The sequence below is a fragment of the Hemiscyllium ocellatum genome, chromosome 5 (assembly GCF_020745735.1).
Source record: "Hemiscyllium ocellatum isolate sHemOce1 chromosome 5, sHemOce1.pat.X.cur, whole genome shotgun sequence".
NCBI classification, from domain to species: Eukaryota; Metazoa; Chordata; class Chondrichthyes; order Orectolobiformes; family Hemiscylliidae; genus Hemiscyllium; species Hemiscyllium ocellatum.
In genome coordinates this window covers 40,184,617-40,256,705 of record NC_083405.1, presented here as the reverse complement: position 1 = coordinate 40,256,705, position 72,089 = coordinate 40,184,617, and the positions used below count along the sequence as shown (strand labels likewise).

Here is a 72,089-nt window from a genome sequence, read left to right as displayed (position 1 = left end):
TTCTTGCTTTTCCTGATATATTTAAATGATTTAGATCTTGATGTGTATGGGGCAATTGCAAAGTTTGTGGATGATAGTCATGAACGACAAAGGGACATTGATAATTTGATGGAGTGGGTGAACAGATGACAAATGAAGTTAAATGTAAAGAAGTGTGAGGCAATGCAGTTTGCTTCACAGAATATGCAGAGAAAGCATAAAATAGAGTAGCAATCATAAGGGTGTAGAAGGGCGGAGAGATCTGAGAGCAGTGTTAATAGAAACATAGGCCATTGACTGTGATGCCTGGAGGTGCTGCATTGGGAGTCTGAGAGACAACTTTTAGGCTGAGTAAAGAGCCAGTATGGAAGAGAGAAGAAAGCAAAGGATTATCCTCAACAGTAATTACACCTCCTCCTACATTTACTGTGCGAGAATCTGCTGATCACCACCAGGTTTGCGACTTATGAATAAAACCTTCTTAAACTCTTTGTCCATGAAGAAATATCAAGAAAAGAAAAAAAATCTGCTTAGATAAATGGAATGATTTGTGCAACTGAAGATGCCTGCTAAAGAATACCTGCAATTTAAGATGACTTTGAACTTACTGCTTGAGTAACATTCCCAGGACACCACTATTGCAATTTGACAGGAGTATAAATAGAGCAAACTGCTACTGATCACAATAAAACAGCACATCTATCTTTTAAATATCAGAGATTTTTGTCAGTAGTCCAATTGCATTACAAATATACACATCATTTCAAGTCTTCACTTCAAGGGAAAGTAAGTGTATCAAAGACTATGAAAAGCTTAAATGCCTGCTATTTTCATAGTCATAGTGTTTTCTTAATTTTTAAAATACTTTTATGGGTTTGGGCATCACTGGTAAGGTCAGCATTTGTTGTCTATCCCTAATTTTCCCAGCAATTAATAGCTTGCTAGGCTCAGTAGAAGCTGCCCACACTGTGGGTATGGCGTGGCAGGTAGCTCAAACCAAGTAGGGACAGGTGATATTCTTTTACAACAATCGATGACAACCATTAATAGACCAACTGTTGATTCCAGATTTATTTCCATTAGCTACTAAATGGCCTTTAAACTCATCTGCCCAAAGCATTAGCCTCTGGGTTACTAGCCAAGTGATATTATCCATATGCTAATCTGGCATTGTGAAATGGGCTTTTGCTTTGAGAGGACATTTGGACCTGTTGAGATAATAATGGTAGCTCCCATTACATAAGAATTAGATGCAGTTAATATAGTACTAAAAGATTCAATATCTATTTATTGAAGTCACAGTCACTTCAGTCTGGTCTAATGTAAAGCAATTTGATTACAAACTACAGCATGATTTCATTAGCACGTCATGCTTTAGGTAGCCCCAGAGATCGAAAGCTTTATACACACTGGTCACATGTGATGACATGCAGTTATAATAGTTCGCTATCTGCTCACTGTTCATGTAGCTCTTTCATTTTCCTCTAAAATTGAAGAATGTCCTGTATTTTGGAATGGTTAGACAATTGTTTGCAGGGCAAGAGCATTTACACTTGCCTTCCAAGCATAGGTTGATCTGGGGATGGTAGCCCTTTCTCCATTGATGCTGCATGTACATTCAGCAATACAATCCAATGATCTTGCTTTGTTGCTGAACACGCAATGGTCATTCTTTTGATAGTACGCTCCAACTGTTCAGACAGACTGTCTTAGCGAAGGTAGTGGCTATCATGTGATATGGGCTACTCCCCACTTAACATGTGTCTTTTGAAATGTTTTGCCAGTGAGCTGTAGTCAATTGTCGGACACCACCCATTCAGTAATGCTGAATAAACTGAAAATTATGGTCATCATGTCAGAAATTGTTGCACTTGTTGTGTTGCTAATGCATGAAACAAAAGGAAATCTGGAGAAATAATTTGTCACACGGATCTAATTTTCTATATGCAGGGTGAATAAAGCTGTTGCTAGTTTGATTCGAACAATCAATGAACATCATGTGGATATAGACTCTCTCCACTGCTGGGTTGATACGTTTGTCATGCCTCACTTGTATCCCCAAGGCATTGAATAACCTGATTCATTCCTGGTCAATACATAGATTCACGGGGGGATCAAAGATGGCGGCGATCTGAGAAGATCACACTGCAGAGCTTCGCATCGCAGCAGGAGCAGGACAGTCCTTTAACCCAACCAACCCAGGTCATCAGGATTTCTTGGGGTGTTGGAAAGATTGTGGAGCCCCAAGAAACATTTAAAAATTGACTTACCTGTATTTTCAGCTGTCCAGAAATGCCTAAAAAGGGAGGAGGAGCATCTGAGTCCGGGTCTGCAGCTCAGCCTGCAGCAGCCTCAGAGCAGATTACTCTCCAGGATCTGGTGAACCTGCTCTCAAAATCTCGCGAGATGTTGGGGAAACAGATTGAAGAGAAGCTGGCTCCAGTCTCTCTCATGCTGCAGAAACATGAGCAGCAGCTGGGAGACCTGGAGAAGAAGACGGATGAGGTGGAGCACAGGGTCACAGTGGTGGAAGCTGATGCCGGTTCATTCAAGGAAGAGATCCAAGCCCTGAAGACGTAGATTCATAATTTGCGTGATCAAGTGGATGATCTTGAAAACAGGGGCAGGAGAAAAAACATTTGGATCATTGGTCTTCCTGAGGGTAAGGAGAGTGAGCTGCCTGCGGAATTTGTTGAAGATTGGCTTCCGAAATTCCTTGACTTGGAGACTGGCATGAGGGGATTGAAGATAGAGAGGGCTCACCGGGTCACAGCACGGAGGTCAGGTCTGGGTCAACGCCCTCGTCCTTTCCTGGTACGGTTCCATCTTTACCAGGATAAGGAGAGAGTCATGGAGGCTTCCAGACTCCAGAGGAAGGATCCAAAGGCCCTAATTTACGAGGGGTCTAAGATCATGTTTTTCAGGACTTTTCAGCGGCGGTGATCCAGAAACGAAAATCATATGATGGTGTCAAGATTGACGGAGCTTAGGATTCAGTATTCCCTGAGATATCCGGCAGTGCTTCGGATCGCCTTAGGTGGATCCATGCATCTCTTTGACACATCAGAGAAGGCAAGAGACTTTGTGGACAAACTAACCTAAGTTGAACAATTGTAGTATGTATAAATATTGTTGCTTGGGTATGCGTTTATCATTCTATAAAAGAAATGGAGGAAATCCGGTTGGAGCTTTGTTTTCCCCCTTTTATTTCCCTCTATTGATAATAATTTGGTTCAAACTATGTCTGGCAGTGGTTAAGATGTACATTTTTAAGTTCTAAGTTAGGACATACCAAAGGATGGGTGGGGTATTTATTCCCCTTTTTTTTATAAAAGAATATTTTTTTTATTCATATTGATATTCTGTGGGGTGTTTATTCTTTTTAGCTTGTGCTTGCGATGTGGCTCTAGCTGGGAGAAGTGAAGGTGGTTGAGATGGCTAGATGCCTACTTATGGGCAGTTTGGGATGGGTAGTTGCCCCCTCTAGGCAGGGGGTGAGTTCCCCTACTCAGCGCTATTGGCGCTTTATATGTTGGTTTATTTTCTGGTTTTTGTTGTTTTTTATTTTTAATAATTTTGTATGTTTGTTAAATGTAGTGGTTTTAGTTTATGTAGTTTTTATATTTGGTGGATCATGCGACACTAAGGCTCAGCAATTTGTGGTTCGGGTTCCTCCTCTCTGGAATTTAAATGTAGTTGTAGAAGATTATGGCTAATGATTTGATTAAATGGTGTGCCTGGAATATCAAGGGAAGTCACTCACCAATTAAGAGAAAGAAGGTACTCTTGAGTCTTAGAAAGGAGAAGGTGAATATTGCTTTGTTACAGGAGACACATTTGGATGACAAGGAGCATCTGAAATTACAGCAGAATGGTTTTGACCGAGTTTATTTTTCATCATTTAATACCAGAAGTAGGGGAGTGGCTATATTGGTTAGGAAAAATCTCTCATTCAAATTGTTGGAATGTATTAAAGACACATACGGGAGCTTTATAATTCTTAAAGCCTTGATAAATGGGGAAGAATATGGCATTTTAAATGTTTATTGTCCCCCAGCTCACTCTCTTAAATTCTCGGTAGATGCTTTTTCTAAATTGATAAGTCTCACGTCTCGGCACATTATTATAGGGGGAGATTTTAACTGCCTCATAAATCCCACAGTAGACAGGTTGCCTAAAGGTCCCTCGATACCCTCTGCACAAACTAAACAGTTATTGGGTTTGTGTGGGGAATTAGGATTGGTGGACGTCTGGAGGTGTCTCCACCCTACAGGCAGAGATTTCATGTTTTTCTCCAATCCGCACAGATGTCTCACGAGGATTGATTTTTTTCTGACCCCTGCGGTAACCCTGGATCAGGTGGCATCCTGTACGATTGGTAATGCTGCCATCTCTGATCATGCTCCAGTGTACCTCTTGGTTAAGATTAAGGATGTTACAGTGGATTCAAGGTACTGGCGAATGGACCCCTTTATTCTCATGGACAGCAAGTTTGTGGAGTATTTCTCTAGGGAATTTCGGGCATTTGTAGACATCAACATAGGCTCGGTTGATAGCTCATCTGTCCTCTGGGAAACTGCCAAAGCTTATGCCAGGGGGTTAGTTATTCCATATTCCACAAGCAGGAAGCGGCAGAAGGGTGAGCAGCAACATCTCCTTGAAGCACGGTTGAAGGCAGCCGGTTGAAGGCCTATTTTGACAGACCCTCGTTGGTCAAACTACAGAGGATTACGGCACTGCTGTCTGCACTAAATTCCGTGCTCACGCAGATGGCAAAGGAGCTGGCTTTTGCAAAGCAAAGGTTATACGAGCATGGTGACAAGCCAGGCAAATACTTAGAGTAAAAAGTGAGGTCTGCAGATGCTGGAGATCAGAGCTGAAAATGTGTTGCTGGTTAAAGCACAGCAGGTCAGGCAGCATCCAAGGAACAGGAAATTTGACGTTTCGGGCCAGAGCCTGATTCCTGATGAAGGGCTCTGGCCCGAAACGTCTAATTTCCTGTTCCTTGGATGCTGCCTGACCTGCTGTGCTTTAACCAGCAACACATTTTCAGGCAAATACTTAGCATACCTTGCCAGAAAGAGAAGTGCCCCACAAACCATTACAGCAATTAGGGAAGGGTCTGGGAACCTAACATGTGATTCTAAAAAGACTAATGTGGCATTCCAGAGATTCTACTCTAAATTATATCAGTCTGAGAATTGTGAGGAGAGGCAGGCCAAAATGGAATCCATTTTTAGACATCTGAAGCTCCAGGGTGTGACTCCCGAACAACAGTCATTTCTCAATGCCCCATTATCAGAGTAAGAAGTGCAGGAAGCTGTGAGGCAGCTTCAGAGTGGAAAGGCGCCCAGTCCTGATGGACTTCCCAGTGAATTCTATAAGGAATTTATAAGTATACTGTCAGGCCTGATACTGAATATGTTTAATGATTCATACAGTCATGTTTGTCTCCCACCATCTCTGAGAGAGGCCAATATTTCACTTAACCTTAAAAAAAGGAAGGATCTGGAAGACTGTGCTTCATACAGGCCCATCTCGCTCTTAAATGTGGACTTTAAGATCCTTTCTAAAGCTCTTGCATTAAGGCTGGAGACTGTGTTACCTTCTATTATTAAGGAGGATCAGATGCTTCATAAAGGGTCGCAGATCCTCCAATAACGTTAGGAGGCTGCTTAACGTAATTCAAGCATGCCAACAGCAGTCAGTACAGGGATTGGTGATTTCTTTAGATGCAGAGAAGGCATTTGACTGAGTTGAGTGGCCGTACCTTTTCTATACTCTAGATCGGTTTGGTCTGGGTGAAGTTTTCATAACATGGGTAAAGGTTCTCTACAGTGTACCTCTCGCAGCGGTCATTACCAACAGGGTACGATCAAGCAATTTTAATATTTCTAGGGGCAGCCGGCAGGGCTGTCCCCTTTCACCATTACTTTTTATTTGGTGATTGAACCATTGGCAGAAGCCATTCGTGGGGATCTCAATATATCAGCTCCAGAAGTGGGGTCAAAATTACATAAGATCTCGCTGTATGCAGATGATGTTCTAATTTTCTTGACAAATCCAGCAGTTTCAGTGCCTTGCCTGATACAATGCATTCATGCGTTTGACGCATTTTCAGGGTATAGGATTAATTTTGCTAAATCAGAGGCTATGCCTATGGGTGGTCTTACAAAAGAGTTGGCTCTTGTGAGTGACTGTAGATTCCCATTTAGATGGTCACAGGGGGCTTTTGTGTATTTGGGCATATTCATTACTCCAGTTCCGGATTGGCTGTTCAAAGTCAATTTTACTCAATTATTTGAAAAAATTAAACAAGATCTCCAAAGATGGGATGCACTTCCAGTCTCATGGTTGGGTCGGTGAGCGCTTATTAAGATGAATATTCTCCCTCGTTTGCTACACCCTATACGGATGCTCGCCCTGATTTTCAATAAACAAACACTCAGGAGACTGAACAGTTGGTTCAAATCCTTTATCTGGCACCATAAACAGCCCCTCATTAAATTAGCCAAACTGCAGTTGCCTCAAAAATCGGGGTGGGGGGGGGGGAGTAGATCTTCCAGACATTAAAAATTACCAATTAAGCTCACTTTTGACATATGTAAGTGATTGGGTTTATGGGGACCCTCTTTCAATATGTCTAGATATCGAAGTCTCCCAGGCAAGGTGCCCCCTTATCAGTTTGCTGTTTTTGAACAAGGTGAGGACAGTTAGGGAATATTGCCATAGCCCAATAGTCAACAATGCTGTTCAAGCATGGAGGGCAATTCGGCAGAGGGAAGGTAATAGTGACAAAACATCTTTGTTTATACCTTTAGTGGATATGCCAAGTTTTCAACCAGGTACGATAGATTCTGGATTTAAACATTGGGCAGCTAGGGGTATATCTTGCATGGGTGATTTATTTGAGGGAGATGTAATGATGTCCTCCGATCAGTTAGTACGGAAATATAAGTTACCTAATAGAGACCTCTTTCGTTTTTTTCAAGTTAGGGATTTTATTCAAAAAAAGGACCACACTTTTGACTGATCCCAACAAATCTGACATAGAAAGAGGGGTACTAAGGGCTAAAAATACATTCTCTGTTAGTACTCTGTATCACCAATTGGGGGGGGGGTGCCACATCAGATGAGTCTGATCGACTCTGCAAGATGTGGGAAAGAGAGCTGGATGTTGAAATTTCTTCAGAGGCATGGGAGGATATTTGGGAGAATGCAAGGAAGATATCAATTTGCAATAGGACCCATGCTTTACAATTGAAGATTCTCCACAGGGTCCACTTAGCCCCAGACCGTTTGTCAAAATTTAAACCAGGGGTATCTTCAGCATGTCCCAAGTGCAAGGTCTGTACGGGTACTCTTACCCATTGTCTTTGGTCTTGTTACAGGCTTCAAACATATTGGAGCACTGTGGTGGGTGCAATGGAGAGGATTTTAGGTGTAGGGGTGGAGAAGGACCCTATTTCTCTCCTTTTGAGCCTACCCATTGTATTTCCTGCAGACTCGCATAAGGCAAAACTTTTCAATATTCTTACATTCTGTGCAAGGAAGAATATCTTGCTAGGTTGGATATCAGAAAACCCCCCAGGCCTGTTGGGTTGCTCCATTGTTATGGAGCATATTCCCCTGGATTTTCTCACAAATATGGTACACCACAAAACTGAGAATTTTTACAAGACATGGCAACCCTTTTTGAAATACCTGGACACAGATTTATCTGCCACACTAACAAGGGCTTTTATATAGCCGTAACAATTGTGTTTCATAAGTCCAATATCCAGGGAGGAGGAACTGTGAATGTATGAGTGTTTTGTTTGGCTGGGCTGAGTTATTACTATTTATTTGTTTGTTGTAAGGTATTTATTTAGTTAGTTAAATAGCTAGTTTAGTTTTTTAAAATTTTATACTTCTCTATATACGTTTATACATTCGTATAGGAAGGTGGGGAATTTTGTTTTATTATTTGGTTTAGTTTTGTACTATTTTTGTACTGTTTTGAATTGCATTGTTTTGTATTTGTTGTAATATTTAAAAATCTTTTTTTAATAAAAATGTATTAAAAAATGGAAAAAAATACATAGATTCACATGCTAGCTGTCTTCTATGTTCAATTTCCATATATCACTGCTGTAACTTGTCATGATATATTGGCATGTTGCTTGCACTGTTAGATCTTACTTGACTGAGAAAATGATTTGCCTCATACACCAACTCCATTCACATGGCCAAAATGAATTAACCTTCTCAGATATTCTCTTAGTACTGTTAGACCATCCCATCTTTTACAACTCTTGTAGTTTCTCATCTTCAGCAGTTGTCAATTGCAATTATTCACATTGGCTCTGTGGAACAGATTTACTTTGAGAACATCTTCAAGTTCATAGTCAAGAGCATCAACATGCAAACGAAGAGGAATATCTTGGTCTTTGTATTAGTTGGGTGATCTGCTGAGTGTGTTAGACATAATTATCCTGGTGCCTGGCAGCTATCTGACTTCGAAGACATATCCTTGCACTTTGGCAAGTAAATGTTGCAAATTTGGATGTACACTCATTAGCATTTCTGACAGATAATTTATTAGTGGCTAATGAGCTGTTTCAATTGTAAAATTCTTGCCAAATAATTAGATATGATACCCAATGGTGCCACACATTAGGACTAATGTTTCATCCTAATATTGGAGCACTTTTCTTGCACAGATGACTAGCTCAAAAACCAAAAGGAATAGGTTTCTCATCTTGCTAAAGACATGCACATAGGCCATCCTGAAGTTAATTTCTACCTCAAGCTGGTTTTCAAGTAATTTACTGGTATTTTCTGGATCTTTCTGGTCATCTATAGAAAAACTCAGATGTATTATTTCTGCATGGCCTGTCCTTTTTGAATTCAAGTAAGATTTATTGAGATCACTTCTTAGGATCTTTTGTCACTTGAGCTGCAAAACAAAATTGCATATGTAGCTGTAATTCAGTGAAGAAACAATTCCCTACCGAATCCAGAAATTAAATGTTTGCTTTCCATTTTTCCCCAAAAGTACTTTGGTTTCTTTTTTGTAGCGTGCAGGATTTGTCTATTTTAATTCTTTTACTTGTTTTGCTGTATTTTTAAAAAATTTTGCTTCCATTTCACTTTAATTTCATTGTTACTGTGCCTTTAATTATTTTTAATGTTGGAACTACACCTCTAAGAAATACAGGACTGTAGTAACAGTTTCAGCTACGAATGAATTATGACATCATAGCACTTATTCTACTTTCACCCTGAATTCCAAAATAGCAGAAGCAACCAACCAACCTCTACACACAGGCAAGCTTACTTAGTCCTGAAAGCTTTTATTTAATATTTTTAAAGTTTTACATTTAATCAAGAATGTATCATTTTTGAGCTGGAAGCTCTTTTAATGGAGAACAGGCAGATATTTCTTTTTGGATTAGAGTGGTGCTGGAAAAGCACTGCAGTTCAGATAGCATCCAAGGAGCATGAAAATTGACATTGGCAAAAGCCCTTCATTAGGAATACAGGCAGAGTGCCTGAAGGATGGAGAGATAAATGAGAGGAGGGTGGGGGGGGGGGGTAGGGAGAAAGTAGCATAGAGTACAATAGGTGAGTGGGGGTTGGGATGAAGGTGATAGGTCAGAGAGGAGGGTGGAGTGGATAGGTGGAAAGGAAGATATGCAGGTAGGACAAGTCATGGGGACAGTGCTGAGCTGGAAGGTTGGAACTGGGGTAAGGTGGGGGAAGGGGAAATGAGGAAACTGGTGAAGTCCACATTGATGCCCTGGGGTTGAAGTGTTCCGAGGTGGAAGATGAAGCGTTCTTCCTCCAGGCGTCTAGTGGTGAGGGAGCGGAGGTAAAGGAGGCCCAGGACCTCCATGTCCTCGGCTGAGTAGGAGGGGGAGTTAAAATGTTGGGCCACAGGGTGGTGTGGTTGATTGGTGTGGATGTCCCAGAGATGTTCCCTAAAGCGCTCTGCTATGAAGTGTCCAGTCTCCCCAATGTAGAGGAGACCGCATCGGGAGCAACGGATACAATAAATGATATTGGTGGATGTGCAGGTAAAACTTTGATGAACATGGAAGGCTCTTTTAGGGACTTGGATGGAGGTGAGGGAGGAGGTGTGGGCACAGGTTTTGCAATTCCTGTGGTGGCAGGGGAAGGTGCCAGGAAGAGAGGGTGGGCTGTAGGGGGGCGTGGATCTGACCCGGTAGTCAAGGAGGGAATGGTCTTTGCGGAAGGCGGAAAGGGGAGGGGAGGGAAATATATCCCTGGTGGTGGGGTCCATTTGGAGGTGGCAGAAATGTCGGCGGATGATTTGGTTTATGCGAAGGTTTGTAGGGTGGAAGGTGAGCTCCAGGGGAGTTCTGTCCTTGCTTTTCCTGCTCCTTAGATGCTGTCTGAACTGCTGTGCTTTTCCAGCACCACTCTAATCTAGAATCTGGTTTCCAGCATCTGCAGTCATTTCTTTAACCTAGATATTTCTTTTTATAAAGCAACAGAGTTTCTAGCTTGACAAAAGCTATATTTTAGAAGAAAGAGGTTTCATTTGCCTCCTGAAGGGTTATTCTATAGCTCTTTACTCATGGAAATTGGTTCTGTTACATTTCTGTGCATTGAAGTTCAGTGAGGTTTCCAAATGTAGACCACCAAGAACTTAAATTCTCAAATAAGAAGCAATACCTTATGATGGCTCCTAAAGCATAAGAACTGGACATGAGTGAAGTAGTACTGAAAGATTTGGTAGACATTTATAATGGCTTCTGGTATATAAAATATCTTACTGCTACAAGCTTTCTGTCCCTTGGTTATTCCTCAGCAATTCAGTTACAAATAGTAGCACACTTAAATCAGCAAGTCATGTTTTAAACCCCAAATAAAATGGAGACTTAGATCTTTTTACCCTCAACTCACATACCTTGACAAAGTGATAACATTGTGAGCTGTGTTTTAAAGGTACACTGTATTTTAACTGTGTTACATAATACAACATACACCACCATCTCTTAAAAATACCTGTGAATGTGTGAGCAGAGATATAGTGGGTATATCTGGATGTTGAACAGTTTACTTTTAAAAATTATTTTTAAATGTCACTTGCCTGTTTTTGATTATTAAAACGTGCAAGAATTAATCTTCGGTCAGTGAGAAAAGGATTGAGAATGCTTCATATCTTTTCCAACTTGTCCATAATAAAAGAAAAATATGAAAGCAGTTTATTGGTATGCTAGTCATTGAATCCCATTTGAACAGGCTATAATCACTTCCTCAGCAGTCATAGCTTCACTGTGTATAATTGATTGGCAGCTTGATTCAAGAAAATCATGAAGAGACTACTATACATTGTAGAAGCAACTACTCTACTATAACAATACTGTATTGCACCTGAGGAATTGTTGTTCTGCACACTGTTTATGAATACTTGAGGATTTGAGCTATAGGGTTGAATAGGTTGAGGCTATTTTCCCTGGAGCATCGGAGGCTGAAGAGTGATCTTATAAAGGTTTTCAAATCATGAGGGGCATGGATAGGATAAATGGACAACGTCTTTTCCCTGGGGTGGGGGAGTGCAGAACTAGACGGCATAGGTTTAGGGTGAGAGGGGAAAGACATAAAAGAGATCTAAGGGGCAACTTTTTCATGCACAGAGTGGTATGTGCATGGTATAAGCTACCAGAGGATGTGCTGAAGCCTGGTACAATTGAACATTTAAAAGGCATCTGGATGGGTATATGAATAGGAAGAGTTTGGAAGGATATGGAGCGAGTGCTGGCAGGTGGAAACAGATTGGGTTGGGATATCTGGTCAACATGGACGGGTTGGACTGAAGGGTTTGTTTTTGTGCTGTACATCTCTATGACTCTATCATAAATAAGAAGAATGGGTATTGAATCAGGGATAAAAAGAAGCAGAAATTTAGTGCAACAGGATTAATGTACAACACAATTAAATGTATACCAAAACTGATGGGGCCTGGATTCAACATCTCATCCAAAAGATAACACCTATGACAATGCCATACAGTGCCAGCCTTGATTTTACTGCTCAAGCCCTTCAGTGGACTAGAACACAGAAAGAATACCGCTCCCAACTGAGCCACAACTGAAACAGCCAACTTGGCAGTCAGGGCTGCCAACAATCACATAATTTTATCTCTGAAGAAAGTTTGAATAAGTTGGCTGTGGTTTTTTTTGCAACAGAGGAGACACAGAAGATTCAGTTGAAGTGTATAAAGTTTGGGAGGTGGATTTCAAGAAAGTGGACAGGAGGAACCTATTTCCCTTAAGGGCGAGGTCAATAACTAGGCAAAGGTTTAGTTTATCGGTAGAAAGATTATATGAGAGTTGATAAAAATGTATTTCAGCCAAGGCCAGTGGGATGTCAGGAACTCACTGAATGAAAGGATGGTAGAGGCAAAAAGCCTTCACGATATTTAAGAAGTGCATGAATATTGTAAACTACAGGAGTATGAATAAAGAGCTGGAAAATGGAATGATGTCCTTAAACTCTTTTATTGTTAGCACAGGCACAATGAAGCAAATCACCTCCTTCTATGGTTTGTGTTCTGATTTGTTTGACACACCAAGTGCAATCAACTTATTACAAATTTTACCTAGTTATTTCTGTTACATTTACATTCCAATATTAGCATCTGACTGAACACTTATCTCCAGATCCCCAAACCAGATTCGATTTAAGTAAAATTATTTCACTGATAATTGTGATATTATTGCAAAAGCCTGGTCAAGGCATCAGAAACATGTTGCTTCATGCATTCTGCTTTTCCCTAATTTTTTTTGTTGCTTCAGTAATCTTTTCCAAATTTTAATAGTTCCTTAATTTGGTTTCGATTGAATGATTGCGTGATGATACTAGTAACTTCATATAATTCTATTTCCTGTTCACGCTGAGACATTACTTAAGATTTCTCAGCTGCAAATGCAAATTCTCTCAGTTGGAAGACATTTGACATTGAAGTAATCATAGAAAGTCTGCTGCTGAGTTTCATTGCTTTATTAGTTGAGACCTAATCATTAAGGTAATGCAGTGTCTTAGTCAGGCTGCATCTATAATACGGCAGTAATATGAACATTATGTATGCTGATATCTTAAGGCAATTCATGAGGCTAATCTCTTGTCCGTTGAATTAGCTGTAAATAATTGGTAAGCTAGGAGTCTTCAGGATGGACAAGAAGGATCTCAAGTGGGATTATATGGAGGTATGGACTTCACTTAGCATGGTACAAGTCATAGAGAAGTACAGCATGGAAACCGACCCTTCAGTTCAATTCATCCATTCCAACTTGATATCTTAAATTAATTTAGTCCCATTGGCCAGCAATTGGCCCATCTCCCTCCAAATCCTTCCCATTCATGTGCCCACCAGATGCCTTTTAAATGTTGTAATTGTACTCATCTTCACTACTTCCTCTGGTAGCTTGTTCCATACACATACCATCCTCTGTGTGAAAAGGTTTCCCCTTAGGCCCCTTTTAAATCTTTCCCTTCTCACCTTAAACCTATGCATTCTAGTTTTGGACTTCCCTACCCTGGGGAAAAGATCTTGGGTGTTCACCCTATCCATGCCCCTCATGATTTTATAAACCTCTATAAGATCACCCCTCAGCTTCCGAAATGCCAGGGAAAATAGCCCCAGCCTATTCTGGCTCTCCCTATAGCACAAACCCTCCATCTCTGGCAGTATCTGTTTAAATCTTTTCTGAACCCTTTCAAGTTTAACAACATCTTTACTATAGGAGGGAGACCAGAGTAGAACACACTTTTCCAAAAATGGCCTAACCAATCTCCAGTACAGCCACAACATGACCTCCCAACTCCTATACTCAATGCACTAACTAATAAAGGCAACTTTACCAAACACCTTCTTCACCATCCTGCCTACCTGTGGTTCCACTTTCAAGGAACTATGAACCTTCCCTCCAAGGCTTCTTTGTTCGGCCTTGCCATTAAGTGTATCAGTCCTGTCCTGATTTACCTTTCCAAAATGCAGCACCTCACATTTATCTAAATTAAACTCCATCTGCCACTCCATGGCCCACCTGGTCAAGGTTCCATTGTATTCTGAGGTAATTTTCTAGGCTGTGCACTACACCATCAATTTTGGTGTCATCTGCTACCTTACTAACCGTACCTCCTAAAGTCACATACAAATCATTGATATACATGACAAAAAGGCATAACCCAAAATAATGTATTCAGATGCACCAAGGCAGCAGACTGAGGGATTGTGAAAGATACATTAAGATAAATATCAGAAGCATCTCTTTTCCCAGAATCAGATCAATAATTGGAAAGAACTCTAAAGAGATGTTTGAGGATGCTGGACTCAATTAAGAAATAGATACTGATAAGGAAGACAGTCCGGTTAATATTGTGCAAGGACAAAGTCAAATGATGTGATGTACTTTTCTTATGCAAAACTATCTTATAACTAATAACAATCATAAGTCCAGTGTTGTGACCTATTGGGGACTGGGTACTGTAAATCAAACCATGCTAATCCCAGAGTCATACAAAATCTTAATTTTTTTAAATATGTTACACACAGCACCCAATTTATCTGACTTTCAGACCAAAGTTGTTCAAAAGCACGACCATATTCCTACACTAAACATAACTTATTATTTATTATAAATGATTAGAACAAGCTACAAGTAAACAGATATAAACCACTGGCATGTAACACTGCGAACTAAAACTCTAATCCCCTTATAAAATAAACGCACACATGCGCACACACATGCACACAAATATGGAAATTAGATTACTGGCAGATATTAGAAAAAGTGAGAAAGCTTGTTCAGTAGACTTTGCTTCTCAATTTCAATGCTGAGATGATATATCTTCAGCTAACCAGGCCCTTGGTATTCAACTGTCTTTAGAAACTTCCACTGGTTTGTAAGAAGTACAGAACAACTGATGCTCTTGGAAAATTTCTCTGATTTATCAATTCAAATTCACAACAACTTCTGCAACAAAGATAACTGGTTTCCTTCAGAGAACTGGCAGCTTCTGTTAGGGAAAATAACTGCATACTCTTCTGTGTTATTTTCCCTCTATGGGAATTTAGAAGTTTGTATCTTGTTTCCCGTTCCAAGCTGCTCAGGTAGCTAAGAACCAATCAGCTTGATTTGTAAACAAGTCCTTGGCTCCTGAACATCTACACATTGCAGGAACCCACAGCCACAAAAGCAAAGTTCACAATCTGTATCAAAGTCCTTGCTGTGAAATCGTGTAGCCATCCTATTAAATTCCTGGTTATAAAAACAATTCCTTCCTGTTGCACTCCACAGTTTCTAAATACATAAAAATAAGAAGACATTGTTGCAGCTCAAACTTTAATTGAGATTACTCAAAACTATTTTTCCTTTAATTGTTTTCATGAAATTTTAATATATTCAGGAGAACCAAATCATTACTTGGCAGAAATGTAATTTTTTTATATGTTCTGTCTCAGCGTAACCTTCAAACAATGCCAACAACGTTTCACATTTTTGTCAAAACTTTTTTGTCTTGCTCTCATCAGGAATTTTCTCAAGAATTATCAAAAAGAAAACTACTGTACTTTTTTAATATCCATACTGTATGAAAGGACCGAACTGATTGCTTGGCAACTGGACTCTGATTAGTGGAGACATTACCACAGAGAATGCACCAGTAATCAATGACTGATAGTTAACTACCAAGTTTAGTTTAAGTTTTAGACTGGTCAACTTTCTCACCAATGCCCATATCATTCAGTGTCTGAGGAAATTCCACCTCAGGCCCCAATCAGATCAACAGTGATCTTATTGAATCATGGAAGCAAATTTGATGGGCCAAATAGCCTACTTCTGTTCCAATTTCTTATAAGCTAAGATGGAGCCTAAGAGTGATGGTTAAGCATGCAGTAAGAAAAACCCTTATCAAAATGAGTTAAATTGCTGTACAGCATGATAATAGTGCCCATAATAAAACAACTGGAAGCAATCATGAGTTGGGTGGACCCAGACAAAATAGGGTTTACCCATTCTGAGGAAGGGTCAGTGAACCCAAAACATTAACTCTGATTTCTCACCACAGATGCTGCCAGATCTGCTGAATTTTCAAGCAATTTCTGTTTTTGTTTTTGTTTTTGCTTAGAGTTTACTTGAGATGGCTAGAAAAAGACCAGGACTGGAGGGCTGAAGTTGGAAAGTGGGCTTCCACAAGGATCAGTGTTGGGGAAACTGCTGTGGTCACAATTTTCAGTAATGATTTAGACACTTGACTCAAAAATACATTTTTTAAAAATCTGCAGATGACACTAAACCAGGGAATCAAACTAAGTGGGAAGGGGGATAACTAATGCTGAGGAGGACTCCGGCACTTTACAGGAGGAAATGATTAAACTTATAGAATTAGTTCAATGCAGATAAACGTCCTCAGTGCATGGAAAGAAATAAATGGAGCAAAGATTATTGGAAGGCGCAAGGCTGGGATAGAGGAACAAAGAGATCTCAGAGTGCAAATACACCAATTATTAAAGGTTGTGTCACAGGCCCTATACAATAACACCAAGCACTAGATTTTATTCATAGAGGGATACCATTGAAAAATAATGAGATTGAACTTTAGTAGTCCACTCTTAATGTACTATGTGGCCAAATTAATTTACTTCCAGCAGGGTGCTTTACCGAATGCAGTAATGCTTATATTATCCCGTGCAGCATAGGAAACTGGGCATAGAAACTGTGGAATTAATAATACAACATCTATTGCAGCTAACTATTATATCCAGACATTATATTCATCAGACACACAAGTATCTTAGCTTACTAAGCTATTAGATTATAAAGGACGACAGCCTATTTCCACTAGAATGTCATGCTTCAAGTTATCCATGGTAAGATAGAGTATGAGGCTTTTATAGCCCTAGGAACATTCCTATGAGATAGTGATGATGCCATGGACAAGACTGTTAAATATATACTGAAATACCAACAGTGAGATGTACACACTATTCCACTCTAGCCAAAGGTTAAATTATATCCCAAGCATATATACCTGGTTGTACATTGGCATATTGATTGAATGGCTATACAAAGAGGTAAAACAGATTTACAAGACTAACATATCAAACATCAACATAATGCTTTTGAGGTATGACAAATTGTCCTGATTTGGTGATTGTATACCAGTGAAGAAAGCTTTGCTTTGTTCTCTGTTGCTGTTGTTTGCAGCTTGTTTTTGTGCCACTGATTGATTTCACTGAACATCATAACTGCATAATCATCATCATTGGAGTGCTCTTCCTCACTCTCTTCAAGCATGATTGGTGTACCATACAGCTGTTTTCCATTCCTTCTCAATGTAGTACCGTGATCAGTTATTACTTTGTATGAGTTGCATATTTTCAAAATCTTTGCTAGTAACCAAGTATTTAGAGTTAGATTTCCAACTTACAGTATCTATCAAGTGCATAGTTTTGGTGGTTCTCCACCTGCTCAGTTATCATGTATTTCTTTCATTCTCTTGTGTATTTGAAGAAGAATGCCCTGTGCCTTAGAGTGATTAGTGAATTAGTTGCAGGGCAAGATCTTTCACTGTTGTCTTTTGAGCGTAGGTTGTGCTGGGGATGGTAATCCTTCTTCATTGGTTTTGTGCAGAGGTGCAGCAATGCAATACAAACATCTTGCTTTGTTGCTTATACTTAATGACGATTGGTCTGATAGTATTCTGGTAGACCATTTGAGCATGGATAGTGAACTAATATGACATGGATCACTTAGTATTTCTGCCTTACAACAGTCTGCCTGTGCATTGCAGTCCACTGTCTGTGCTTTCTTTTCTGGGAAACAAATAGAATGAAAATAGCACTTATTGTGTCAGTGACTGTTGTGTTTATGATGTTGTTATCAAACAAATACAAATTTTTGGAAGCAATTCCTCAAAAGGATATAATCCATGAAAAGTGAATGCTGACATCTAATTCATGGGTGGAGCATTGTGTGGTTGCAGAGGCTCCTCAATTCCTGCTTAGAACTGGCCTGAGATGATCTAAAACCAGAGTCTAGATTAAAGTGGCACTGGAAAAGCACAGCAGGTCAGGCAGCATCCGAGGAGCAGGAAAATTGACGTTTCAGGCAAAAGCCCTTCTTCAGGAATAGAGGCAGAGTGCCTGCAGAGTGGAGAGATAAATGAGATGGGGGTGGGGGTGGGGAGAAAATAGCATAGAGTGCAATAGGTGAATGGGAGTGGGGATGGAGGTGATAGGTCAGAGAGGAGGGTGGGGGAAGGTAGCAAAGAGTACAATGGGTGAATGGGGGTGGGGAATGAAGGTGATAGGTCAGAGAGGAGGGTGGAGTGGATAGGTGGAAAGGAAGATAAGCAGATAGACAGGTCATGAAGGCAGTGCTGAGCTGGAAGTTTGGAGCTGGGGTGAGGTGGGGAAAGGGGAAATGAGGAAACTGGTGAAATCCACATTGATGCCATGGAGTTGAAGTGTTCCAAGGCAGAAGATGAGGCGTTCTTCCTCCAGGCATCGGGTAGTGAGGGAGCGGTGGTGGAGGAGGCCCAGGACCTTCATGTCGTCAGCAGAGTGAGAGGGGGAGTTGAAATGTTGGGCCACAGGGCAGTGGGGTTGATTGGTGCAGGTGTCCTGGAGATGTTCCCTAAAGCACTCTGCTAGGAGGCGTCCAGTCTCCCCAATGTAGAGGAGACCGTGTCAGGAGCAACGGATACAATAAGTGACATTGGTGGATGTGCTGGTAAAACTTTGATGGATGTGGAAGGCTCCTTGGGGCCTTGGATGGAGGTGAGGGAGGAGGTGTGGGTGCAAGTTTTGCAGTTCCTGCAGTGGCAGGGGAGGGTGCCAGGAAGGGAGGGTGGGTTGTTGGAGGGCGTGGACCTGACCAGTAGTTACGGAGGGAACGGTCTTTGCAGAAGGCGGAAATGAGTAGAGAGGGAAATATATCCCTGGTTGTGGGGTCCGTTTGGGGGTGACGGAAATGTCGTCAGATGATGTGGTTTATGCGAAGGTTGGTAGGGTGGAGGGTGAGCACCGGGGGGGTTCTGTTCTTGTTATGGTTGGAGAGTGGGGTTTGAGGGTGGAGGGGCGGGAATGGACGAGATGCGTTGGAGGGCATCTTTCACCACGTGGGAAGGGAAACTGCGGTCTCTAAAGGAGGCCATCTGGTGTTTCTGTGGTGGAACTGGTCCTCCTTGGATCAGATATGGCGGAGGTGGAGGAATTGGGAATACAGGATGGCATTTTTGCAGGAGGTGGGTTGGGAAGAGGTATAATCCAGGTAGCTGTGGGAGTCGGTGGGTTTGTAAGAAATGTCAGTGTCAAGTCGGTCGTCATTAATGAAGTTGGAGAGGTCCAGGAAGGGGAGGGAGGTGTCAGAGATGGTCCAGGTGAATTTAAGGTCGGGGTGAAATGTGTTGGTGAAGTTGATGAATTGGTAAACCTCCTTGCGGGTGCACGAGTTGGCGCCAATGCAGTCATCAATGTAGCGGAGGAAGAGGTGGGGAGTGGTGCCAGTGTAACTACGGAAGATGGACTGTTCTACGTAGCTGACAAAGAGACAGGCATAGCTGGGGCCCACACGGGTGCCCATGGCTAGCCCTTTGGTCTGGAGGAAATGAGAGGATTCGAAGGAGAAATTGTTAAGGGTGAGGACCAGTTCAGCCAAATGAATGAGAGTGTCAGTTGAAGGGTAATGTTAGGGACATCAGGAGAGGAAGAAATGGAGGGCTTGGAGGCCCTGGTCATGGCGGATGGAGGTGTAGAGGGATTGGATATCTAAAACCAACTTGTTATAAATTACTGGTCATTGATATAAACTACAAGTACCTATGATCACAACATTAAATCCAATGGTACACCAGTTATAGTCTTTCCCCAAATAACCCTGGAACTTCTTCATTTTTCAAAACTGCAATCTAAGTTTACCAAGTGTTTTAGAAGGCCTTTCAGCCATGTTGGTAACACTCTTCTCTCAGATTCAGAAAGTTACAAATTCAAGTTCCACTTCACATTGAGTGCATAAGTCAAGATTAGCACTGCACTACATTGCTGAGGGACAGTTTCACTGTTGGAGGTGGTTGTCTTTTAGATGAAATGTTAAACTGAAGCCCCAACTTCCCAGTTGGGTAGCAATACAAAAGAATAGTTGGGAGTTATCCAGGGCTGTCCTCAACCAACACTCTAAGAACAGATGATCTGGTTATAATGGCATTGCTGTTTGCTGGCTACTACATTTCCTCCATTATTACCATGACCATGAATCAAAAAGTGATTTCTGTCTGTAAGCCACTTTAGAACATACAGAGAATATGTAGGCATTATGCAATTCTAGTAGTGTCATAGTTTCATGCAGCACAGAAACAAATACTTTGGCCCAGTTGTCCATGCCTGCCAGGTTTCCTAAACTGAACTCGTCCCATTTGTCTGTGTTTGATCCATATCCCTCCAAACCTTTCCTAATCACGTGTTTGCCCAAATGTCTTTTAAAAGTTGCAGTTGTACTGACCTCAACCACTTCCTCAGGCAGTTTGTTTCATAAACACACTACCTCCCGTGTGAAAAAGTTGCCCCTTGGGTCCCGTTCAAATTTTTCCCTCTTACTTTAAACCTGTGCCCTCTAGTTTTGGACTTCCCACCCTGGAGCAAAAAAATCTTGGCTATTTACATTATCTTTGACTATTGTAATTTTATAAACCTCAATAAAACCACCCCTCAGCATCCTACACTCAAGAGAAAAATGTCCCAACTTATAACTCAAAACCTCCAGTCTCAATAACATCCTTATAAATCTTTTCCGCACTCTTTCAAGCTAAATAACATCCTTCCTATAGCAGGGTGACCAGAAAAATCCTGACAGGATAAATATTCTTCCTAAGGTGGCTGTCCATCAAAATTAATATCTAAATAAAGTCTGACTGGTGCTATGTGTTGTGAAGTACATCATCGCTTCATATAAAATGGATTCTTATGACTTCTGAGACCAATTAATCAGAATCAGAAAAATAATTTATTTTTAATGGCTTTGTAATAGCACAATATGTTATAGCAAGGGGTACAACTATGTTACCCATGTAGACCAATTGAGGTACTGTCACTTTAATATATTACCTTTTTGATCTGATTCAATTCTGACATTCAGTAGATGTGCTCCATGAAGTTGTACCCAAATAACCTTGCTTTAAGGAAGCAAGAAAATAATCTAACTTATTTGCAGAAGTATCGAGCAAAATCAAAGCACATAATTTGGTGGTAATGTACCTCATCTATGAGAAATTGGTTAGGAAACAGTATACAATGATGAGGAAAAAATGGATTGTTTTCATAGTGGAATGTGATGATGAGTATGATACCATAGGGATCATTGCTATTCATAACACATGTGTAAATAGTTTGAATGAATGAATAAATTGCAATATTTCAAAGTTTATTTAAGGCACAAAATAGCTAGGAGTGTGAGTGTTGAAGAAAATGTAAAGAGACTGCAAGAAAACTTAGACAAGTTGAGGGAGTGAACAAAAGGATGGCAGATGCAGTCTAATGTGGATAAAAGTGAAGTTGTTCACTTCAGTAGGAAAAACAGAATTGCAGCGTATTATTTAAATGTGATAGATTGGAAAAGGTGGGTATACAAAGGGACTTGGTGCTCTTGTACACCAGTCATTGAAAGTAAACATGCAGGTGCAGCAAGCAGTTAGGAAGGAAAATGGTATACTGTCCTTCATTGCAAGAGATTTTGAGTACTGGAGCAAGAAAATCTTATTACAGCTGTGTGTGAGGGTTGTGCAACCACTTCTGGAGTACTGTGTAGTTTTGATCTTCTAAAAAGGGTAGATATACTTTCCACAGAGTGCAATGCACTAACACCAGATGTTCATCAGACTGGTTCCTGGGATGATAGGTTTGTTACATGTGGAAATATTGGGTTAACTGCCCCTGTATTTACTGAAGTTCAGGAGAATGAGAGGAGATTTCATTGAACCACACAGAGGTCTGACAGGGCTGGTCAGACTGGAGATAGGGATGGTATTTCCTCTGGCTGGGAAGTCACAGTTTCAGGATATGTGGTAGGTCTTTTCAGACTGAAATGAGGAGAAATTTCTTCTCTAAAGATGTGATAAAACTTTGGAATTCTCTAACACTGAAGGCTGTAGAGGTGAAATCAACACTTAAGAATAAAAACAATAGTTTTATAAAAGCTAAAAGTGTCAAGGAGTATAAGGAGGGCACATGAAATTTTAAGACAACCAGATCATAACCCCTATACCAGTTACATTTTTACTAGTGCAGGGAATTCTGCAATTTTCCATTCTAAGAAGAATAAATAGCAGTTCCACTGAACATTCTAGCTTTACACAATCTCACTGTATGTTCCACAATGTGAACATAGTCTCCGCCGTTTGCACAGGTCTTCTAGTGAACAGTTCACAGCTCCTCACCATTTCCATTTAGACATTTATCATCATTTGTCACTGAATGCTAATTTAGGAGTGCCTCTTTTTCCTGTGTCTCCCCCAGTGTTTTTGTCAATTTTAATTCAGTCCATGAAGTTGTCTCCAATTTTACACAGTTGCATTTAAGTCAACAATTTCCAGACAGCCTTGTTAGATGTCATCTGAGAAAATCTGAATTTAATGGTTTCAAGAATTGTTGGCTGGAAATCACTGTATTCTTTCAGCACAGAAACAAAATCCAGAAGGCTTTAGCCAACACGCAGCATGCTATTTTGAAATACTTCAGTGATCTTTCTAGAAGACATACATTTGAAATTATCGTGGAAAATGCAGCAATCCTTTCAAGCAGGCATGCACAGAACTTTGAAGCATTGCCTTGGTCTCTGAATTATCAGCTTGATATTACAGCTTGGAAGTCATGAAACTGTATAGGTGACTTTTTTTAAAAAATTCTCTTGCAGGACATGGGCATCACTAACTGGGACAGCATTAATTGCCTGTCTGCATTTGTTCTTGAGAAGCTGGTGGTGAGCTGCCTTCTCATCACAGATAAAAGCAAAGGATGTTGGAGATCAGAAATAACAACAATAGCGTTCTGAAAAAGTCACATTAGATTCAAAAAGTTAACTCAGTTTCCCTCTCTACACATGAGTTGGAGGTGCCGTATTGGACTGGGGTGGACAAAGTTTAAAAAAATCACACAACACTAGGTTGTAGTCCAACAGGCTTATTTGGAAGCATTAGCTTTCACAGCATTGCTCCTTCATCAAGTGGTTGTAGACGTTAAGAGGTTGTGAACATGATCTTAACCTCCACAACCACCTGGTGAAGGAGCAGCACTTTGAAAGCTACTGCTTCCAAATAGCCTGGTGTTGTGTGATTTTTAACTTTATCAACCACCTTTACACATGCTGCCAAATCTGTTCCTCCAGTACTTTCTGTTTTTATTCTTTGAGTATAGGAGTTGGGAAGTCATGTTGAGGTTGTACAGGACATTGGTGAGGCCTGTTCTGGAAGGCTGTATCCAGTTCTGATTGCCCAGTTATTAAACTATAGAGCATTTAGAAGAGATTTACCAGGAAGCTGGCAGGTATGCAAGGTTTGAATTATAAAGAAAGGCTGGATAGGCTGGGATTTTTTTCACTGGAGTGTAGGAGGTTGAGAGCTGACCTTATAGAGGTTTATAAAATCATGAGGGGTATAAGTAGAGTTAATGGTAGATGTCTTTTCCTTAGGATGATTCAAGATGAGGGGACACAGTTTTAAGGTGATTGAAGAGAGATTTTAAGACAAGAGGGCCAATTTGTTTTACACTGAGGATGGTTGACCTGTGGAATGACCTTCCTAAGGAAGTGGTGGATGCAGACACAGTTACAATGTTTAAAAGATATTTATAAGTACAGGAATAAAAGAGGTTTGGAAGGATATGGGCCAGGAGCAGGCAGGCAGGACTAGTTTAGTTTGGAATTATAATCAGCGTGGACTGGTTGGACCGAAGGGTCTGTTTCTCGTGTATTGTAGGACTCTATGATCACTGATTGCTTGCCTTTTGCATCTTTTATTTTAGTTCTGGCACCCCAACCCCTAGTAAAACCTGATTATAAATGGAGACTATAAAATGTGCTGCACACTAATTGCAGGGGAAAATATTTCTCCACCTTGGTGATTGAAGCATTGTACTCTGTACCTGTGCCTAGGTTTAACCTCCAGAAAGAGATGCCAATAACATCAAGGATGTGATCAGAGTACAGTTAACTTCCTATTTTGAGGGAGAGAGAGAGAGGAGCAAAAGGGATGAAAGAAATGATTATGTTAAACTGCTTTCATTTAGTACCTTGTTAAAATATTCGTAAATTTTTGTTTATTTCTCAATCATTTTCCCCCTTAAATGTGACAGCCCTGTCACTTCAGTTCACACTCATTGGTTGCAGTTTCACTCCACAGAAAATATTTACAAACTTGCAGTTTCTTTAAAAAAAAGATGACACTCTTTTTCCCCTTCACTGGATATTCCTCTCAGAGGGAAGTAAAGTCGCGGATTTCAAAACAAGTTATTGGGGTTTCCGTTGGGGAATCCAAGAAAGTTACCCTCAGCAATAAATAAACGGCCCAGTCACCGCGAAGGTCTGAGTACTCGATCCCAAGACAGCCCCAGACAGAGAATCCGGGAGAGCGAGCCTGTGACCCTCAGCATGTCCTCATTGCACTGTTAGTACAAGCTGCTGCTCTCTGAGTTCTGCCCGTGGTCCCTGTCTCCGGGGAGAACCGCTACTGACTGCCTTTGTTGTTTTCTTGTCTCCCTCTCTCTCCTTTCCAGATCTCTGCCAGTCTGTCCTACTCTTGGTGATGGGGGTGACAGCCGTCTGGATGGTTCCTGTTGCTGTCTCCCCGCTCCCTGAAGCTTCCGGAGACTCTGCAGACCTTTCTACAACTGGAACACCCCCCAGCGCTGGAAATCCGAATCTTGAACCTTTGGCTCTTTTCATCCGGAGTGTTGCCGTGGAACTGCGCGACCGGCAGGTGAGATAAATATTTGAATAAACCTTCCTGGTGACCTGCAATCGCGCCCCTCTGTGAGAAGAAATAAATGATTGTAATTCATTAGATGTTGTTAGATTGATGAATAGAACCCTTCTATGTTCATCTGGCTCTTAGCGCTGACTGTATTGTAATAAGTGCGGCTTCTTTTCCAGTTGTGTGACTTTTTCCTCTTGTGTGACGGGGACATGAGTTCACTCCAGATGCACAACATGCAGTTGCCCCAACTGGCAAAGAGAGACAGGTGTTTCAGCAGGACCTTCCAAAAGGTAAGGCACTTTCATTTCGAAGATTGTCAAAAACGATGTTCCCTTCACGTGGTAAATTTCAGTGAAATGACGCATTATTGATGATGTTCAGGGATATCCCTCTATGCATTGAATATGTATTGTATCTGTGCTTCGGCCACTCATTGTGCATTGTCAGTCATCTTATTTACTGTAGGAGCATTAGTCAAGTATGCGAGGTCTCTTGTGGTACACTGGCAGTGTCCCTGTCTCTGAACCAGGCATCCTGAAATCAAGCCCCACTCGCTTCAGACGTGTGTAGTAACATCTCTGAATAGCATCTGCTTTTGCCTATACTGCCCTGACCTTACTGCATTTTGCCCTTTTAATTCAACCAGTACATTACTGAAGGTGTTGTCAGTGGATAAATATTTGATTTTTTTGTGGATATAAAATGGGCATAGGATGTGTTAAACTTCAGAAACTCACTGCATGAGGCCTTTAATCAGATCATGGTAGTTGACTGGGTAATAATATCTAAACATTTTAAGAAATGTACCCCTGCTTCCCTAAAGCTTTACTTGCTACATATTTGTTAGACTACACTTTTGTGCCAACTCACTCCTATGTAACTTATTGCCTAATTTAGAATTGAAACTGCTGATGTGAACTGAGTATATTCTCCTGCCAATATTGGGATTGTGACACTGTAGTGTTGTGAGTCCAGCCCCTCAGTTTGTATTATGGAGCACGTTAGTGGCTTATCCATTTCACAGCAGAAGTTGTGGCTGATTTGAGATCTGTGTCTCAATTTAATTGAAGTTAAAGTGAATGTGCCAAGTTAAGCAACTTGATGCAGCTGGTGGTGAGGTTGTGATCACTGTGAGGGAAGCCTGGGGTGAGAGGTTGAGAGGACTATTCAGGACCAAATGCAGCATTCCTAATCCTCACATCTCCACAACAATAAGTTGAAACTTCCCTTGTTGATTCTATTGCCAGTTAAATTAGCTCCGGAATCCTATATATTAAGTATAATAGAGTAGCAGTGCTGTCATAGATGTACAGTAGATTCTATATTGAATGATTGACAATTGAAACTTTATTATAAAATAATTAATTGAAGATTAAGAACAAATACCAATTTTTGTGATCCTGAGCAACAGTCAGAATAAATCAAAAATGCAGCTCAGTGCTAACCATTTTATTCATGATATTACATTATGCATTAATTATCTTATAGACAGGCATTTCACTGAACCACAATAAATTTCAGATAAAATAAACCCGGTGCATTCATAGCTACAGATTATCCAACTGAAACATTTCTAAGGTTATGCTAAGCATTTAAGATATTGCAAAAGTTTAATTTGTCAATCGTTTGCTATAATTTGGGTTAGGTTTATGTGAGCATCTATTAGATTATGGGGAATCTATTATCTGTTGTAACTCTGCATAATATTTTCAAGTCTATTGTCTTATATTCAAAAACAAAGTTATCCATCATACTGAAACATAGCCTTTATCTTTGAAACCATATTCAAAATATAAAACAAATTGGAAACGCTCAGCAGGTCAGGGAGCATCTGTGGAGAGGGAGAAATAGAATTAACCTGTCAGGTCATTAATTTTTGATCTTTACCAGGGAATCAACATTTAGTGATGTCACTAGCAGTTTAACCCAAGTTCCTTTCACATCCTGAAAGATAGTAATTATTTTTTAGTTCAAATATTTCTTCAATATGTTTATGGAATGTATGAACAAACATCACAAAAACAAAGGAGACAGTGAGGTCTGCAGATGCTGGAGATCAGAGTCGAGAGTGTGGTGCTCGAAGAGTACAGCAGGTCAGGCAGCATCCGAGGAGCAGGAGAGTCGATGTTCCAGGCCAAAGCCCTTCATTAGGAATGAGGCTGGGAACCTCGGGGGTGGGACTGGGGAGAAGGTAGCTGGGAGTGCAATAGGTGGATGGAGGTGGGGGTAAAGGTGGTAGGTCAGAGAGGAGGGTGGAGTGGATAGGTGGAAAGCAAAATTGACAGGTGGGACAGGTCATGCTGAGCTGGAAGGTTGGAACTGGGGTAAGGTGGGGGGAGGGGAAGTGACGAAATTGGTGAAGTCCACATTGATGCCCTGGGGTTGAAGGATTCTAAGGCGGAAGATAAGGTGTTCTTCCTCCAGGCATTGGGTGGTGAGAGAGTGGCGATGGAGGAGGCCCAGGAACTGCATGTCCTCAGCAGAGTGGGAGGGGGAGTTGAAATGTTCAGCTACAGGCCGGTGTGGTTGATTGGTACAGTTGTCCCATATATGTTCTCTAAAGTGCTCTGCAAGAAGGCGTCCAGTCTCGCCAATGTAGAGGAGACCGCATTGGGAGCAACGGACACAATAAATGACGTATGGAAGTGCAGGTGAAACTTTGATGGATGTGGAAGGCTCCTTTAGGGCCTGGGATGGAGGTGAGGGGGAAGTGTGGGCGCAGGTTTTGCAATTTCTGCAGTGGCAGGGGAAGGTGCCAGGAGTAGAGAGTGGCTTGTTAGGGGGCGTGGACTTGACCAGGTGGTCGTGGAGGGAACGGTTTTTGCGGAAAGCAGATAAGGGTGGGGAGGGAAATATATCCCTGGTGGTGGGGTCCATTTGTAGGGCTAGGTTCATGGGAGCATCTATTAGATTATGGGAAATCCATTATCTTTTGTAATTTTGCGTAATATTTTCAAGTCTATCATTTGATATTCAAAAACAAACTCTTCCAAAAAATCTATCAAGCCACTATCTGATTGCTCTGTGCAAAAATTAGCTGCTGTTTTTCCCTGTGTTATAACAAGACTATTTTTAAAATGCTTTTAACTGGCTTTAGTGCTTAGGAATGACCCGAGGTTCTGAAAACACTATGGAAATGCAAAGTCATTATTTCCTTTTAAAATCGTCAAAACAAATTTCCTACATTTTCCTTGTTGCAACCAATGGTATGATTTGTGTGTTTCCCTTTTTGTAGAAATGTACTAGACCATCAGCAAAGTAGAGATAACTTTCACGTGTTGGTGATTCCTTGTGTAAATTTTGCTCAGATTTGAATGTATAGATTTCTCTATGATATAATAATTGTTGCTGACAATGCTCAAAAACATTAGAAAGTCTCGTTTTTTTTTGCAGAAAAAATGTTTGGTAAAGATTGTCAAGGGCCTTGAGGAATACAAAAAACATTTATTGTTTGTGAATCAATGGATTCAAGACGAAACACAGCAAGTGGATTTACTGCTGGTCAGCACGAAAAACCTGGCTGATTTGCTCATTTTCCAGGTAATCACTGTTTAAAGAGCATGATCTATTATTAAGCCAGTTAGAATAACAAATACGTAACTAGAAATCAGTAGATCAAGACAAATCACATTTCTACAGCAAATTATCTAATGTTTGTAGCCAACATTCATGCAAGAATTGTAATCAGTGTAAATAATAGATAAGAATATCAAAGTTATTATTTGATTCTGTTTGAAATTATACATGGACAAATATATCCTGTAGTTAACAGCTTCACTAATGCATAGCAGATTGGAAATTTGCTCATAAAAAGTGCTCTTTGGTCTTAAAAATTCTTACGTGGCTAAATTTGATTAAGCAGTCAAGTGAATAGATATCACATAGGAGATGGGCTCCAAAGTGTTAAATTCAGCAGCTGGCATTCACAAAGACTACTGTCTGGAAAATGGTAGACCTGCTTTTGTGTAAAGTTATTTAACTGGACAGAAAAGCAGGCATTGATGGATCACAATTTTCAGCTAATGCCCCCTCTCTAAGTATCATTCCCTGCCAAGAGTGCTCATTTGTAGAATTAGCTGTCAAGTCTCAAAAGTAAAGACTTTAAACTGGAAAATTTGTTCTTCCAATTTTGTTTTTGCAAGTAACACAAGTCGAGAATCATTTCTATGGAATTGACGTACTTACTGAATACTGTTCCACACTGAAACATGTAGGCAAGCAATCAAAAATAATCCCTTACATAGACAATACTTTTTTCAACTGGTTCATTATTTTAATCATAGCTAGTAAAAACTTAGGGTACTGACTTAAGACAATCATTGAATTCCAAAGGTTTGTCCTCAAACTTTGCAGAGATCCAAAATCTGAGGCTCAGCTACAGAAAAAATGCAATCTGTACTTGGATAAATTACAGCAAATGTTTTAGTACTAGCCTTATTAACATCCTTTGACTGTGTGCCATTGTGAGTATTAATAAGCATTAAATAATCAGCAATGTAAATCAAGCCAGCACCAAATTCTTAGACTAGCGACTAAATTGATGCTGTTTATCTCTGTTTTCTAGAACAAAGTTCAAGAAAATATTACTCACCAGTACAAAGAGGTTATCACTCCAGAGGAGCTTCCTAGAAGTGTATGGGACAAGCAATTGAAGATTCACATGATTCTTAGAAACTTTGCACTCTTCATGGAAAGTACTATTCGAGCCATTCGATTCATGAATTGAATCCCTACCAGTTGGTCCATTATGACAGCAATAGTAAAATTGTATGAACGTTTTAGTTCATAGGAGTTTTTGGATGAGATCTGCTTTTATAGCAGATGACAATGTTGTTCGATATTCAGAACCAAAAGTTTTAGTTAAGTTCTGTGAAACTGAAAATCGCAATACAGTTTGTTATTTATAATATTTAAAATTAATACTTATTTATTTACAATGACTGTGAATCTAAAGTTCTTGAAGTATAATGGTATTATTGTACTGTGATAACTGCTGCTGGTGTCACACTAAAACATGATATGGCATCCAAAATGAAATCCCTAAGTAGAGTTTTTCTGAATATTTAAAATAAGTTATTATGCAATATTTAAAACTTCTGTGGTTCAAATGAATAATAAAATAATTCAAAGTAAATATATTTTATACGCTTTACACTTGACACTGTGGGAACAACAGAATAAAAGAGATATTTTGATTATCCCTTCCACTTGTCTGCCATTCTTTTGTATTGTTTATTAAAAATGATAATGTACAAGGAGAAAACAAAGTAGTATCAACAATAGAAAGTATTCTGTTAATAACTTAAATGTTTGGAATCAGTGCCTTTTCATGGATTGGTGGGAAAATTTATGTAAAGCATTCTTTTAAGAAATGTAGTTTGCCAGTGATTTCATGGTACAATAAGTGAGAATACTCAGTTCATTTCAGCCCAAACTAAGGGACAAAAAGATCTTCTCTCCCTGCTGACAATAATGGTCAGTCATGGTTTACATCAGCCCATTGCACAGGGTTATCCTCAACACAAGATAGAGCGACATTAAATTTGGCAATTTTACACAAATTCCAAAGGTTGCTAATGTGAAAGTTAAAAAAAAACTTCCTGATTCAAGAAGTTTGAGGTTTGGATACCTGTGAAGCAGAAATTTGTACCTTTTATATAAGAACTTGATGTTGACATTAGGGAATAATAAAGATAAGTTCTGTATTTGTCTAATTCTTAATTGACTTGCTTTAATGAACACAAAAATCTCATTCAAAAAGAAACCAAAGAAGTGGCTTAATATATTGTTGGAATATCTATTAGCAGTAATGAAGGTAATATTGTAAGATCATTAAATCCAAAAAATAAATTTTTACCATATAGCTAAGAATTTAGATTTTCTATTTATGAAATACTGATTGTGCAAATATAATAACATGGAAGCAATGGGCAGTACTTTTCAGTAGAAGCATCAGCGAAGGCTAGTAGCATTCACTTTCATTTATGTGGATTTCAGACAACACAAATTGCAGATTTCACACATGGATTCCATTAATATGGAAATTTGAAGATTGCCCTGCTCGTCCAAAAGCTGAAGAAAATCAATAATGAACACTGCACTGAAATGGCATAATGCTACTATTGCTTGTATATGGTCAAAACACAACACAAAAAGTTAGAAATTACCCATTTCAGTATAAGTATTCTTAACAATGTGGCAAGCCTTAATTATAATCAAATACATCTCTGACACTGAAAATAAACTTTTACAAAGGGTGGAGTGTAATACTCTCTGATTTTATTGATGGACGACTGAAAAAAATTATATTTCATTTCTGTATCTTTATTTCTTGCTATTAATGCATTTTGTCTTCTCTATTTCTCTTATAGCCCCCCAATTGACATGGAATTCAAACAAAGTTGATGAAGTGTGGTGCTAGAAAAGGCACAGCAGGTCAGGCAGCATCCGAAGTGTGTTTTGGGCAGGACTTCTCTTCAAGACTGGAGAGGGAAAAGAATATTGAGAGATAAATAGGGGGTGTGGGGAATGGGGCTAGGACAAAGGTAAGTGGGATGGCGTTAGATGGGTGAAGATAGGAGGTGATGGTGATATGCTTACAGTTCTAGTACAAAACATTTAGTATAGATGGGCTTTCATGATTAGATAGGAGTTTCTGAGCAATCCAGAGTGTGCTAATAGTGACATTAGCAACCAGTTTTAGTTAATCAGTTGAATTCATAATGTGATTTATTTCTTAACAATGTGCATTCATATGCAGGGACACATTCTCTGCAAATAAAGATATATGTTCAAATGTTATACTTTTTATGAATACACAGGCACTTGGGAGCCTCATTGCTTTCTCCATGGCAATGGTTCATCCAATTGGAGTTGGCCTGCCAACCAATTGTAGCCATTTCTTCTCTTGAAGAACTGCTGTGATTGTTTGAAATTTGGCATTTTTGTGTTCGCCTTGATAAGTGCAAGATTAAACACTTGGGAAATACATCTCGCTTTGCAACAGTACTCAGGTTCATGCAGCAACACAAATGTGTTTGCCACGAATGTGCTGTCCTCAAGCCAGAAAGATGTTCTGTCTTTTGCACAAATGAGTGATGTGGTGTATGAATTTCAATGCCAGTGCGTTGCTGGGTAGTAGACCATACGTCCCAAAGATTGGCAGATCATATCAAACACCACACCCCTTTGGCTGTTCACAACAGGCAATGTATTGACTATTCCAAATCAAATGCAAACTTTAAAATATGGGTGTCCAACATTGCATGTGATTCTGTGATTGGTTAACATTTGCTAATCATGAATATGCAAAAGGTTAGCTGACAACAAATTTAGGATTGTCAGTTTGGCTCAGTGTGGGACACTTGGCCATTCTGGAAGCTCCTTGCATTGATACATGGGATTATGCTCTTTGTATACACAAATAACATGCATATGAATTGAATCTATTTAAATCAGCAAAAGAAGTAACAGTCATTAATTGGTTCATTTCTCAGAAGGTCTTGACCAGAGTTAACAAGCCTGGTTTAATATGTAAACAATGTTTGGCAGTTAACTGTTAGTCATCATCTAACTACTGGATTCTCCATGGTAACACTTCTATTAATCGGAATCCACTTGTGAATCAACCAGCACCCGACTCTCATAAAGTATAAATGTTGTTTGTTCTTTCTTTGTTTATTTCTTGTAAATTATTCTGAGGAGCTCAAGACAAAATGCTTTGAGAAAATGATTTTTTTCAGCAGTACTCAAATTCCATACTACCAAACAAGTATTCGGGTTCTGTAAGCTACCCACAAGATGGTTTCTTGACATTGTGCCACCAGATCTTTAAATTCTACCTAACAAGCAGATAGATCAGTTTCATAATACATCCAGTAGCTGGTAGTTACTATACTCAGTTTCTGTATCATGTTCATGAAATCTGTATAAATTGTCTGCGGCCCCAAATCAGTCCAATCCTCAAGAGGACCTAATATTAAGTTCTGGGTAAATGTCTATCAGAAAGGAATTGTCACAGAACATCTTTAACTCATTGTTTTCGAAAATTTAGATTGCTCAATGATGAGATTTTTTTTTAAATGGTGAATACGATTAGAAACCACAGGCTGCATCTATTGCAATGTTTGTTATGCATTTCTGCTTTTTGGGAAGCACTAAGTATTAGCAATAATGCAAAAAAAATTCTTGATTTTTCAAACCACTACTTACACTTTTTAAATATGAATCACTGTGTCAAAGCAATAATACAAACTATCAATTAACATCGGAATTAACTTTCAGCATGAAATACATCCTTCCTACTTAGACGTAGATTGTTCGACAGCATTGGCACAAAAACTGCGGACAGCAACAAAGCTGGGCTCATTGCTGAACGTGTTTCAAATCATAAACTAACTTCGTGCATTCTCTGAGGCTACAGGATAAATTGACAACATTTGGCACACCAAGGCCATTAAACACAGTGCAATCCCAGCTAAGAGCCCAGATTGCATAGTACAGTAAACATCTTAGTTGTGCTCCATAGATGCAAGCTGTGAAATTGCTTTTCAGCAAATGATCTCTGTCCTCCAAACCAAAAACAAAATGCAAAGTAATATCGAATTTGCATGTTTATAGTAAATAACTCAATGTCTGGGAGTGTTCACCGGCCCAACATTTGATTCTAGACCTTCTACTATCTACCTCCCATACCTTGGGATTCTCTCTCCAACTCCCTTTCCTCCTATGAGACCGCTCATAAAACCAACATTTCTTAGCTTAGCGTCAGTGATTTATCCTGCTTTGGCTCAATGCCCATGCCTGTATTACAGCTGCATGAAATATTTTGGGACTTTCTCCAATTTTAATGGTGCTTCTGAATGATAACAGGGTGGTAATAGTAGGGGATTTTATCTTTCCAAAATTAGAGTGGGACTGCCATAGTGCTAAAGGATCGGATGGAGAGGAATTTGGTAAGTGTGTACAAGGAAATTTTCTTATTCCATACCAGAGAAGGAACAAAAAGTGAACTACTCTTGCAAAATAAGTCAGGGCAAGTGACTGGGGTGTTGATGGGGGAGCACTTTGGGTCTAGTGATCATAATTCTATTAGTTTTAAAATAGTTATGGAAAAGGACAGTCCTGGTCTAAAAGTCAGAGTTCTAAATTAGAGGAAGGCCAATTTTGAGGTATTCAGCAAAAACTTTCGAAAATTGCTTGGGGGCGGATGTTCCCAGGTAAAGTGAAGGCTGGAAAGTGGAAAGCCTTCAAAAATGAGAAAACGAGAGTTCAGAGACTGTCCCTGTTACGGTGAAGGGCAAGGCGGGCAGGTATAGGGAATGCTGGATGACTAGAGAAGTTGAGGTCCTGGTCGAGAAATAGGAGGTGGCATATGTCTGGTATAGACAGCAGAGATTGAGTGAATCCCTAGGAGTATAAGGGTAGTAGAAGTATACTTGAGAGAAATCAGGAGGGCAAAAAGGTGAGACGAGATAGCTTTCGCAAATAGGGTTAAGGAGAATCCAAAGGGATTTTACAAATACATTAGGGACAAAAGTGTAACTAGGGAGAGAATAGGGCCCCTCAAAGATCAGCAAGGCTGCTTGTGAGTGGAACCGCAGGCAATGGATGATATGAACCATGCATTTTGCATCAGTGTTTACTGTGGAGAAGGATATGGAAGCTAGAGAACTTTGGGAGATAGATGGTGATGTCTTGAAATAAGGAAATTATTGGAAAAGATCCTCAGGGACAATTTAGAAGCAAACTGACTTATTAGCATTAGACAGTATGGTTTTGTGTTGGAGAGGTTATGCCTCACTAGCTTGATCAAGTTTTTTGAGGTGATGAAAATGATCGATGAGGGAAAAGCAGTTGATGATGTCTACATGGACTTCCGTAAAGCCTTTGATAAGGTCCCTCGTCGCAGACTGGCAGAAAAGATAAAGTCACATGATGTCAGGGTGAGCTGGTAGGATGGATATTGAACTGGGAGAAAGAGTTTAAAAGAGATGTGCAAAGCAAGTTTTTCACACAAAGGGTGGTGAGTGTCTGGAATGTATTGCCAGAGGTGGTGGTGGAAGCAGACACAACAGCAGCATTTAAGAAGCACCTGGACAAATACATGACTAGGAAGGGAGCAAAGGGATATGGATCCTGTAAGACAGTAATAGTATGTACAGTAAAAATATGACAGCACAGACTTGTGAGTACTGAAGGGCCTGCTCCTGTGCTGTATTGTTCTTTGAAAAGTGTTCATATTACAGACAAGGAAGTGTTGGACATCTTAAATCGCAAGGTGGATAAATCCTTGGGAGTGGGTTTGGTGTATTCTAGAACTTTGTGGGAAGCTATGGAAATGATTTCTGGGCCCCTTGCTGAGATATTTGTAACATCAATAGCCACAGGTGACTTGCTGAAAGAAGGCAGGTTGGCTAACATGATGCCATTATTTAACAAAGTGGTAAGGAAAAGCCAGGGAACTATAGACAGTGAGCAAGTCATTGCAGTGTATTCTGAAGGACAGATTTACATTTATTTGGAAAGGCAAGCACTGATTAGGGATACACAACATGGATGTGTGTGGGAAATTGTATCTGACTAACTTAACTGAGTTCTTTGAAGAAGTGACAAAGAGGATTCATGAGGGCAGAGCAGTGGATGTTGTCTGTATGGACTTCAACAAAGCGCTCAACAAGGTTCCACATGGTAGACTGATTAACAAGATTAGTTCACATGGAATGCAGGGAGAACTAGCCATTTAGATGCAAAATTGGCCAGAACACAGGAGACAGAGGGTGGCAGTTGAGTGTCATTTCAGATTGAAGGCCTGTGACCAACACTGTGTGACAGCGATCGTTGCTGGTCCACTGTTATTTGTCATCTATATAAAATATTTGGATGTGTGTATGGGAGGTATGGTTAGCAAATTTGCAGATGACACCAAAATTGGTGCTGCAGTGGACAGCAAAGGTGGCTACCTCAGAATACAATGGGTCATTGATAACATGGGTGGAGAAGTGGCAGATGGGAGTTTAATCTGGTTAAACATGAGGTGCTGCATTATGTTAAGACAAATCAGGGCAGGAGTTAAGGGCATTCCTGGGGAGTGTTTCCAAACAAAAGACCTTGGAGTGCAAGTTCATAGTTCCTTGGAGGTGGAGTCCATGGGTAGATAGGGTTGTGAAGGTGGCGTTTGGTATGCTTGTCTTTATTGGTCAATGCATTGAGTATAGGAGTTTGAATGTCACGCTGCGGCTGTACAGGACAGTGGGGAGGCCACTTTTGGAATACTGCATTCAATTCTGCTTTTCTTGCTATAGGAAGGATGGTGCTAAACTTGAAAGGGTTCAGAAAAGATTTACAAGGATTTTGCCAGGGTTGGAGGGTTTGAGCTATAGGGAGAGAATGAATAGGCTGGGACTATTTTCTGTGGACCATCAGAGACTTAGGTATGACCTTATAAAGATTTATAAAATCATGAGGTGCATTGATGGGGTGAACAGCCAAGTTCTTTTCCCCAGGATAGGGTAGTCCAAAACTAGAGAGCATAGGTTTAAGACGAAAGGGGAAAGATTGAAAAGGGGGACCAAAGGGGCAATTTTTTCATGCAGAGGCAGCTGTGTGTATGGAATGAACTGCCAGAGGAAGTGGAGGAGGCTGGTACAATTACAACATTTTAAAGGTGTCTAGATGGGTAAATGAATTGGAACGGTTTGGAGGAATATGGACCAAAGCTGGCAAATGGAACTAGATCAATTTCAGATATCTGGTCGGCATGGCTGAATTAGACTGTGCTGTACATCCGTATGACCCTAATAATATTCATACTATTTGCAGTCTTTGCCCATTTCTGAAATGCCAAGTTTGCCAATTGAGAAAGAAGAATCTCCTGATAAGGTTTTCATTTTTCTCTGACTCTTGCACATCCCCAGTTTTAATCACTTCATCATTGCCTTTAGACCACTGGGTACAAAGCTCTCGAATTCTCTCCCTAACTCCTCTGCATTTCTATGAATGTTTTGAAAAAACTTGGTTTTTAGCCAAAAGTTTTGTATATTATCCTTGTATCTTCTTACCTGGCTCAGTGTTAAACATGGTTTAAAAATATTCCTTTAAAAACTCTTGGAATGTTTAAGCAGTTTAAGGGCACTATTTGAAACCAAGGTGTTGGAATTATGGTCATCTCCTAATTATTGTGTAGCCAGCAGTATGGAACAATTAATTGCTGTGGCTAAAGCTCAATATCATCCTTGAAAAGGAGTAGGAGCTACATGGAAACCCAGGTTTGGCTTGCTGTTGAGCTGCTGGATAACTGATCGGGATGGAGAGTGAAGCATAGAATTATAGAATCCCTACTGTAGGCTATTCAATCTGAGTCCACACCAAAGTATCCCAAACAGACCCAGCCCCCTACCCTATCCTTGTAACCCTGCAATTCTCCATGGCTAAACCACCCAGTCTATACAATACTTGGACACAATGGACAACTTAGCATGGCCAAGCCACCTAACCTGCACATCTTTGGAACAGGAGAGGAAACTGGAACACCCAGAGGAAACCCATGCAGACACAGTGAGAATGTATAAACTCCACACAGTTGCCAGAAGGTGGAATCGAACCCAGGTCGCAGGCACTGAGGGAGCAATGTGTGAAAAGAAGTCAACACATCTCAAAACTGCCATTCCCTCCTAAAATGCTTTTGTCCTTGTGACTGGAACCTGGAAGTCATTCTACAAATGATTTTGAGTGGGGAATAATCAACAATGACACAGAATAACTGTGATGCAAGGACGTCTTATGCCACGCCAGGTAGTTGTGTAGGAGATGGAAAAGGGGAATTTCAAGGCCAGGTGGCTCTTCAACCTCTGCAAATCCAGCGGTGATACCAGATAAATTGGCAATAAACTCTACCTGCTTTATTTCTGGCAAGAGAGAATGAAATGCACCTAGATTTCTTGGAATAGAGTTTCAGTAACAATGGACAAACTACTGAATTATAAGCTTGTCCATCAGAGACAAAACAACACTCAGTGCCAAAAACTAAAATGGAATTGAATTTCTAACCTGCACCTTGAAACCTCTCTCTACTTGTTGAATGCTATGGAGAGATTATCTGCAGACTTCAATTAAAGAAGTAATTCCAAATTGTGATCTGTTTCTCCCTCTGAAATTCCTTTCCAAATTCTGTGTCCATCTATAGTAGGCAGGGTGTACAAGAATTTGGTCCTAACCCTGATGACATTGATGTGGTTTCCCCAAAAGACTTTTGCTATTAACATTCATTACATAACAGTATAATATTTTACCCTATATGAGGAAGGAAGACAATATTTTTTAGGCTACCATACACACAATTTTTTGTATAATCAGTAACACAAGAACAATGAGTTTATTGTTGGTTTAATGAAAACTAATAAAATTGACAAATATCCAATTCACATTTCCATTGCAATAGTCAAATCTCAAAGCAAAACTTATAAAGTACATCATGAACATGAAAATTACAACATTTTCAAGTAAAGTATATCCAGGAATTAGTACTCAAGTATTAAATGCATTATCTTAACAAAAACTCAATAGTTAGATTATTCACTATATGCAGGTTTATACAATGCAGCTTCACATTTTAAAAGTGTGATTACTTAGCTTTTAAACCAAGCAAACTTACAAACATGCATGCTGCAAATTTTATCTAGCCATTTTTTGGATAAATTTTCTCTCGATTATTTCTTCCCAATAAGAAGGTTACATAAACTGAAACACAGTAGCCACAAATGCAGCTAATTTTTTAGGAAAACAAGACAGCCCATAACTACCCTGCTGGAAAATCTACTGCTGTAGATCAGTAAAATAGTGAACACAGGCATTGCACCTGCCAACTGCAATGGTCTGTTCTTCCCAATTTTCTTCAGAGAGTACTTCTAATCAAAATGGAAATGTAGAACTTCTGCTGCACTGTTTTCATCCCCACAGCAAACTAGAAATCAAAAGTGCAGACAATTAAATTGTGAATGCAACTAAATTGTACACAAATAAACAAAGACTGTTCTGATTAAATGACTGTAATGAGGTGCAGTTACGAAGGACTGGATATGCAACCTTGTGTTAACAGTTAGAAGATAATGGATAGGAGACATTTGGAGCAGTGTCAACTAACTAAGCAAATTGACTTACAAAATATAGGAAACAGAGAGCTATTGTAAAGATACATTTTTTCCCCAAGTTGGAAGGTATAATGTACAGTTCCACAAAGAGAGGTGCAGGTACAGTTCTAATTAACATTAATAATTTGAACTCAGGAACAAGCAATACAATATCAAATAGCAGTACAACAGAAGAATGAAACAAAAGGACATCAGAAAACTTGCAGACGAGACAGTTACACGGTAAATTAACTTTAACAGCTACATGCGAGATGGTGCACTTCGGTAAGAAAATTAGGAACGTCAGCTGCATTTTTGCAAATAAGAATGTGAATGAGACTGAAGAGCCAGGAAAGCTAAAGGCAAGCAAATTATCTGATTATTGCAGTTCAGCAAAACATTTAAAAATGAAAACAGTCCACTTGGATTTAGTTGTAGAGGTGAGAGGTAGGCCAACTGAAAACTGTATGAAGACTTTTTTTAATTAGCTAAGAGTATTGAAGTATATGAAACCAAGGCAGGTGAATGCAATTCAGATACAGCTCAGCTGTGATCTAACTAAATGGCACATCAGGCTTGAGAAACTGAATAGCGTATCATTGAATTCACTGCCACTAGAATGAAGCAATTAGTATCTCTGATTATTTCAGCCCACTGTTTTACTTCAAATAAGCAGGCCATGACTGTTAATTGTACATTTCATCTCTTCGGTTAAAAACAAGGACTGCAGATGCTGGAAACCAGAGTCTGGACTAGAGTGGTGCTGGAAAAGCACAGCAATTCAGGCAGCATCAGAAGAGCAGGAAAATCTACGTTTAGGGCAAAAGCCCTTCATCAAGAATAGAGGCAGAGTGCCTGCAGGGTGCAGAGATAAATGAGAGGAGGGTGGGGGTGGGGAGAAAGTAGCATAGAGTACTCTATGCTCATTTCATCTGTTCTCCACAGGAGAAACAGCATCAAAAGAGCATTCTTCAGAATGAGGTCAGGAGCACAGGCCTAGCTGTGAGAAGACAAATCTTAACATCTAGCCCACTCTGCTCAAGTTGTGGGGTATAACTGAGAAATCATAGAACAACTGATCAAATAATTAATATTTCAATTTCTCCATCTTAGGGCATTCAACTGCGATCAACATGAAAAGGCCAATGTGCAACCTCAAAACAAAATTATCTATTATGATAAGTAAATACAGAAGTTTTATAAAAATAAAAGAAATTCAGATTGTAGTATTTTTCCTTGTCCCTGCATATTTTTGTTTCCTAAGAAGGTGACTGCTTTTCTCCCAAAGTTCTTCATACAAAACTGAAGTATCTCCACGGAAGTGTCCCTTTGTTTTTATTCTACAGAGGATGTATTTAGTTTCTGCCCAATGGTTCCAGACGAAATGCCGTGTAGAAAATCACATAGCAGGACCCCAGCTATTCACAATATATGTTAATAATTTAGATGTTGAGAGATTCTATTTAGTTCCATCATTTGCAGATGACACAAAGTTGGGTAGGAGGGTGAGCTGTGAGGAGGGTGTAGAGGGGGTATTGCAGTGTGATTTGGACAGGTAGAGTGAATGGGCATATGCATGGCAGGTGCAGTATTTTGCAGATATGTGTGAGGTTATCCAATTTGGTTGGGAAAATAGGATGGGAGACTGTTATTTGAATGGCTGTAAATTGAGAGAGGGGAATCTTCAAATGAAACCTGGTCATCCTAGTAACTGAAAGTAACTGTGCAAATGCAGCAGGCAGTAAAGGCAGCAAACTGCATGTTATGCTTCATAACAGAGAATTCAAATACAGGAACAAAAATGTCTTGTTGCAATTATACACTGCGTTGGGTAGGCCACACCTGAAATAGTGTACAGTTTTGGTCTCCTTATCTTGTTATGAAGGGAGTGCAGCGAACACTTACTTACCAAACTATATCCTGGGACGGCAGGACAGATTTATGAAGAAAAATTGTGTCAGTTAGGATTCACTGGAATTTAGAAGAATGATAGGGGTGGGCGATTTCATAGAAGCTTATAAAATGTTGGGGTATCCAGACCCAGAAGACAGGTTAGATGCAGAAAAGATATTCCCAATATCAGGGAGTCCAGACCCGGGGTTACAGTTTAAGAATAAGGGGTAAACCTTTTAGGACAGAGAATGACAAAAAGTGTCTTCATCCAGAGTGGTGAGCCTGTGGAATTTGCTACCACGGAAAGTGTTTGAGGAGGTAGATACAGCTCATGGCTAAAGGGAAAAGGGGATATTGGGGGGAGGGTGGTATTAGGGTATTGAGTTCAACGATCTGCCATGATCATATTGAATAATGGAATAGACTTGAGGGTCAAATAGCCATCTCCTGCTCCTAAATTCTGTGTTTCCATATAACTGACAGAAGGACTTTGCTCTTGTCTATCATACAGATGGCTCAAAGTCAATAGGAACAGATTTAAGTTAGAAATGTAAGAATTATTAAAATGTAGAGCAGGCTGGTTAGTGGAAAGAGGGGTTTCCTAAACTGCCAACGCCACTCTGCCTGCCATACAGAATGGTGAGAATGACAGTTGTGAGCTTTAACTTCCTGTAGCAGCATCACTGCAGCCAGAGACAGCTAAATATTGTCTTGAGCACAATATCCTATACAGAAGACTGAAAAGGAAAAAGAATAAGCAAATCAAAAAAAATTCCTTTCTCAAATAACTTTATCCACAATGTCAAAACAATCAACCCAAGACTGAAGCCCGTGTGATCAATCTGCATACCATCTTAAGCTGAATATATCAACCATGTTCAATGAATAGTTCAACAATTTATTTTAACAAACGGTTAAGAACAGATATGAGGCTGATGGGTATTGGCTGCAGAATCTTAAGATGCCATGGTTAATTTCATTCAGATTTGCTGGCTTGGCAGATAACTGTGCTAACCACCCACCACCCCCCCACCCCAGATTTGGTGGCTTGGCAGATAACCGTGCTCCCCCCACCAGAGCCCAATAAGTTATTTTCTTCGCAGCTATCATATGGCTTTTGGACATCCATCAAAAATTTCATATAAGTAATACAAATAACATGATATTTATCAATTCTTTACTAAATAGCCACGGATGCTCAATACACCCATAACTCAAAAATTTAATTATTGGAAGATCCCAGGAATTTTCTTTTGCTTACAAATATTTTGGCTTATATTCTTCAGCAAAATTCCCTAACAGTAAGAGCAAAACAAAAATAGACAATTAAAAATGATAAGATGAACTATTTCTCCTTTTAAGTTTCCCTACTTTGCCCCATCTCTCAATTTTTTTTTGAGATTCATATCAGGCAAGTACTATTTTTCAGAATTCATTTAACATTAATTTTAAAATTCGCTTTTATGTATTAAATCTCCATTCTTAAAGAATTCAACTTGTTACAAAACGGTAGTCAAGTGGCTAAGTATATGTTCAGAGAAATTTTCAACCAATTAAGTTTCAGGGTAACTGACATACAAATATACAAAATAGGAGCAGAAATTGACGCCTCAGCCCTTCAAGCCTGCTCCACCATTCTATAAAGTTCATAGTTATCTGTTTGTCTTTCAAATACCACATTCCCATCTATCCCTCAAACTTTGGACCCTTTGCCTCACAGGAGTTCATCTTTCTCGGTCTTAAAAATATTTACTGATTCCAACTCATCGCTTTCCAAGGCAAGGAAAAGCAAACACCTCAAACAAAAGATTATCCTCATTTGTCGTGAAAGAAAGAGATGCCTCTAATTTTGAAACAGTTGCCCCTTTTCTGAACTGACCCTTAAGAACAAACATCCTTATCATACCCACCTTGTCAACACAAATCAGGATCTTTTACAACTCAATCAAGTCACCCCTCTCTGTTTTAAATTCCAGTGGAAACAAGCCAACATTGACTAATCTATCGTCATAGATTAAGGCCTCAAATGAATCTAAGCTTCTACTTCCAATGCATTTACATTCTGAGACCAAAACTACACACAATATTCAAAATGTAGTTTCAGCAATGTCCAGTACAGCTGAAGCATAATAATATATTTACACTTATGTTTAGTTCTTCTCAAAATAAAAAATAGAATCCATTAATCTTCCTAATTACTATATAGGAATAGAAATAGGCTATTCAGCCCATTCACTCTGATCCTCTTTTCAGTGAGATCATGGAAGATCTGATAATTCTCAATCCCACTTCTCTGCATTTTCCCCATAACCCTTGATTCGCTTCCTTATTAAAAGTTTCACCCTTGAATACACTTAGGAAAAGGTGAGGACTGCAGATCAGAGTCGACAGGATGGTGTTGGAAAATCACAGCTGGTCAGGCAGCATCCAATCTCCTCCTCTCTCTACAAGTTCTCCTACTCCTTGAATATACTTAACCCAGTCTCTACAACACTCGGTTATAAAGAATTCCACAGAATCCCTACCCTCAGATGAAAATCCTCATCTCTTGCCCTTATTTTAAGATTGTGCCTTCTGGTTCTAGACTCTCCCATAATGGGAAACAACCATTCCACATCCATGCTGTCAAGTCCTATTAAGAATCTTGCATGCTTCAATAAAGTCACCTAATTCTTCTGTAGCTCAATGAGTCATGCACAATCTACTCAATTTCTCAAGACAGTTCCTCCACACATGGGATCAACCTCAAACCTTCTTTTGACTGCTTCCAATACTAATAAATATTTCCTTAGATAAGTAGACCAAAACTGTCCACAGTATTCCAGGTCTGGGCTATCTCATGCTTTGGATAGTTTTATTAATATTCCTCCATTTTATATGCTTGGAGATAAAGGCCAACATTACATCACGTGCTTGATTACAGTACCTGCATACTGTGATTCATGAACACAAATATCTTTGCAACTTGACATTCTGTAGTAATTATCAATTTAAATAATATTCTGCTTTTTTTCCTTTATCACATTATTGGAGTATTTCAATTCATGACAAGTATTTTGACAGCTTCAACCATTCCACAAGATAGCTCAAAGAACAAATACGGTCAAAACCAGTTTTCTTAATAGCAATGAGTAGAAGGTTAATTCGGTGTGATAAAGATATACAACATTATCACTTGGGGTTTAAGTTTTGATTTCAACACTGCAAAGGTAGTCCTTTAAAACAAGTCAGAAAGTCAACTGTTATAGCACCCTAAATGTATCATTTTCAAGAAAACTCAATTCAGTTAAGGATACTTGTGGTGTTAAATGACAAAATGGTTATGCAATTTGAGTTTACCACAATGGAAAAAACAATCGGGGCCATTAGTTTAGATTTGATTTCAATTCAAAATAATCAAGAAATCAGATTGAAAAGAGAAATTTCATTAGCATAAACAAGCCATATTTTCTGATTACGAGAACAACTTCCACACAACAAAAGTTTGTGAAGTGTACAAACAGAGTTGGTACAGAAGTTTCCAAGTTGATCAGAACTTGTTCAAAAGTGTTCAAGTTGTCCGAATTAAAAGGATGTTTCGGCTACCAGAACCAAAAATAAGTCATAAAACCATCTCAGTCATTCAAGAAGAACTGGAAAGAGTCAATTGAGTAAGAAGTTAATTGTGATATTAGCGATATTTGTCTTTAATCATAATATAGTCAAGTGGGGAGATTATGCAGCAGTCAGAATTTGAGATTTAGTGGTCATAGATAAAGAGGAGAGAAAAAGGAATGAAATGATTAAACCAATTAACAGAAATAAGAGACATGTTAACAAAACATTGGAGTATAAGGCAGGTTAGGAATTATATCCCAAATGAGCACTCTTTACACAGATGCAAGAAATATAAGGAAAAGATTGAATGATCTACTGCATAAATTCAACTTGGAGGGTATGACAAAAATAAATTCAGAGAATAGACAAGCATCAGAACAGGCAGAGATTTAAATTGGAACATCAACTTTTGTGCTGATGGGAATAAACATAAATCAGATATACAGTGAAATTCTTGAGAATGTGCCATGATAGTTCTGGGATATATTATTGCAGAAACTAACGAGAGGCATTCCACACACAAATTTGGTTTTGTTCATTTTAAATAACAACTTTACAATGTGTGAACATCTACCAAGTAACAAACATAACGTCAAATTCAGTATCGTGGTTAACCAGAAGAAACTTAAAACATTCTAAAATTCAAAATTTGGGTGAGGCTGACTTTAATGTAATGAGATGGACTTTATGCACAATAAACTGGGCAAGTCTGCTAATGGGTAAAACAATAAATAATAAGTGGGACATGTTCAAAAAAAAGAACATTAATAGGATGTAGAATTAGTTCATACACTGAACAACTAGAGCTCTACTTGTAAAAAGCCACACTAAAACCAAAGAGGAAGAGGGAAATAAAACTAAGTAAACAAAAATAAACAAATCCTGGCAATTGACATCTAATTTGACAATCATGCAGACAAAAAGGACAACATTAATTTCTTCTAAGTGGCAACAGAAACAGGTTTTTCTCTTATAAAAACGACATTGACAAATTTAAATTAAATATAAGAGACTATAATTACTTAAAACTACTCAATAAGCTAGAAAGCCAAAGGGATGATAATGTCAGTAATGCCACCCAACAGCAGTCTCAAGATTAGTATTGATGTGGTGAAGATGCTTCTGCTTCTCAGATAGAACAAACAGAGGGACCATAAATGCAAGGTAATCAGAAATAAATCCCATGGGGAACTTAAATAAACTGACTCTTTACCCAGTGTGGGGAATATATTACAAGGAGTGGTGAGGCAGATGGCAATGAATTTAAGAGGAATTAAGTATTCATGAGGGGAAAAGCAATAGAAGAGTATGTTGCTGTTCAGGTTAGAAGAGGAGAGTTGATAGAAGGCTTATGTGCAGAATAAATTGAACAATTGAGTTGAATAGACTGTTCCTGTGTTGGACATGTGATACATTAGCAGTCTGTAAACAATGACAAATCTGTTACAATGAAGCACTAGATAGAGAAACTAGCTATTATGTCTGTTATAACCTGTACAGAATCGAGACTAAAGTAATTCCAATTAGCAACTTCGTCCAAACACTCGGTAGGATTGAGAAATCACTGCATGAAGTGCAGATATAAAACAACTTTTTAATCACTCCAAAAGTAAAATGCATGCAACTACAACATCATGCCACTTTATCGAAAATTTAGGAGAATTCATACGTAATGTTACATCTAATTATTTTTTGCAGTACATGGCCAATTCTTTTAAGTACAAAATCCATTTTAACCTTTTTATGTAATTGCACACAGGGAACAACTTAAAGAGGCTGACTTGTGCATCACCCACACAAAGTTCTGGGTTACTGGAGGCTATGCAGAGAACAATAAGTACATTAAATTGAGTGACCTCGCCAGTTTCAGATACCTACCTTAGAAGGTTGGGTTCTGGCATGCCTGGGTCGCCACCTCTCCTAAAACCTGCAAGAAAATAAGTATTTACAACAAATCCAAATAGTCAATGACAAACATGAAATATAATTAAATCTAAGTACAGCAATAAGGTAGATTTACTGTCTCCATAATACAGCAGAAACTTCATACTTCTTCAGTCAGAGACCAATGGGCAACTAAAACATTTATTATATACACTGGCAAACAAGATTACAGTAATCAGATTAGTCTCTATTTGAAGTACATAAGGATTCATGCGCAAACCTTAAACTCCACTGATGCAAAAAAACAAGAAAACCTTTTGATGTCTGAATATATCTGAAACACTCATGGTTTCAGTCCCATTGATCCCTGATTATATTTTTTATTTTGCAGAAGTGAGCTGTACAGGAGATTATCACACTGTATCTTCATCCCTAGGCGACACTACATACCTAATGCAATGAGGTCTCCTCCACTGGAATTCAAAAGACAGGTCATGTATAAAATTAGCTTGACTAAAGCCAGTGGATACCTATGCAGCAGCACAAAACATTTGTTTTTGAAGAGTGCTACCATTTTGTCAAAGGGGCAACATTGGAGCATGATAAGTGGAAGAATTCGAGACTGGAGTTATCTATGAATGTCAGGGTGAAGGCATAGCTAGAATTGTACGGTACCTCTCTAGTCATGGTCTAACTTAGTTCAATGCAAATTTACCACAAGTTCTTCACTTTTCAGTTCTTTCTTAAACATTAACTTTTAAAAAAATTATCTTGTTAACGTGTGTCACTATTCTTTGTCTTTAGTATTTATACTTCCAGATCCCTTTGCTCCTTTAGTAAAAAGTGAGGTCTGCAGATGCTGGAGATCAGAGCTGAAAATGTGTTGCTGGTTAAAGCACAGCAGGTCAGGCAGCATCCAAGGAACAGGAAATTCGACGTTTCGGGCCAGAGCCCTTCATCAGGAATGAGGAGAGGGTGCCAGGCAGGCTAAGATAAAAGGTAGGGAGGAGGGACTTGGGGGAGGGGAGATTGGAGATGTGATAGGTGGAAGGAGGTCAAGGTGAGGGTGATAGGCCGGAGTGGGGTGGGGGCGGAGAGGTCAGGAAGAGGATTGCAGGTTAGGAGGGCGGTGCTGAGTTCAAGGGAATCGTCTGAGACAAGGTGGGGGGAGGGGAAATGAGGAAACTGGAGAAATCTTAGTTCATTCCTTGTGGCTGGAGGGTTCCCAGGTGGAAGATGAGACGCTCTTCCTCCAACCGTCGTGTTGTTATGTTCTGGCGATGGAGGAGTCCAAGGACCTGCATGTCTTCGGTGGAGTGGGAGGGAGAGTTAAAGTGTTGAGCCATGGGGTGGTTGGGTTGGTTGGTTCGGGCGTCCCAGAGGTGTTCCCTGAAGCGTTCTGCAAGTAGGCGGCCTGTCTCCCCAATATAGAGGAGGCCACATCGGGTGCAGCGGATGCAATAGATGATGTGTGTGGAGGTGCAGGTGAATTTGTGGCGGATATGGAAGGATCCCTTGGGGCCTTGGATAGAAGTAAGGGAGGTGGTGTGGGCGCAAGTTTTGCATTTCCTGCGGTTGCAGGGGAAGGTGCCGGGAGTGGAGGTTGGGTTGGTGGGGGATGTGGACCTGACGAGGGAGTCACGAAGGGAGTGGTCTTTGCGGAACGCTGATAGGGGAGGGGAGGGAAATATATCCCTGGTGGTGGGGTCCGTTTGGAGTTGGAGGAAATGACGGCGGATGATACGCTGTATACGGAGGTTGGTGGGGTGGTAGGTTAGAACCAGTGGGGTTCTGTCTTGGTGGCGGTTGGAGGGGCGGGGCTCAAGGGCAGAGGAGCTCCACCGCATCTCCTCCACTTCCCGCTCCTCTGCCCTTGAGCCCCGCCCCTCCAACCGCCACCAAGACAGAACCCCACTGGTTCTCACCTACCACCCCACCAACCTCCGTATACAGCGTATCATCCGCCGTCATTTCCGCCAACTCCAAACGGACCCCACCACCAGAGATATATTTCCCTCCCCTCCCCTATCAGCGTTCCGCAAAGACCACTCCCTTCGTGACTCCCTCGTCAGGTCCACACCCCCCCACCAATCCAACCTCCACTCCCGGCACCTTCCCCTGCAACCGCAGGAAATGCAAAACTTGCGCCCACACCTCCTCTCTTACTTCTCTCCAAGGCCCCAAGGGATCCTTCCATATCCGCCACAAATTCACCTGCACCTCCACACACATCATCTATTGCATCCGCTGCACCCGATGTGGCCTCCTCTATATTGGGGAGACAGGCCGCCTACTTGCAGAACGCTTCAGGGAACACCTCTGGGATGCCCGAACCAACCAACCCAGCCACCCCGTGGCTCAACACTTTAACTCTCCCTCCCACTCCACCGAAGACATGCAGGTCCTTGGACTCCTCCATCGCCAGAACATAACAACACGACGGTTGGAGGAAGAGCGTCTCATCTTCAGCCTGGGAACCCTCCAGCCACAAGGGATGAACTCAGATTTCTCCAGTTTCCTCATTTCCCCTCCCCCCACCTTGTCTCAGTCGATTCCCTTGAACTCAGCACCGCCCTCCTAACCTGCAATCTTCTTCCTGACCTCTCCGCCCCCACCCCACTCCGGCCTATCACCCTCACCTTGACCTCCTTCCACCTTCTCATATCTCCATCGCCCCTCCCCCAAGTCCCTCCTCCCTACCTTTTATCTTAGCCTGCCTGGCACCCTCTCCTCATTCCTGATGAAGGGCTCTGGCCCGAAACGTCGAATTTCCTGTTCCTTGGATGCTGCCTAACCTGATGTGCTTTAACCAGCAACACATTTTCAGCCCTTTGCTCCTTTACCCCATTTCAATTCTTCTTTCTCTAATATACAACCTCTATATTTTCTAGCCAAAATGTAAGGTATCACATTAATCCATGCTTACATTTGCCAATGTCAATTGCAAAAATTTCTGAATATCTTTTTGCATTTTGTTACAATTCTCTGCAGTATTGAAAATGCCCTCCAATTCAGTATTATTACAAATTTGGAAAGTGGTTTTGATCCCAAAGTCTAAATTGCAACGACAAATTGTGAACAATCGTCCGAATATTGATTGCGAACTATCATTTCCCATCTGATGTGTTGAGTAACTACTCTCTATCTGTATGGCTTTTCTATCTGAAAAGAAGTAGCATCCTATGCTACTATTCTCTAACTCTGCATTCTTTAACTTTATTTATTAGTCTATTATGTACTTCATCAAAGGGCTTTTTAAAATAAAATCGATAAATTATACCTATAGTATTACCCTGCTTACATATGCCATTTCTGCTTGAAATTTTTAATGAAATTGGTAAAACACCATTTGCTCTTTGAAAATTCACTGATTATCTATTATCGTATCAAGACATTCTTCCATTCTTTCCTTTAGTACGAATTCAACATTTTTGCTCCAGTGTTAAGCTGACGGGTCTATAGCTCCCTGGACGTGTTTTATTTTCCTTCGGAGGGGAAATTGTGGCCTTTGAAGAAGGAGGCCATCTGGGTTGTTCGGTATTGGAACTGGTCCTCCTGGGAGCAGATGTGGCAGATTCACCAATACCTAACAACCCAGATGGCCTCCTTCTTCAAAGGTCGCAATTTCCCCTCAGACATGGTTGACGATGCTCTCCACCGCATCTCTTCCACTTCCTGCTCCTCCCCCTTGAACCCCGCCCCTCCAATCGCCACCAGGACAGAATCCCACTGGTCCTCACCTACCACCCCACTAAGCTCCAGATACATCATATCATCCTTCGTCATTTCTACCACCTCCAAACAGACCCCACCACCAAGGATATATTTCCCTCCCCTCCCCTATCAGCAGTTTGGGAAGACCACTCCCTCCATGACTCCCTCGTCAGGTCCACACCCCCCACCAACCCAACCTCTCCTCCTGGCACCTTCCCCTGCAATTGCAAGAAATGCAAATCTTGCGCCCGCACCTTCCCCCTCACTTCCCTCCAAGGCCCCTAGGGATCCTTCCATATCCATTACAAATTCACCTCCACACACATCATTTACTGCATCCGCTGCACCCGATGTGGCCTCCTCTACATTGGGGAGACAGGCCGCCTACTTGCAGAACATTCTGAGAACACCTCTGGGACACCCACATCAACCAACCCAACCGCCCCATGGCTAAACACTTTAACTCCCCCTCCCAATCCACCAAGGACATGCAGGTCTTTGGCCTCCTCCATCACCAGACCATGGCAAACGACGCCTGGAGGAAGAGCGCCTCATCATCTGCCTAAGAACCGTCCAACCACAAGGGATGAATGCAGATTCTCCTCATCATTTTCCCTTCCCCCACCTTATCTCAGTTCCAACCCTCGGACTCAGCACCGCCTTCTTGACCTGCAATCTTCTTCCTGACCTCTGCGCCCCCACCCCCTGGCCTATCACTCTCACCTTAACCTCCTTCCACCTATCGCATTCCCAACGCCCCTCCCCACATTTTATCTTAGCCTGCTTGGCACACTTTCCTCATTCCTGAAGAAGGGCTCATGCCTGAAATGTCGATTCTCCTGCTCCTTGGATGCTGCTTGACCTGCTGCGCTTTTCCAGCAACACATTTTTCAGCTCTTGTACTCTTTGCCCCATTAATAAAACCCAGGAGACGATATGCTTTACTTACTGCTCTCTCCATCTACATGCCAGATCAGTGCACAGAGACACAGGTCCCTCTCCTCCTACATCTTATAACATAAAAGCAGAAGTTGCCACTTGTCACTAGTCAGTGACCAAACTCAGCTTCTAATTAATAGGTATTGCTTGTGACACCTATGGATCAGAAGGCCCAGGTTTTAGTTCCACTTGCTCCAGAGGTGTGCCATAACATATCTGCATATGTTGATTAAAAATATATCTAATTAGTTATTAGGGCTGTCGTGCAGTTGTAGTGTCCCTGCTTCTGGGTCATAAGGTCCAGGTTCAAACCCCATCTGCCTTGGAGGTGTACCATAACACCCAAACAGACTGATTAAAATCACTAACTAGTTAATACAAACTAATGTTTAATGAATTTATTAATTTACAGGAAATATCAATGACTGTAAAGCCAGAAACTTGCCAAATTATTTACAACACCACAGAGGACACTTTCTGTAATCAGTAATCTTATAACAGTCTTGTACAGTACATTGTACAATCGAATGTTTTACATTACAAGCTAATAATTCCATTATTCAATTCATCAAGATAACTCAACAGAAGAAAGAATACAATGCTCACAATTTATGTGTAAGACAGAATATTGTTTCAGGATACACAGATTGAATGAAGGATAAAGTTATTGGAGTACATTTTTTACTGCAGTTATAAAAGACCAGTTAAAGCATTGCTTTCGCTCCAGATTAGCAGTCTGTACTATATTAGCTTCAAGGTTTAGTTCTATCCACTCTTACAGATACACAGATCTGCTCTCCAACATTAACTTCCCCAGTACTTTGAGAGCAGGCAGGAATTTTGACAATCTCAAAACATTTAAATTAACGACATAAATTTATTAGGTGCCAAAGAAACTTTCTAAAATTCTTTTTGATACAACACAATAATAATCTAGGCACTTTCCAATCCAAACAGTACAGGACTGCCTCCTAAAGGATGTTTCACATGGATCTGCATGAGAGATTTTCTCTGTCAAGTTATACTGCTGCACTTGAGCAGTTGCAAAAAAAAACACCAAGAGACAACTACATCCTTAAATACCATCAGAAAAATATCAAAAATAATATGCAACATGAAATCGCATATTGTCATTAACAAATGGGATCAGGCAATAGGAGTCTTCACTGTTTGTGGACCCAATTCCAAAATGAGTCACCAATTAATTTCTAAAAGTCATGCAAGTTACAAAAAATTCAAATAAGGACTAGACATCAAATCACGTGTAGTTTTTAACAACATTATTAATAGAATAAAGCTGTTTTAAATAACAGTGAAGGAATTTATAAAAAGCTCCCTAATCTGTTTTGTTCCTGTTTTTAAAACTGCTGAGTAAGGAGTAGCAGTTTTTTTTTAAAGAGAATGTCCCATGACATGATGAAGATCACTTCCATGATGGGTCTTGGAATTTACCCAAGAGAGTGACAGCAGCCAACATTTCCTTTTTCCCCACAAATCACAATGTCAGTTATCTATAAGAAGCTACTTCAAAGCACCAAGCATTACTGGGACTTGAAGACAGAAGATATGTGTGTAGATAACTTCTTTAATTTATGGACGTGATATAGCAATGCAGATTTAATGATAATATTTTACTATAAATATTGTTTTATCAATTAACGACTGTTGGGTTGTAAATTGAGCATTTTACTACAATTGTTGGTGCTTTATTCAAGGACTCCGAGATAATTACAAGCCTGAGGAGTGTTTCTTTCCCATTATGCATCAACTTGAGTAGAACAACAAATGCTAGAGATCAACAATGTTATCCATCTAATGCAAGGAAGATCTGACCAATTTTTAAGCAAAGGTGTGAATCAGACATTGAGACACTTTTTTAAAAAAAAAGTTTATATTAATGTGTCTGATTAAGGGGTAATCATTTAGAACAGGAGACAAAAATCTTCATTCAAAAGCTTGTGATTCTTTGGAATTCTCTATCCCAGGGGTTTGTGGATGCAGAGTTAAATATATTGAAGACAAGGAATTAAGCTCAAGAAATGAAATTAATTACCTCTGTTCCTTAATTTCTTATGTCTATATTAAACTGGTCTTCGAAATATGGAAATAAATTGTTTTTTAATTCCTTTACAGGATGAGAGCATCACTGGCAAGGTCAGTATTTATTGTCCATCCCTTATTAAGGGTCAACCACATAACTGTGTGTCTACAGTCACATAGGCCAGGCCAGACCAGACAAAAATGGCAGTTTCCTTCCCTAAAGGATGTTTGTGAACCAGATGGGTTTTTCTAGCAGGTAAAAAATGAGGTCTGCAGATGCTGGAGATCACAGTTGAAAAGGTGTTGCTGGTTAAAGCACAGCAGGTTAGGCAGCATCCAAGGAATAGGAAATTCAACGTTTCGGGCATAAGCCCTTCATCAGGAATGAGAAGAGTGTGCCAAGCAGGCTAAGATAAAAGGTAGAGAGGAGGGACTTGGGGGAGGGGCGATGGAGATGTGATAGGTGGAAGGAGGTCAAGGTGAGGGTGATAGGCCGGAGTGGGGTGGGGGCGGAGAGGTCAGGAAGAGGATTGCAGGTTAGGAGGGCGGTGCTGAGTTGAGGGAACCGACTGAGACAAGGTCGGGGGAGGGGAAATGAAAATTTATAATGGATTCATGGTCATCATTAGATTCTTAATTTGAGATTTTTATCGAATTAAAGTTCCACCATCTATCGCACCTTCGGCAATGGCAGGATTTGAATCCAGGTCCCCAGGACATAGCCCTCTGTATTAATAGTCCAGTGATAATACCACAAGGCTATCACCTCTCCATAAATTTATGGCACAGAGATCATTTGGCCCATGTTGAAAAAATTTTGGATTCTGTGGACTTAAGTTCTTTTGGCTAGAGTGCAACATGCAGCTTTGTCAAAGGCAAACAGATAAACCCTCTTAACTCACCATGAAAATATACAACCAACTTTAAAAAAAAACTTTGCCTATTGCTTCTTCCATTTTTAAAAAACTATGCAAACATTAGTCTAGCAGAGAATGTGAAAATAATAGTCAGAACCTCTGCTATTTCTCATTCTGGAGGTCACTGAACCTGAAATATTAACTCTGATTTCTGTCCACAGCAGCTGCCAGACTGGCTGAGTTTTTCCAGCAATTTCGGTTTTTGTTTCTGATTTCCAGCATCCGCAGTTCTTTTTGCTTTTTTAATCTGCTATTTCCTCGCTTCTTTGCAGTTCATTCAAACTTGAAAAGTTATCACTTTCTTAGACCTTAATACGTCCCCCCTCAATAGGCTGATGACTTCCATATTTCACTTGTCTTTCTCAATTACATATATGCACTATTTCCCTCTCTTGTGAAAGCATGTGCAAAATATTAACCTAATGGCCATGCTCTTGTCTTCCACCTTCGAATATAACATACCTTGTAGGGGTAAGTTGAGACCAAATCTTGCCTTTGGCACCCTCCTAGTCTTAAAATCGTCATCGAATATCTTTTGGTGCTCCTTAATTCTACTTGTCAATATTTTTCCATGCACACTCATTAGTTTCCCAATGCCCTTTTTAATATCATGCTGAATTTATGCCCCTCTCGACTTTCTGCTGCATTAAAATCTCAATATTTGAAACCACCTTCAGCGTTTTTAACCCTTATTAGTACAGTTCCAGTCACCACACTACCAGAAGGATGTGGATGCTTTGGTGAGGATACAGAAAAGATTTTAGCTATGAAGAAAGGTTGGATAGACTGGGCTGGTTTACACTGGAACAATGGAGGTTATGGAGTGACCTGATCGAAGATTGCGCATGGTATGAATAGAGTGGAAAGTACAAGGCTTTTTCCCAGGGTGGAGGGTTCAATTACTAGGGGAGACAGGTTCAAGGTGGTGGTGGTGGTTGGGGGAAGGTTTAAAAAGAGCGGTGTGAGGCAAGTTTTTCACACAAAAGGTAGCGAGTGCCTGGAACACACTGCCAGAGAGTGGAGTGGAAGCAGACGCAATAGCAGCATTCAAGAAGCAGTGGGACGAATGTATGACCAGGAACGGAACAGAGGGATATGGTTCCTGTAAGGAAGACAGTTTTAATATGGAAGAACAAAATGTGGCGATACAGGCTTGGAGGGCCAAATAGCCTGTTGCTGTGCTATATTGTTCTTTTCCACTGTTACTGCTTTGAAACATAAAGTTGATAACCCACAGAGTTTCAAAAGATTCATTACAGCCATTCATTTTTCTTCCTGTTTATCAAGTTATGAACATTGGCAGGAAGAAGTACAGCACAGCCAGGTACAGGATAATGTCCTCTTTAGTGTGGTTAAAACAAATCAGAATAAGTGCACTGGGGTAAACCCTTCAAGGGGAGTGTGACAGAGAGTACCATGTTCAGCTTTGGGCATCAGAACTTAGAAAAAAAAATGTTTAAAGAATTTGTTAGAAATTAACCGCTTCCTCTTAGGATCCTGCAAGAATTGGTGCTGGGTCTACTGCTATTTGCAAATACGTAATTTACAATGTAGACTCAGAATCAAACAGTCTGCACATTTACCAAACTAGAGTGATGGGGCAATGGTCAATACTGAAGTTGGCAACAACAAATCACAAAATAATCACAACAAACTTGAAATAAGCAGGCATTTAATTGGTAAAAAGAACTTCAGCAATTAAGCACAGAGTATTATAGTGTGGTACAAAATAATAAGCTTGTCACTTCTTATTGGAATGTTAAGAATGAAAGTAGGGGGAGAAACAAATAGATTGGGAGCGAAGAGAATCAGAGAAAAAAATACATAAACAGATAACCAAATCTGCTCAGAATAAGATGGTAGATCAAGATCAAGCAAACCAAATACTGAAGTTAATTTTCAGATCGACAGCACTGAAAAGTAGATAAATTATCTAAACTTTTACGCTTCTTGGAGTACTGTGTAAAATAGGATGCAAATGAAAATTAAAAAGCAAAACTGCAAGTTATACCCATTGGGGAAGGATGAACTGACTGGGTCTGGTAAGCAGCACGGACATATTTAAGCAGAAGCTAGATAAGCAGGTGGCAAGAAAGAAATAGCAGGTCATGCTGGTCAAGTTAAATGAGGAAGGATGGGGAAAAGCTCAAGCTAAGCACAAATGCTCCAATATACTAATTGTGCTGAATGGCCTGTTTCAATGCATCACTGTCATAGAGATTTATCACCACTCCTTTATGTCACTAGATTAAAATCCTTGTATTCTCAAAAAGCAGTATAAACTGCAGTTGAGAGAGGTTGTTCCCCATTCATGTCTCCAGGGCCGAAATATTTCATAACACAAAGAAAGGCAGAGGAACAGGTGGTGTGGAGGAAGCAGGGAGGCTACAGGAGTACTTACACATACCAGGTGAGTGGGCAAAGAAGTGGCAGACAAAATACAATTGTGTAAAGTGTGAGGTCATGCACGTTTGTAGGAAGAGTAAAAGCATAGACTATTTTGTAAACAGGGAAAGGCTTCAGACATCCGAAGTGCAAAGGGACTTGGCAGTCCTAGTTCAGGAGTCTCTTAAGGTTAACATGCAGGTTCAGTTGGTGGCGAGGAAGACAAGTACAAGATGATTAGAATAGGGAGCAGAAATGCACTGCTGAAGCTTTATAAGGCTCTGGTCAGACTATTTAGAACAGTGAGAGTGGTTTTGGTCTCAGTATCTAAGGAAAGGTGTGCTGGTATTGGAGGGATTCTAGAGGACATTTGCAAGAATGATCCCAGGATAAAGGATTTGTTAAACGAGGAGCAGTTGAAGACTCCATGACCATACTTAATGGAGTTTAGAAGGATTGGGGTTTTGGGGGGGGGGGATGAGATAATAACTTAGTTAACAATGGGGTGCTGAAGGCAAGGGAAATGGGTTAACAAGGTGGAAAAGCAGTCATTGCGTAGAGCCATTTAACAAAATGAAGTAGCATTCAGTATGTAAGGTCAATTTAACAAGGTGAAAAGTATTCATTACGTGAAGCCAGTTATTCATTTCGTACTGGGGCTAATGTCCCTGGCGAGGGGGGGGGAGGGAGCAGGTGAAGATTGAGTTTCGAGTCCTCGGCGCAGTACTGGGGTTCAAGTCCCCTGGGGTGACTTTGGTTGAGGTCCCAGTCCTTTGCATGATACTGGGGTTCAAGTCCCCTGGGGTGGACTTGTTTGAGGTTAGTGTCCCCTGCGCGGTAGTGGGTTTCAAGTCCTCCGCACTGTGCTGAAGTTCGAGCTCTGTGTTTAAGCGAGGTTTGAGCTTTCTGTGCTTAGGTGGAGTTCGGGTTTTCAGTGTTTAAGTGGGATTCAAGCCCCCCTGAGAAGCAAAGTGAGAAGGGGGGAGGGTTAAAGTCCCCATGTATCAAAATTTGAGGCTCTGCAAGCCTTTGTTCTTGAGGGTGGGGGGGGGGGGAAAAGAGGGGGGAAAGAGTGTAGGTGCCATCTGGTCCACTGCAGGGCTTTCTCTTGTTACAAGCGTCATTTCAGTGAGAGGTTGCAAAACAAAAATGAGAAACAGCGAAATTAATGTTGTGCTAGTACTTGGGTTGAAGAAGGAAAGTTTCAATGTAAGTTGTGCCATGCTGAGCGTGTTGTTTAAAAATTTTATTTTAACAAAGCACTGATTCAGAAAATCCCTTTAAGTAACTGTTTTGCCTTGTTTGAATCAGCATCTCAATTCAATGTGTTTTCTGGGCTATGTGATGGGGCAGATTTTGTTTTTACATTGAAATTGTACAACATTACGTCCTTTTTAAAATCATCCAACTTGTAACCTGAAAACAAACTGAGTGAGTACCTTGAGCTACTGATTCGTTTCAAATTCTACAATGCTTGTTATTAAAAAAAAAAGGTGAGGTCAGTGGTCATGCTTTAGTCAGTTGAGAGTATTGTATTAAAATATCTTTGCTGCAGCTGTGTCTTTAATGCAGAGAGTGTTTAGAAAAAGAAGAGCACATTTTTAGCTTGATGTTTTGTTAAGATTTTCTAGAGAATATCAGAACTTCAGGCTAAGCTGTTTACATTGTTATAACTATTGTTAAGACTTCACTGGCCCTCCTCATATTGCAAATTCAAAGAATGTTGATCTCTACCAAAGTTGCTACTGTAATTTTGACTGTTTTATTTGGGAAGTTTCATTTGGAGAACATATTTTAAAATACTCTGCATTTGTTTCCCACAAATATTTGAGATTTAAATCTGAACTGAAACCGCCTCTTCAATTGCTAAAGCACAGAAAACATTTTGTTGTTTTCTTGTTGTTCCAAACATTTGAAATATTTTTCTATACATATTTCACATTAGCCAAGTATCAATTTATTAAAAGGAAAATGATTTTTGAATAACCTGAACGAGATACCAGAGGGTTTAATTTTAGGACCATTGATTATTGTTTATAATTGACGGAATTGTTTAGACAGTACAATTTAGAAGTTTATGGATGGTATGGAAGCTGATAATGTCATAAATAGTGAAAAGAGTAATAGACTTCAAGATAGAGTCATAGAGTCAGAGAGATGTACAGCATGGAAACAGACCCTTCGGTCCAATCCATCCATGCCAACCAAATATCCCAACCCAATCTAGTCCCACCTGCCAGCTCTCGGCCTATATCCCTCGAAACCCTTCCTATTCATATACCCATTCAAATGCCTTTTAAATGTTGCAATTGTACCAGCCTCCACCACTTCCTAATGTTGAAATAGGCAGACACAAATTAAATGTGTGACTGTCTCCAGACTGAAAACCACCTTGGCAAGGAAGGAATGAGAGGGGAAATGCAAAGATACTTTCAGCAGCTAACATCTTCTCTAGAGCGTCTCCATTCACAGGTAAAGCATACCTTCGAACCACTGCCCACCCCTCCACAGTCTAATCTAACTGATTCAATCAGCTCCCCAGTCACGAACAAGAAAAGTGAAGAAGCTAACAACGGTGAAGAGGAGGTCTGTATGCTTTTTGTCAGTGGCCTTCCTGCAGACATTAAACCATGTAAGTCTTACCTTGTCTTTTGATCATTTAAGGGATATGAAGGCTCACTGATCAAGCTAACATCATAACAGCCAGTTGGCTTTGTTATATTTAATCAGCAGAACGGGAGCAGAAGCAGCAAAGAATGTTGCATTCATCTTGCCTGCTGTTACATGCTCAGTTTTGCTGGTATCCTCCATCTGAAGCATCTCTGCAAGGACAGAAGCCTCATCAGTTTCGTGAAGCATTTAACTGCCCTTTTCCAAGAATCCGGATTTCTCTGTGGAGTGGTGTGCAAGGATAGAATGGATCTTATCATCAGGTTGGACTTTGGAAAATTGGCTCATTTCCACTTGACTTTTTTTTAGATTAGACTTACAGTGTGGAAACAGGCCCTTCGGCCCAACAAGTCCACACCGACCCGCCGAAGCGCAACCCACCCATACCCCTACATTTACCCCTTACCTAACACTACGGGCAATTTAGCTTGGCCAATTCACCTGACCTGCACATCTTTGTGACTGTGGGAGGAAACCGGAGCACCCGGAGGAAACCCACGCAGACACGGGGAGAACGTGCAAACTCCACACAGTCAGTCGCCTGAGTCGGGAATTGAACCCGGGTCTACAGGCGCTGTGAGGCAGCAGTGAGGGGATGGAGTGGCAACTAAAGACTGTGGATTTAAGAACTTTTTTTCTCCATATGGGAGGATTCTTCACACTCTAATTACTGTAATGGACTGGTAATTTTTGTTGTTATAATCATTGCATGTTGTGTTTCAGTAGCTTGTGGCTGTCAGTGTCTTATGAAAGCTGGTAGTACCATCTCGATGATTATCATGAAATGATAAAAGGAGGGACTGAGAATGAGAACAGGATATAAGCAGACAGGGAAAGAGTTAAGTTCTGAGTTTTGAGAAACAAAAGGTTCAGCCGAGCATGACTCAGATCAGATAACTTACAGTTAATAATGGGGTGCTGAAGGCGAGAGTAATGGGTTAATGAGGTGGAAAAGCAGTCATTACGTAGAGCCATTTAACAAGATGAGGTAGTTGTGATGTCAATTTAACAAGGTGAAAAGTATTCACTATGTGAAGCCAGTTATTCATTGTGTTAACAGCAAATGGCTTAATCTTTACTATTGACACTCACTGATCGTAACAGTAACCCAATCAATATGTATGTTCCCTTATCTGGATGCTCCTCCCTGTAAAATGACTACATAATTCATTGAGAAACTGCTGTTCCAGAGAAGATCGTGAACTCACGACGCTGTACACATGGGCAATCATTCTCTCTCCATCCAGGGTCCAGGACAAAGATGAAGGAGGTAAAACTACACAGTGTCTCCCAGCATTTTGCTTCGACTGAAGGAGGAACAGGATGACATCAAGGCCTGCAATTCTCGCTGTCTCACTGGTCATCTTGCTCCAGACCACTGAATGTCTCTCTGCCGCTCACCACTCTACTCTTTTACAGGAGGGAAGCACCACAGAGTTTGGAGTAACAATGCCAACAAGGGAAACAATCAGGGAGTGTGCCAATGGTTGTCAAATATTCAAAGGGAAAACAATAATGGCATCACTGACACCATGCCTACCAGTAGGAGTACTGATATCTTTCAGACACACAACAATAGTCAATAGCATAAACTTTCAGTTTCAGTGTGGTGACAGAGGAGATGGTGGAAAGTGAAAGACTTACATCCAAGCACATGTCAAATTCTGATTCTCAGAAACTGCACGAGTAGACCAGATGACACACTCAGAATACCTCACTTCCCCAATTGGAACAGGCTGAGTCTCAATCAGTTCTAAGTTATAGTCCATGTGCAAATAGATCAATTACAAAGATGCCAAATGCTGGGAGCCCACGTGTAACTCAGATCGTGATTAAAGCTTACTGTCTCAGAATTCAAAGTAAAATCTTTTGTCACATACTACTCCTAAACAATTTGATCAGTAAACATTTTAGTTACTTACACATGATCTCAATCATTCCCGAAGATGAAGTTCCTCGTGTACATCAGGCATCCAAAAACCACAGATTACAAAACAATGGCACAAATAAGCAAGAATGGAGGGCTTTCCAATGAGACACTATTACTCACACAAGATACTCCAATAACTAGGCTATAGTGCCGAAACAATCTAACTGTCAATATATATTTTAAAAACATTTCATTACCTCAGAATCAGATGATCTTCAATGGAACCACTTTGTTGCCCCATTAAAAATCCCAAAACTAACCTACTGCCCAGCAATTCTAGGAATTAGAATAAAGGAAATTGTTTTGAATGTTCTTTTCCCATTTTTATCCATTTTAGAAGAGAAAAAGAAAGGAACTGTGACGAAAAACAGAATTAGTTTACAAAACCAATAAAAAGCCAAATAAATTTCAGCCCAAGTATAATTTCTAGCCAGATAAAATGTTATTGTGAAAGGTATAGACAAGAACTTAACAACTAGGAGCAGTCATAGAGACATATTGCATGGAAACAGAGCATTCGGTGCAACTGATCCAAACAGAACCCCAAACTAAACTAGTCCCACCTGCCTGTGTTTAACCCATATTCCCCCAAACATTTCTTATTCATGTACTTATCTAAATGTCTTTTAAACTTTGTAACTGTACCTGCATCCACCAGTTCCTCTGGAAGTTCATTCCACACACAAACTACTGTGTAAAAAAAAAATTGCCTCATCTTTTTTTAAATGTTTCTCCTCTCACCTTAAAAATATGTCGCTTAGTCTTGAAATTCATTACCCTTCAGAAGAGACACCTGCCATTCACCTTATCTATGCCCCATATGATTGTATAAACCTCTATAAAGGTTACCCCTCTATAAAGGTTACCCCTCTATTTCTAACACTTCAGTTAAAAAAAGTCCCAGCGTCTCCCACCCTCTCCTTATAACTCAAATCTTCCATTCCCAGCAACAGTCTGGTAAATCTCTTCTGAGCCCTCCCCAGTTTTATATCTTTTCAATAACAGGGCAACCAGAACTAGGCACAGTACTCCAGAAGCGGCCTTACCAACATCCTGTACAACCTCAAATAACATTCCCACTCCTACACTCAAAAGTCTGAGCAATGAAGGCAAGCCCTTCAAGCCTGCTGTGCCATTTAACACAATCATAATTCATCTTATTTCAGCTTCAACTTCACTTTCCGGCCCACTCTCTATTATCCTTCAACTCATTAGTAATTAAATATCTGACTCCTTGTTAAATTAGTCCATGTCCTAGCATTCACCACACGCTGTGGTAGTGAATTCTACAGACTCATGGCCCTTTGAGAGAAGTAATTTCTCCTCTGTTTTAAATCTGCTACCCTTTAACTAAACAGATTGGTCAGATGGGCAGATCAACAGCAGGTGGAATTTAACCTCAATAAATATGAGATGATGCACTTTGGAAGAAGAAACGGACAAGGGAGCAATCAATGAATGGCAAGGCACGAGGAAGCTCAGAAGAGATCATGAAGTGTTTGCATAGATCCCTGAAGGTTACCGAACAGGCTAATAGTGTAGTTAAGGACGCATAAGGGATGCTTGTTTTTAATCAGTTGTGGGACAGATTATCAGAGCAGGGAGGTCATGTCTTAGCTGTACAGAACGTTGGTTAGGCCATAGCTGGAGTACGGTGTACAGTTCTAGTCACCACATTATAGGAAGGATGTGATTGCACTGGAGGGAACAGAGGATATTCACCAGGATGTTGCCTGGGATGAAGCATTTCAGCTTAGAGAGGCTGGATAAACTCGTTTTTTTTTGGAGCAGAGAAGGTTGAAGGGAGGGCCAGCTAGAAATGGATGAGATTATCATAACTCTCAGCTTTCAGTTGGTTTGAAATAGTTCACTCAGAACTTTCTCCCTAGTGATAATGATTGCTCCAAGTTCCTCCCTTGCTATAACCTCTGCATTACCTGTTAATATTGGGATGGTCTTCTAGGAGAAAGTGAGGACTGCAGACGCTGGAGATCAGAGCTGAAAAACGTGTTGCTGGAAAAGCGCAGCAGGTCAGGCAGCATCCAAGGAGCAGGAGAATCGATGTTTCAGGCATGAGCCCTTCTTCAAGGTCCTGAAGAAGGGTTCATGCCTGAAACGTCGATTCTCCTGCTCCTTGGATGCTGCCTGATCTGCTGCGCTTTTCCAGCAACACATTTTTCAGCATGGTACTAATGTCCTCCACTGTGAAAACTGAAGCAAAATATTTTAGTTGGGAGCAATTATATCCTTAAACATTTGCCACTGCTCATCAATTGTCCTACTATTTAATCTTCACACCAAGTCCACTAAGGCTAGATCTGGCCTCATGCCTGTGAAACTGTTTTAGTTTAAGTTCAGAATGGTAGTGACGGCCTCCAGTTTCTCATCCTCCAAATGAATCTGAAATTCTATTACAATACGATCACTCTTTTCTAGAGAATCCTTTACCATGAAAGGAGTTAATCCCACCTCATTACACAGTACCAAATACACAATAGCCTGCTCCTTGGTCAGTTCCTGAACATATTGCTCCAAGAAATAATCTCTAATACAGTCAACGAACTCTACGTGCTCACTTGAATAAGCTAGTCTATATGCATTTCAAAATCATTTATGATTATTGCTGTACCTTCCTTACAAACCCTAAGTGTTTCCTGGTTTATACGGTGCCTCACTGCAGGACTACAGTTTGGGGACCAACAGGGAAATCCCACCAGGGATTTCTTTCCCTTCTTATTTCTTACTTCTAACCAGACTGATTCTACCTCTTGATCTCCAATGTTGGTATCATTTCTTACGGATCTTTTGGTTTACTACAAAAGCTACACCACTCCTTTTCCTTCCTGGCTATTTCTCCAAAACACTGAATACACTTTGATATTCAATTCCCAAACCTGGTCTCCCTGCAACCACCTCAGTCATAACCAGACTAAACCAATTTGTCTCCAATTGCATTAACTCATTAGTTTTATTCCAAATGCTTCATGCATATGCATACACATACAAAGCCTTTATGTTTATTTCATTATCAAAATTCCCAACATTCTGTGCCCTCCTTTTCTTTTCTGGTAGCAATCAGATATCACTCATCTCCACCCCCACCTTCTCCTTTAAACTTTGATAGTCTTATTTTCCAAGCAACTGAACCCCTCCCCATCCCCCTTCTATCCTCATTTTATTCTTTACATACAAATTTAAAGTTGTTAAAAGACTATGCAAACAAATAGTAAATGATCATGTTTGTACTGATTGGCGTATTTATTTTCCTGTCTACAACAACACCTTTTGACTCCCTTGTCATTCAACTATCTAACTCAGTCTTAATGGCACAGCCTCCACTGCTCTTTGTGGGAGAGAGATTCAGATCAATAATCCTCAGAAGAAAATTCTCATTCTCAATTTAAATAGGAGAAATCTTATTTTAAAATTATTAATTCTAGTATCTCTCATAAGGAGAACCATCCTTTTGAGCATCTGCACTGTCAACTCCCTTCAAAACCTTACATGCTTCAATAAGATCACCTCACATTCTTCTAAACTCCATCTTGTACAGGCCAGAACTGTCCAACCTTCCTTGTCGAGTGAACCACTCTGAACTACTTCTTATGCAATTACTGCATTTCCTTCATTAAGTAAGGAGGCCCAAACTCTATAGTAATCTGTGCAATTGCTGCAAAACTACCACAATTGTATACTCCATTCTCTTTGCAATAAACGATATTCATTTGCAATCGGTTCTGAATTTTGCACAGAAATTTAATGTTATTTAGAGAACAAAAATGGGACAGCATTGTCTATAGTGAATGGGCGGCACGGTGGCACAGTGGTTAGCACTGCTGCCTCACATCGCCCGAGACCCGGGTTCAGTTCCCGACTCAGGCGACTGACTGTGTGGAGTTTGCACGTTCTCCCCGTGTCTGCGTGGGTTTCCTCCGGGTGCTCCGGTTTCCTCCCACAGTCCAAAGATGTGCAGGTTAGGTGAATTGGCCATGCTAAATTGTCCATAGTGTTAGGTAAGGGGTAAATGTAGGGGTATGGGTGGGTTGCGCTTCGGCAGGTCAGTGTGGACTTGTTGGGCCGAAGGGCCTGTTTCCACACTATAAGTAATCTAATCTAATCTAATCAGGGGAAGCAACTGTATATCTCCAAAATCATAATGGTTTAGTCTGAACCAAGAAGTATGAGTTTAGAATAGTGAATTCAAGGTCGAATTAGGAATTGAAAGCAAAATAAAAAGAAACTCTGACTTGAGAAAGAAAATATATGGAAAGAAATAAAATAGTTTAAATTGTTGTCTTGGAGATCCCAAGAAATGAGACTCCACATATATATAAATGATAATTTTCAGTGTCAGAGACATTAGTTGGCAGTAATTAAAATATATCACAATACTAAATCTTCAGCTGCACCAAAATGGGTGAGCCCATTTTTTTGACATGGTTTATTGGGAATTGAGTATGATAGTACAATAACTTCATCCTATTCCGGGTGTTTCAATGCACAGTCACTATAAGATATCAATATAGCATAACTTTCAGAAAAGGAAGCTACCTTCGGATAACATCACAATTTCCAAACTGAGTGTAAACTGAACACCAGTTTATGGTTAACAGTTGAGTGCCATGATATTATTTCAACAGCAAATTTCAGCTCAATATCATGCCATATTTTCCCCATGGCAAAATGTATGTTAATTTGGAGCACATGTTGTACCTGGGTCCACGTAGTTTGTTGTACTGGATCTTGTTGAGCTATGTATATAGACAACTAAGACATTAGTTTCCAATATGCATTCCTACTTCATCTGAAAGGAAGTTTGTAGACAAAGGGAAATCAAGTGTGTACTTGTTAAATGTGCATTCCATTCCCATACTTTCTCCACCCATATAGAGGATTTTATTGCACTGTTTTCCCATCAAAGAAACTAAAAACATTTCTTATAACTTAGCAACAGAAGTCTTAATCTGTTAAAGCAGTAACAATTTCAGCATATGAATTCACAAGTCTTCTTTAAAGTAAAAAAAAATCTAAGGTGCTCCACAAACCTGCGATCAGACTAAAATGAACAGCCAAACATGATGGTTCAGGTCAAAGTGGTGGCTTCAAATGACAGAGGAAACTGGAGAGGCAATGGATCAGGAAGGGAACTCCATAGTATAGGACCATGATTGCTAAATGCATCACCACTGATGATTGAATGAATGAAAGGAGGAAGAGAGGATGCATAAAAGGCCAGATTAGACAGTCAGGAGACTGGAAGAATCCAGCAAGCCAGGTAGCATCATATTTAAAAGGCCAGAGTGGCAGAAATAGCGAAGGCATTATCTGTAAATTAGAAAGATAGTCGAGGGAAAAGGTCATAAAAATTTCCAAATGCAAGAATTGGAAAATGGACGCATGGAGAGTGTCAAGGCTAATTTCGGTTTGATAATAAAGTGAATGGGACAATTCAAGATAACGCGTGGACGGAAGGGGGCTGTATAAGCTGAAGTGTGTAGGACATGAAATATAAAGGCAGTCAATGGGAAGTACCAAAAAAAAGGAATGGATAAGAGTTTCAGTAAAGAGGTGTTGGAGCAGGAATGATGGAAAAGGAGGTGATGAAGGACATGGGATGGTAATTTAACTGAGCTCTAACACAATGCCTGATCGTAGACACAGCAGTGAGGCTGGCGGGGCCTGAACCCCGGGGCCGGGGGCCTGAACCCCGGGGCCGGGGGCCTGAACCCCGGGGCCGGGGGCCTGAACCCCGGGGCCGGGGGCCTGAACCCCGGGGCCGGGGGCCTGAACCCCGGGACAGGCCCCCCACCTTCGACCCGGGCTCTCCGGCTACACCCCCATCCCCACTCCCCCTCCCTTCCCACGTCGCCCAGACTGACCCAGGTACAGGATGGTCGGGATGAATCCCCAACGGATGACGAACTGTCCGCAGCGGAATACCTGCTGCAGCCGCTGTTTGGTCTCTTTACTCATTTTGACCATCCTTGCCGGGATTTCTGAGCACGCTGCCGGCAGCAGGAAGCCCTTCAGCGGAAAGGCGGTCGCAAACGGAAATGGTCCGCCGATCACAGCGCCGCCTGCCGCCTGGGAGGAGCAGAAGACCTTTCCGCTTCCACCCGTCGGGCACAGCGCCGCCTGCCGCCTGGGAGGAGCAGAAGACCTAACTGCTTCCACCCGTCGGTCACAGCGCCGCCTACCGTCTGGGAGGAGGAGAAGATCTTTCCGTTTCCACCCGTCGGGCACAGCGCCGCCTGCCGCCTGGGAGGAGGAGACACTTCCACTTGCATTCGTGGGTCATAGCGCCCCTGCACTGGAGCGCCGCCTATTGGGGAATAAGCCCTAAGGGTTTAACTCGGAATTTGGGGAGAGTTGGATGTCATACAGCAAACCTGGAAGTTAATGATAGTGGTTAGAATAGTTATGGAGTCCATATCAGAAGTAGTAGTTATTGGCAAAGTGTGCTCAGATGAACACAAAATGCTGGCTTAAGAGAAAATAGCTGCAATTGTCCCCTACCAGCTCCTGGTGGTAAAAACAATGACTGCAGATGCTGGAAACCAGATTCTGGATCAGTGGTGCTGGAAGAGCACAACAGTTCAGGCAGCTGTTCACATCACTGGAGGTATGAGGCAAAACTGAGAATTCCTCCATGAACAATTGCATACTTATGCAACAGCAACTCATTTGTTGGACAAACCAGAGCATGATGTGGAAATCAGAGTCGAGAGTGTGTTGCTGGGAAAGCACAGCAGGTCAGGCAGCATCCGATGAGCAGGAGAATCGACGTTTCGGGCATAAGCCCACCATCAGGAACTGATGGACCAACTCAGAGATCACATGACACCAGGTTATGGTCCAACACGTTTAATTGAAATCACAAGCTCTCGGAGCGCTGCTCATTCGTCAGGTGAAGTGAAGAAAAGCACACAGGCATAGAATTTATAAATCACACAACACCAATTGAGAGTTCTACAGATTTATTTAGAACTACTTGCTTTCAGAGCACTGCTCCTTCATCAGGTAACTAGTGGGGCAGGACAATAAGACACAGAATTTATAGCAAAAGATCACAGTGTCATGCAATTAAACCGACATATTGAACAAACCTAGATTGTTGTTAAGTCTTTCATCTTTTAGAATGGTTGCGGGTTTTGGTTCATTAACATGTATATCCCAGGACTTCCTTTAGGTCACATTCTTGAGATAACTTAAGGTTTTATTAAAAAAAGTGACATCTCAACTTAGATAATGTATTAAAAGGTGTGAGGTTAGAGGCTGTCTGTATCCCAATCTTGAGTCAGACTGGTTCTACTTCCAAAGTAGGAATTGATAAAATGTTATACGGATTGTCTGCCTGCGGGTTGTGTGCTTTTTGAGCAAAAATAGAATGTATCTCTAAATACAATTATGCAGATGCAAATTCACCCCATAGATATTTGTGTGTGTGTGTGTGCACGTGCGCATGTGAGGGAGCGAGAGACAGCAATGGACACCTGAAGGTACTGAAGGATGCCCTCATATGAACAGGATACGATGCTCAACTCATCGATTGCCAGTTCCGATGTGCCACATGAGAAACCATTATGACCTCCTCAGGAGACGGTATTCATTCATCCATTCATTCATCCAGACATGGGATGCAATGGATAGGATACCCTTCATTGTCCAGTACTTACCGGGAACAGAGAAACGACACCATGGTGTTCTCAGTCTGCAACACATTATTGATGAGAATGAGCACCTTGCCAACATCTTCCATACGTCCCACTTCTCGCCTTTAAACAACCACCAAACTTTAAACAGTCCTTTGCTCACATCAAACTGCGCATCCTTCAAGATAACATCACAACACCAAACAACCCTGTCATGGCAAACACTGCAAGACATATCAGAGTGTCCACATATATACCATCCACCATGTACATGGTGGGTACCCCATGTGACTTGGCCTACATTGTCTATCTCATACGCTGCAGGCTAGGATGCTCTAAGACATGGTACAAGATCAAGCAGATGCTATGACATCAGATGTATGAACAGCACGCAACAATTGCCAAACAGGGACATTCCCTCCCAGTCAGGGAACGCTTTCAGTGGTCAGGGACATTCGACCTCAGATTTTTAGGTGACCATCCTCCATGGACTTTAGGATATGTAACAACTCAGAGTGGCTGAGCAGAGGCTGATAGCCAAGTTCGGTATCCATGAGGATGGCCTCAACCGGGACTTTGGGTTCCTGTCACACTACAGGTGACCTTGCCACACTATACACGCTCACGCACACATATACACACACTCATGCAGACCCTCTCATACACATGCTCTCTCTCAGACACACACACATATACCCTCTCACAGGCTTATACTCCGTTACACTCATGCATACACTCTACCAAACATACACACGTGCAAACACACACTCTCTCATGTGCACTCACATGTACATAGACTGTATCTCTCTCTCTCTCCCCGCCACCACCCCACTTGCACACACGCAAGTCTGTGACGTGAATTTGTATTTGCAGAAACTTTCTATTTTTGCTCAAAACATACACACCTGCAGGCAGTCAATGTAGGCAGTCAATCCATGTAACATTTTATAAATTCCTACTTTGGAAATAGACTGACTCAAGATAAGGATACAGACAGACTCTAGCCTTGCACCTTTAATACATTATCTGAAGTGGGACAAAAAAAAGTCACCTTTTTTAATAAAACCTTAAGTTATCTCTAGAATATGACTTAAAAGTTATTCTGGGATTTACATATTAATGAACCGAAACCTGCAACCCATTCTAAAAGATGAAAGACTTAACAGCAATCTAGGTTTGTTCAACATATTGCTTTAATTGCATGACACTGTGATCTTTTGCTATAAATTCTGTGTCTTATGATCCTGCCCCACTAGTTACCTGATGAAGGAGCAGTGCTGTGAAAGCTAGTGCTTCCAAATAAATCTGTTGGACTATAACCTAGTGTTGTGTGATTTTTAACTTCGTCCACCCCAATCCAACCCGGCACTTCCACATCATAGAATTTATAGGCAGAGAGATCAAAAGATCACGTAGTACAAATGATGTGAGTGAAGTGTCAACAGCTGAATGGTAATGCCCAATAATCAGATTAATTGAGGCAGAGAGATAATTACAAAAACTTAAAAATAAGGCAGTGCTGGAGACAAACCAAATGACTGCAATAAATGATAGGTATAAGAGTCGTATGCAAAGGGTCTAACCAACATAACAAGTAATCCAAAACTATACAAACTAATTAAATGGGGAGATCATAACAAGTTATAAAGGTGATGGTGTCAGAACAGGACAGTAAGGCAAATTTACAAATACAGAATAGTACGGTGAGGCTACATCTAGTGCAACATGAACCCAAGATCATGGTTAAGACCGTCTTCATGGGTACAAAACTTGGCTAAAAGTTTCTGCTCAGTGATTCTGCATTGTTGTGTATCTCAAAGGCCACTGTGGAGGATGCTTAACTGAAGACCGGAGGCTGAATGTCCTTGACTGCTGAAATGTTTCCCCACTGAGAGGGAACACTCCTGTCTGACAACTGTTGCATGATCTCCATTCATCCATTGCTGTAGCATCTGCATGTTCTCGCCGACATACCATGCCTTGGGGCATCCTTGCCTGAAGCGTATGGAGATAGACAACATTAGCTGACTTTATAGGTCATTGGATTACAGGTCATCCTTTCACTTACTGTTCAGCTGTTGACACTTCACTCACACCATCTGATACTTTTGATCATCTGCAGAGAATTTACTATTCTACCCAATGACACTCCACTCACACCATTTGTATGATCCCTTGACCTGTTTGCTTATTGATCTCTCAATTCTGTGATGAGGAGGTGCTGGTGGTGGACTGGGGAAGACAAAGTTAAAAATCACACAACACCAAGTTATAGTCCAACAGGTTTATATGGAAGTATTAGTTTTCAGAGCGTTTCTTCTTTGCCAGGTGGTTGCTGCTCCGAATGCCAGTACTTCCAGATAAACCTGTTGGACTATAACCTGCTGTTGTGTGATTTGTAAATTCTGTGCCTGTGTGCTTTTTTTCACTTCACTTGACGAATGAGCAGTGCTCCGAAAACCTAAGCAAATAGAAGTGCTATTCTTTTATCATTAGGAGATCCTGCAGAGATCTGGATGACTCTTCATCAGAGCTGAAGTGGAGTATGGAAAAGGCAGCATTTATGCTGTAATTGGGGGGAGGTGTGGTGGTGGTGGGGTGTAGAGTACTGGTAAAAAGGTGTTGATAGTTCAGATTAATGGTCGGAACGAGAGAGTGGCAAAATAATGGAGTGTATCGTTGCCAGATGTGAAAGAAAAGACAAATTCACTGGGACCGGAGGAGGGGAGAGAGGCATGCTGACAGAGAATGTAACAAATCAAGCTAAAAGGGAAGAAAGGGAAGCCAGTAACAAGTACAGCTTAAAAAAAGGGAAGAAATGGATTTCAGCATCTGCAGTCATTTGTTTCTACACTTTTATCATTCTTGGAAAGAGACTGTTTCAAGATACATTCCACCCTCACTCTCTCCGAAGAGCAATAAAAAAACACAGAACAGAAATTTTAAAGGCTTTGCAGGCATGCTTTGAGCTTGAAGTGAAAGTTACATATGATTGTTTCCTAGTATTGACTACAGACCAAAGTGTAAACGAGTCTGTTGATTAATACGTAATGTAATTAACTCAGCTTGCAGAGACCTGTGAATCTACAAAATTAAAAAAAATGAGCTGATTAGAGATAGAATTTTATTAAGAATAAAGGATCCAAATGTGAAAAAAAAAACTGAGAGAAGATGAACTTACACCCAGGACAGCAATTGAACTATGCAGGTGTTCCCAGGTTCCAAGATAATGCAAATTCATGGCAGAGCAAACTAGATTTTGCATTATAATGTGAGAAAATCCAGGCACACAGGGCAGAACAATCACAGGCAAAGGACACAATGCAAACACTTCCGAAGACATCATGAAAACGTAATTCATGTTCAGCAAGAGGAAGTATTGTTCTCA

The 72,089-nt window shown here is 40.5% G+C and overlaps 1 protein-coding gene across 1 annotated transcript; it reads right to left on the bottom strand.

Annotated features, from left to right (window-relative positions):
- Positions 1 to 38,387: 38,387 nt before the first annotated feature.
- tomm7 (translocase of outer mitochondrial membrane 7 homolog (yeast)) lies at positions 38,388 to 67,103 on the bottom strand. The gene is made up of 3 exons (XM_060825411.1): positions 66,929 to 67,103; positions 46,449 to 46,497; positions 38,388 to 38,914 (listed from the first exon to the last, which is right to left on the bottom strand). Exons 1-3 carry the CDS (start codon positions 67,029 to 67,031, stop codon positions 38,899 to 38,901), a joined length of 168 nt encoding a protein of 55 aa, XP_060681394.1. The 5' UTR covers positions 67,032 to 67,103; the 3' UTR covers positions 38,388 to 38,898.
- Between the last annotated feature and the right edge of the window lie 4,986 nt (positions 67,104 to 72,089).

What these genes read in the sequence shown, in the direction of transcription:
- tomm7 (XM_060825411.1), bottom strand. Translation starts at nt 67,031, where the DNA reads ATGGTCAAAATGAGTAAAGAGACCAAACAGCGGCTGCAGCAGGTATTC. An exon ending in CCCGACCATCCTGTACCTGG is followed by an intron (nt 46,498 to 66,928) that starts GTCAGTCTGGGC and finishes ATTTTCTTGCAG; the next exon opens with GTTTTAGGAGAGGTGGCGAC.